General features: G+C 45.6%; 1 protein-coding gene across 5 annotated transcripts; it reads right to left on the bottom strand.

Moving 5' to 3' along the window:
• Window positions 1-332: 332 nt before the first annotated feature.
• PRPSAP1 (phosphoribosyl pyrophosphate synthetase associated protein 1) lies at window positions 333-46,209 on the bottom strand. 5 transcript variants are annotated; one of them, XM_030533927.1, is made up of 11 exons: window positions 46,112-46,209; window positions 44,823-44,934; window positions 30,810-30,862; window positions 28,421-28,487; window positions 19,732-19,904; window positions 19,149-19,264; window positions 17,904-17,959; window positions 16,925-17,070; window positions 6,216-6,286; window positions 5,257-5,403; window positions 333-4,063 (listed from the first exon to the last, which is right to left on the bottom strand). In XM_030533927.1, exons 2-11 carry the CDS (start codon window positions 44,903-44,905, stop codon window positions 3,905-3,907), a joined length of 1,071 nt encoding a protein of 356 aa, XP_030389787.1. In that variant the 5' UTR covers window positions 44,906-44,934; window positions 46,112-46,209; the 3' UTR covers window positions 333-3,904. The 5 variants fall into 5 exon arrangements, with proteins under 5 accessions (XP_030389787.1, XP_030389786.1, XP_030389788.1 ...); XM_030533926.1 differs by lacking the exon at window positions 46,112-46,209 and adding an exon at window positions 45,994-46,105; XM_030533928.1 differs by lacking the exon at window positions 46,112-46,209 and adding an exon at window positions 46,020-46,093.
• Between the last annotated feature and the right edge of the window lie 11,399 nt (window positions 46,210-57,608).

Here is a 57,608-nt window from a genome sequence, read left to right as displayed (position 1 = left end):
AGAGGATTAGACAGCTGTGACCATGAAATTTAGTAAAGGATATATATATGCTATGGTCTTACTGAATTTGATCTGTTACTGAATGTTTTGCTTTGTAAGAATTTGTCCCCTATTGCTCTGCACTATGATGTGCCTTAGCTCAAAGGAGCTCTAATGGCATTATAATATCATAGGCATCAAATCCATGTGGTGATCATACGCTTCATGTGTCACAGAGCTAAAGGACAAAGAAAGGTGCAATGGAACCAATGCAAATAGTGATACTATGCATACTCAGCAGGCTTGTATCTGGGCCATTGGAGTGCTTTTTGCAATAAATTTCAGAGAAACGCTCAGTTGAAAATGAGAGTTTATTAGCATCCACTCTGGGAATTTCTCTACGGCTTTCTAACAGACACAGGAATGAGTGCTCATGTCACTTTTTCCAAAGAAATTAGCTAACAGCGTAATCTAGATCAAGCAGATTTAACCAACTCTATACACATATGCCAACCACACAGCTGTTTTCACTCTGCCCCGGACAGGAAAAATGCATGAACATAAATAAATCTGCAAGAAAGAGGTGCCCCAGGGCTTTTATTACCTTCTCCAGTGTCTTTTACTCACTTCAATGCAGACTGCAAAGACATAAGTATAGTTCTAAAGCAGTATGCACATTGAGAGATTCAATTTGGAAAGGTTTTTCTTCGTTAGAGATTATCAAACTACAACCCTAACGGAGATTTAAGCCATGTGCAGAAAGGAGACATTTATAAGCCACCAAGACCATTTTGAAAGTTTGAATTTGGGAGATAACGGAAGCTCAGTTTAAATTGCTTCCTCTCCACTACTGTGCAATTTAAACTGAGCATCTCTCCGGTTTTTGAGATATCAAACAAGAACATGAAGGATCTTCATTCTTCCTATAGCCTCAGTTGAGGATGGTTTCAGAAAGTGGATGCTAAACTCATTACTAAATGGACTTCTAGGAATTCCATGACATCCTGAAGTAAAAAGCCATGTCAACGTGGTAAAATGTAGAAGGGGAACATAAATGCTTATATTTTATACATGCTGCTAAATAATTCTTTAAAGTAAAATACTCCAAGAATCTTGGGAAGACTGTTTAGAACCTGAGTGATCTATCAGCAAACACACAAACGAGAACTCCCCATCCCCCTGCCCCACCACCACCTCCTTCACCTTAAAATCAACTCTCAAAGTAATGCCATCATGTAGCATTAACCCCTCTCCCCAGTCAGGCACTCTCAGCCAAGATAATTTCTGCGAAAGGTGGCAGATGGTGGGTTGAGAAAAGAATACGCCACATTTGTTTTACAAGAAAAGAAAATATAAATTTTCAGAAGTTTAAAACCAAAACAGGAAATCTAAATTTATTGCTTTTTCATAATCAGGATTGAGTTAGAGGGAGAACACAGGATATGGGAGATGGGATGGGAATAAAGATGACATGGTCAGATAGACCAAGACTTTCTGAATGGCACCACTGCTATAAGAAACTAAATCCTACAAGGCCCCCTAAACCCCTACTCTGATAACTGGCAATGACATAATGATAATCAAGTCTTTCATAAGGCAGAGGAAACTGGGTGGGAGAGGCCTTTATCTAAAAAAAACCTGACAGCACATCCTGTAATGATGGCAGCCACCAGGGCTGGATTCCATGAAATTAAGAAAAAAAAACACAAAACAAAAAAAACGACTCAGTTAAGTTCAATGCCAAGCCAGCTATAGTTCAGGCAGATGCACTGCAAGCTTCCACACAGCTCTTCTGATGCATTTTCACCCTCATTTGCAATCTCTCATATTGCAATTCTGGGCCTTGTGAGCACAGGCTGCCAATTGGGCCAAACTGGTTGGGATTTTATGATGTGACTGATTTATGACTATGGCCCAACCAAATTCATTCTAGAGATAAAACTGAGGCAAGAGGGCAGCCGGCTAATGAACTGGGCCACTTCACCCAGGGTAGGGTCTACCTTAAACTAATTAAAAGGGGATATGAGGAGAGGATGTTTTCATGTTCGTAAAACTGGCTATCATGAGGAACAGTTGTAGCCTAGCACTAATTAAGAACAAGACATGAGTATTTATGATTTCTTCACATACATGCTTGTCAGTCAGTCCCTTCAGTAATACTTAAAGTATGGTACTCTGTTAAAATATAACTATTAGCAGCCCTGAGGAGCCACATACATAAAGTCATGGTAATGGAGTATAGCTGTGACTTTTTCTAATACTTAGTGAACAGAGTCACTAAATTAAGAACAGTCCCGTATATTGCTTACAAGAAGATCCAGTTTGTAGGTACAGATCAGCAGCTGGATTCCAGAGAAGGCAAGGTGCTCCTGAACCCATATTCCATACACGCTCAGTGGCTATGAGATAGGAAGCCAGTTCTATAACATGCATTTCACTCTACTGAGAACCTTTTGTTTGCTGAACATTCAAGGTTCTTCCTGGACTCCCAGCACAAACACATGCTCTGACACTTCTAGGATTTGTTGTACATTGAAGTGGGACTGAAATATGTAGGTAGAAGTTGAAGGGCAAGTAATACTATAAACAAACCCCTGCTGGACAAAGCAATCAATCTGCATTGTCCTCTCCCAAGCAATAGCCTCAAATTACTGATCACTGAGCCAAATTGAAAATATTCTAAGTTTTGGTGGATGTTTTGGAATATGCCCTTGGATCTTATTACAGCCCAGCAAAACTCCTCACAATTCACCAGCCATATACTCCTTGCCAAGAGCCAAGGTTGTGTGTCACTTGGAAAAGGAGCAAGCAACAATGCCTCACTGTTGAGAGGCAGGAATTCAATGGGTGTTTCAGAAAACAGGTTTAAAGCATCTACATTTTCTTTTACTTTACAGGGCTGCCTCGTCAATGTATTTAACCTGTTTACAACAACAGACCAAAATGGCAGCTGTCCACAGGGAAAAGGTCCAAAAGAAACATCCTATGCTTTTTAGCTGCTTGAACATTAGAGTTTCAGAAAGTATAGCCATCTCTGAGGCAGACATGCAAAGTTTCCTCCATATAATTTTGCCAGGATATATCAAACCCAGGCAACTTCTGAGCCAACAGCCAAAAATCACAAATTGTGCTTAATTTAGACAATGTAGACAAGTGTTCCAACAGGGATCAAACTCACATTACTTGCCACAGAGTTGTGACAAGAATCCAAGGCTCGAGAGATAAAGTTGACATATTCTACTACTATGTTCCCACTCCTGCTGAGATAAATATATTTAAGTTGTTATAAACACCGACAAATCTAAGGATTTAACTGCCACTGGGTCATTCCAGGCTGCCATTGTTGAATATACTTACAGCCAATAATTTTATAAAAATAAACCTATGCTGAATAAATGAAATTAGAAAAGGCTACAAAAGTTGGCATGGGGGTTTTCTGCACATCCCCACTACAGGCAGCACCCTACCTGCCCAGACAGCTTAAATGAAGCGTCCCCTTCTGTATTCTATAGTCAATCCATAGACTAGAAACAGCATCACCATCTTTACTTCATCAGTCCATGTGCAGCAACACGACTTCCAGATTCCCCCTCTCATGAGACTACAGCTGTGTTTTAAATGGGGAGAGGCAGACACTAAATAGTTTTCAGACAACTTTTACTTGCAATTCAAAGCCTCTCTATTTCCTGATCAGAACTAAAATGTAATCCTCCCTGCAAGGTGAGCAGAAGAGGCTGCAGGTATCAGGGCTGTTCAATTTTACTTTTGCTATTCAATCTCATGGCTTCAGTCCTTAAACATCCTACACCCTCCCTCTAGCAGAAGAAACAGTTGTGTTGTGTCTATAATTTATGGCATTGCATTTTCAGGCACATTTCCTTCTCCCTTGTCTTCAGGAAAGCCAGGACAAGGGCAACATTGCAATCTAGTCATCCACGGTGATGTTGCGGAAGAGATAAGCCATGGACTCCCCATTGTGGATTCTTCGGATGGCTTCAGAGAGGATCAAACTGATATCCACAGTCTTTATCTTGGGGCACTGCAGCTTCTGAACTTCATGAGGAACTGTGTTGGTCACCACCACCTGCAGAGAGATAGAGAGTGCCACCCACACATCAATTCACATTTAACGGCTACCTAAGAATAAAACTCTGAAAATCAGTTGTATCTGACGTTTCTCTGGGTAGTTAGAGGATTTGGGGTAGGTGTAAATATCACTAATATTATATGATTGAAATGACAGATTTTCCAAGGCTGATCATTTGAAGAAAGGGTCAACATCAGTGATGCTCTGCATGAAGTTCCTCCACGTGGACTAGCAAGTCTGAGTACATCATAGGCTCTTGACCACTCAGGATGGAATATTTGATGGCTTGATCCAATAATACCCCACAAAGTCCATGAGCAGACAGGAGAGGCAGAGAAAAGTAAAATAAATATCACAGGAAAGCAAACACATGCACATGGGATGTGATGGAGAAGCATCCATGTGAATAGTCTTGCCAGAGGATAGCAAAGGATGCAGACTCACTGTACCAATAAAATAGGTGAAGTCTGCCCTTTGGAGAAGTGTGGCTATTAAAACAAATATCATAAAATTCAGAAGGGGACTGTCCCCTAAACAGAGTTTCTGGTCCCAAAGGCTCCTTATTAAGGCAACTCAGCATAATTTCCAATGGTGGCTGTGCTTTAGACCCTCCATCCAGATAGGTATTAATAAATTTATATGTAGATGGGAAATCTGCATAGAGGACAGACTCTTGAGAGGCCATATGCCTTTGAGCTAAATGAGATTTTTCCATTCTCTTCTTCTAAAAAATGGATAACAACCCATTTCTGATAACTATATTAGAAGCCTCATTTAATGTCCCCATTACTCTCACTCCTGGATCTCTCTTGTCATCTGGCAAAGACCAGCTTTAGTTTTCTCTCAAATATATGTAAATTTGATTAATTGCGTCACTCATGAAAAAATGAACATTAGTCTCAGGTAAAAGCTATTCAGTGCAAGCAGAGGCTAAACTTACCCCAAATGAAGCTTTGAAAAATCATCCCAAACCCACTCTCAGTCAGAATAGGTAATGTTAGTTGCATGCTGAACTGTATGGTTGGTTGGTTTTGTGATACAATTTTTACTAGGTAACAGTTTGTGATGAAAGTCATTTTACAACTGTGATCTGGAACCTTGCTGTCTAGAGGCAAAAAGCTAGTGCGTGAACCCATGTGGCCACCATCCAACCTTTTCCCATCTCCACAAGACAAGCAGCAGTGACATACCTCATCGACTGCGGATTCCTCAATTAGACGGGGAGCATCTGCAGATAAGAGTCCATGAGTGGCCATCACAAAAATCTTGTAAGCACCACGCTCTTTCAGGATTTCTGCAGCTGCTACAAAGCTTTCCACATCATCAATAATATCATCCTAAGAGAAACACAAACCAACCCCACAATCAGAACCAGGAAGTTACCACCTGAAAGAAAACAGACTTTGATCTCTTCACAGCTATACCAGCAGAGTCTATATATATTTGAGGAAGTTAGTGTCTACCTTGACTACTGATGAAGATCCTTTATACACCAGCTCTGATAATTAATGTAATTTTATTTATTTGCAAATATTTTTATAGTTCTCCCCACTGTAGTATCCGAGTGCCTCTCACACAATGACTTAAATCTCAGCTCCAATGTGAGGGATAGAAGGAGTCCCATTTTAATGAAAGGGAAATGTGAGGCACTGAGATTTTGACTTACTCAAGGTCACACAGGACTTCTGTGGCAGAACTGGGACTAGAACCCAGAAGGGTCTTGCACTTTCAGTCTTGTATCTAAAGGAGAAGACTATATCCATCCTCCCAATGATACCAAAACCCCATGCCACCCATCTCAACAGTTCAGCAGGGTAAATGGAGACCAGTAGCAAGTGAATTCCATTTGGAGGTATTCATCTTTGGGTTATGGCGTAACTAGGCAGGAAAATTTGAGGGTCCACAGCCCCACATTTTGGACACAGGGCTGAACACTGGATATTAACAGGGTTTGTCTGTCTTTCCTATTTAGATACACAGGAAAGCTGGAGAGAGTTGAGGAGAGGATGGAATGTGAATATAATGTTAGAACTTGAATGATGTTGTGTCATTTCTACTACAGAACAGAAATCCCAGCTACATGGAGGTATACATATTAGAGATGGGATGGAGAAAAAGATCCCACCCCACTGCTCTTTCAGTCTCGTACCACAATGATGGCGATTCTTCCCCCAACATCTCCGACTACAGTTATTGGTGGCTTCTCTTTGGCCATCATCACTAAAAACAAAGCAAAGCCTAGTTAGATTCCATACACGGCAGTTCTGCTGCATGCATATATCCATTTACTGCACTGTAGGTAGGACAGGCTCCCACTTTTTTCAATTAAACTTGGTGCATCACTTCTTGCAATTTATATGTATATACCCCATAAGACCCACAGAACTTCAATTTTTATAAATCACTTTAAAAAGAGAGAAGTAGAGGAGCTTAATAAGAAATTAAGAGTCTGATTTCCAGAGGCATCAAGCACCTACGTCTCACATTCACTTCAACTGAGCCAGCTGGTGATTAGCATTTTTTCCCTTTAAATGTCTTAAAATTCCTTATGTCAAAGCAGCTATGATGCAGCTGTTGGCCCAAATGCAGCTCAAGCAGTGGTGCTGCTCTCATCTAAAAGTGCACTTCTGCTCCAAAAAGTGACTAAAAATGGTGTTGTGGGCTTCCACAAAGGATGTTATCAAACGTCCCTGGTTTGCAAGAGATAGTTTTCTGATAGCTAGCCATGCAAACTGATCTGGGGATCTGAGACTCAAGCTGGATTCTCTCCTTCTCCTCTATCCCCAATAAAGTGTGCTGCAGACCAGAAAAGACCCTTTATGACACCTGCATATGTTCAGGGCCATCCTTAGGCATATGCACCCAAAAATTTGGGGCACCTCTGGGTCTTAATGTCCATCTTTCCGCCTCTTCCTATCCCTGTTCTACCACTCCTGCAGGCTCCCATGACAGCTGGCTGCTGCAGTACTTAAAAGTGAAAAAGGCTTCCAGCCTGCCAGACCTATTAGCACAACATTAAAACTGTTAAAGAGCCATTCAAGTGGTAATGAAGCCATTTAACAGGCATTTGCCAACTCCCAGGTATATACTGTAAGGGTATGTCTACATCTACAATTTTGTAGCGCTGGTTGTTACAGCTGTATTAGTACAGCTGTATAGGGCCAGCACTGCAGAGTGGCCACACTTACAGCAACCAGCGCTGCAAGTGGTGTTAGATGTGGCCACACTGCAGCGCTGTTGGGCGGCTTCAAGGGGGGTTCGGGGAACGCGAGAGCAAACCGCGGGAAAGCAGGTCTCCTTCCCCGCGGTTTGCTCTCGTGTTCCCCGAACCCCCGAGCAAGCAGGTCTCCTTCCCCGCGGTTTGCTCTCGCGTTCCCCGAACCCCCGTGCAAGCAGGGCTCTTTCCCAGCGGTTTGCTCTCGCGTTCCCCGAACCCCCGAGCAAGCAGATCTCCTTCCCCGCGGTTTGCTCTCGCGTTCCCCGAACCCCCCTGCTTGCTCGGGGGTGCGGGGAAGGAGACCTACTTGCACGGGGGTTCGGGGAACGCGAGAGCAAACCGGGGAAGGAGACCTGCTTCCCCGCGGTTTGCTCTCGCGTTCCCCGAACCCCCGAGCAAGCAGATCTCCTTCCCCGCGGTTTGCTCTCGCGTTCCCCGAACCCCCGAGCAAGCAGATCTCCTTCCCCGCGGTTTGCTCTCGCGTTCCCCGAACCCCCCTGCAAACCGCTGGGAAGGAGACCCGCTTGGAGGGGGATTCGGAGAACACCGGAGCAAACCGCGGGGAAGGATACCTGCTTGATTACCAGAGAGGCTTCCTCAGGTATGCTGGGATACCTGCTTATTCCACGGAGGTCAAGAAAAGCGCTGGTAAGTGTCTACACTTGATTACCAGCGCTGGATCACCAGCGCTGGATCCTCTACACCCGAGACAAAACGGGAGTACGGCCAGCGCTGCAAACAGGGAGTTGCAGCGCTGGTGATGCCCTGCAGATGTGTACACCTCCTAAGTTGCAGCGCTGTAACCCCCTCACCAGCGCTGCAACTTTGTGATGTAGACAAGCTGTCAGTTTCTGAATTTACTGACAAAAAACAGTTGTGCATCACTGTAATATTTACTCAGAACATGTTAAAATTTGCTTTAAAAATATGTCATTAGTGTGTTGCTGAAGATTATAAAATCACATCGCTAAAAAATCCTTGCATAGATTTTTAGATGCACAATCTTGAGTATTCATCTTTAGCCTTAAATGCTTGGATATTCAGACAGTTTTTTAAATAAATCCTTCAGAAGACCAGGCTTATACACATGTGAGCCTGGGCTGCCGTCAGGCATAGGGGCATCAGTTTAATAATACTGCATAGGGCCCCATAAATCCTAAAGACAGCCCTGCATACGTTCATTGCTTTCAGTAGTATAGGAGACTGGAATTTTGTAATTAGTGTTCAGAAGAAGGACAAATAGAATCCAGCTCAATCTTAGCACTATAAACCCAACACAGGAGTAAAAAGCAGTAAATACACTTATTACTAAATTTTGTAGATGACATATAAAAGGATCAGATCTGTTGAGTAAGAAGGTGCCAATCCCTCTCTGCCTTCCCCCTCACCCCACACTTCAAAGAGCTGTACTTTTATATGGATCTGTGGCATGCAGAAACTACATGTACCAACAGGAAACGCTCCACCTTCAGGCAAGCAGTGTCAATATCAAGGTGGAGCATCATATGCTGATATGTACTGTCTACTTTGCACTTCTACTTTGGATTTAAAGACAAGTCAGACAGCCATCTGCTCCACAAACTGGATGCGGCCCTCAGACTGCTGGCAAGTTGTTAATAAATCCCTCACCTGGGCAAGGATTGGCCACCCTTGAGCCAAGTACATTTAAGAAGTCCCTTCCCTGACAATGAACATTTTGATTTATAACACAAAAATCTCGGGGCATGTGTATGACATAAAGAGGATATCTAAGGGTATGAAATGTACATTGCATGAATCTGGTGAAAGCATGTAATGGCATGAATCGTTGCTCAAATGCAGTAGTAAGGAAGTGATATTTATCAGCCCACGCCAGCCCATCATGAAAACATTCATATTACCCCATTTAAAATTCTACGTATGCGACACCTTTTACATAACCCCTGTAGAAATGATTGAGAGGATTAGAGTATTTTAAAATAAAATGTCACTGATACTTTTTCATAGCCTCCCACTGTAAAGACAGATGCTTCAATTACTATGATTCAACTATACAGGCTTCAGAGGAGTTAAGAACTTTCAGATACAAAAAATAATTTTTTTGAATATATTGTTACAAAATGTATGCACTCGTCTAATACCTAGCATTCTACCAGGGCAGAAAGAAAAGCCTTATCCTATTACCAAAAAAAGGGATTTTAAGCTAATAGTAAGGAAATCACTTTTAATCATACTGGATCAGGATATCTCACCTCAAACTGACTGAAAATACCCCTCTTGCACAGACTAATAGAATACTCTTAAAATGATGTGTAAGATACTCTGTAGTTTGGAATGTTAGTAGCTTTGGCAGAGGTGGATATGTGGCAGAGTATAGGTGAAGCAGATTTAGGTGTAAGATAAATGTGATTTATGGGGACCACAGTTTCAAATGTATATGGCTACTACATGAAGCATATAAAACAGCGCAATGTAATGAATCATATGTAAAGGGCTCATTTTCCTTTAAACCTTAGTCAAATTTTAAAAAGCCAAAGAATTACATTTTGAACAGAATAAGTTGGTCAGTGCTGAATTTTAGTTTAACATCTCAGTTAGGCAGCTAGTTTGAGTCCTAACTGAAGTGTTCCTTGAAGCAGAGATTCCTCAGTCGCTCTACAACTGTTTTCTACAGCTTGCTTGCCAATACATAGAGACATGAGTGTAAAGGGAAAAAAAACAGTTCTCATGTAAAGGGGAGGGCAGGAGGAAGGGTACTTTTAATAAACCAGGATTAAACGTCACAAGAAATAAGCAGGCTAAAATATTTCAGCTGCAGGCCCTACCTACCAGTTTTGATTAATTATTAATCTAGTTTAGATAATAAAACTCTTGGTAGGAAGGACTGAGCTATCAAATGCCCGAAGGATTACATCTGACTCCTGTCCCAACCTTAACATACATTCCACAGATGAACAGGGTTCTGCTTACAGGAGACAGACCAGGAAGAATTCCATTCAGAAGGATGGTGAATGGATCTTAGAGTTGAAATTCAGCACTATTTTACCGGCAAACATGTAACTCTTCATCTGGAGTTTGCACCTTTGCACTGCATAACAAATGAAGTATTCCTTACCAGTAATTTAATCTCCACACTATGGTCAGAGTTTTGACAGTCAGCTACCAATATTAGCAGTAATTAGTGTCCTTCCTTTTTTCTCTATATTTAAATGCTATATTTAAGCCTTTTTTTTTTGCTTTGTAAAGTAGGGTAGGCAGCATGCAGACCAGGGGTCAGCAACCTTTCAGAAGTGGTGTGCCGAGTCTTCATTTATTCACTCTAATTTAAGGTTTCACGTGCCAGTAATACATTTTAACATTTTTAGAAGGTCTCTTTCTAGAAGTCTATAATATATAACTATTGTACATAAAGTAAATAAGGTTTTAAAAATGTTTAAGAAACTTCATTTAAAAATTAAATTAAAATGCAGAGCCCCTGGGCAGGACCAGGGCCTGGACCCGAGCAGTGTGAGTGCCACTGAAAATCAGCTCGTGTGCCGCCTTCGGCACGCCTGCCATAGGTTGCCTACCCCTGATGTAGACCTACCCGATTCCTAAAGAGCTGTTCTCCCTTTTTCTTGATCAATTATCTCTGTAAAGAAAAGAAAAAAAATTGCAAGCCAATATCCACCCATAACCACGTCAAATCTCAAAAGAACTTCGATTGCTCCAATGTGAGGTAAAACACACGCCGAAGTCATTGTGGTCAGTTTCTCCCTCTCCAAAAACCTCAGCCCTAGTCACACTTACAAGTCAGAACTGCTGGGAGATAGTGGCTTGAAAAATTGCTCTAAATAGTAAGTCATCATTTTCCTCCCAGGTATAAAACCTTTGTTTCCATGTAGTTGAAAGAGGCAAACAAAGTTAAAAGAAGTAGGTCAGACTTGGATATCAGTTACTCTGGTATAAGCCCAAAGTCACTCTAACTCATTATATTTACAGGGATGTAACCAAGATCAAAGTCTGGTCCAAGGACTGCAAGTGCTTCTAAAGAGTCAGGAAGCTGATTTTAGTGTTTCTAGCAAATATTTTTTTAAAAGGGTCAGACACCAAATGAAGATGAGTCATTTTTATAAATAGGAACATGAAAAATGTTTCAGAGAATATGTGGAAAAACCCAACTGCTCAGCAAAAAGCCCTAATCTTTGTAAAGGCTTATTCCTCTGATTTAAGTGCTGGATACAATTATCACCCTTCATTAAGAGTTAAAAAAATCATTTCATCTGGCATAAGGAAATGGCATTAACCTGTGCTCAAACTTGCTGCTCTCATTTAGTGGCCAATACTTTTTAAGGAATATTGTGGTGGCTTCAGTTCAGAGGCAACATAAAGTGTTTGTGTGTTAAACTTACATTCACCAAGTAAAATAATGCTGTATTTACAACAGGATGACAGAAGAACCAGCAACAAATAGTTATGCAATGTGATGCACCTAGATAGGTACAGATTTTTTTTTTATGCCCCCATTCTAAATACAGAAGAGGAAAACGCCCCACGAGTTCACTCAGTTTTTTTTATCCTAGTGCCTTTGCTTATGAAAACCTGTTTGGTTTTTGGTTTGAGTGGCACATTGCTTACATACATTGGATAGCAAGCCAAAAGGCTACATGAACAATTTAACATGTTACACACATTTTCAGAAGGGAGAGTCGGCAAGCACAAACTTATGTGCATTTGTTAAAGCACAACATAATCAGCTGCAGGCTTGAACACAAAGGCTCTATAAAGAACTACAAATACAAAACAACAGCCTTATAGGGATGTCCTGTATTAAGGCTCAAAGATTTCTGGTTTTCTGAATTTTTAGCACAGCAGTTTAAGAAGTGCAGCCAAAAGTGTCCAACTATGGCACTTTAATACAATATAACTCTCCCATGTGTCGCTGAGTCAAACAGACAGTGGATCCTACGATGCTCTCTCGCAGGAGGGTAAAACATGAACAAGGAGCACAGCCCAGGAATTAAAGGCAAATAATCCCATAGGAGCTGGTGTTTGGGCCAAGAGTAGAATGTGGCTACGGCCAGCTGACCCACTATGCCCACCCACAACTGCATGGACCATAGTTATCTTTGCAGAAGGCCTCCAAGTAGGTCTGATTCCTGCTCCCACTTAGGTCACATCTACACTGCAGCTGAGAGGCGTAATTCCCAGCTTGGGCAGACATTCACACGCTAGCTCTGTTCAAGCTCACGCACTAAAAACGGCAGCATGACTGGGAAGGCAAAGGCAGCAGCTTGGGCTAGCCGCAACTACATATCAAGTATCTCAGACAGGGTTGTACTTGCATGGCTAGTCTGAGCTGCGGTGACCACACTGCTATTTTTTAGAGCACTAGCTTTATCACACTAGTTCGTGTATGTCTACCAGAGCTGGGCACTGCACTTTCCAGCTGCAGTGTAGATATATAGCCTTGGACACAGACACCTTTCTGTCTGTTCAACCACCACTCTAGCTCACAAAACTGGAGGTTCTGCACCGATTTCTGGTGGGAAATCCACGCTCTACAGAAAGGAGCGTATGTCCAGGTGGGCGGCTCCTTCCCAGGAATACCCCAACTTTCTAGTGCCTACCTTATATCCAGAGGGGCTTCTGCAGAATCAAGGGTGTAATTCTGGAGACTTTGCTCCCTCCTTTGGCAACTAAGGATATTTTCTGACCCTTCTGATTCAAGGGAACCCAAGTTCTATGTTAGTAGTGTATGCTACGTTTTAGAACGATGTAGGAGAACTACTTAGAGTCTATTCTGCTTCACCATCAAAACTAGCAGGAAACTTCCACATCCGGTTATTTTTGTTACTGGTGCAAGAGGAAGAAACAAAAAATCCAGCCTTACTCAGACCTTAAGGGTTTTGCTGAAGTGGCATTTTGGAAAAACCTCTTGACCTGTAAACAGAACTAATTGGATCAGGAAGAGTCAGAGGATCGATACAGACCCCACAATGCCACTTCTCCTAACCCCCACTGCACTTTAATTTTAGCACAGTGAAGAGCAAATACATGGTATTCGCTACAAATTACAGACTTCATGGATTTTTCTTGTAACAGATACTTTTGTTGTTTTGTAGCCTAGGTAACAGAGCCCAGCACTTGCTCAAAACCAAGTAGCAAGTAAGACTCAAAGGCTGCAGAGAATCAACAAAATAATTTACATAGAAGCACTACTGGCAAGGAGCAAGACTCGCCTCAGAAATTTACCCTGTTTTTCCCCTTTTTAGTTAACTTCAAGTAGCATAATTTGATTGTTTTACATTTGTGTTTCAGACACTGAAGAATGCAAGGTAATTAGTCAGGCATCACATTTCTAGGATGGATAAATAAGGAGGAAGGTGAGAGACACCAGCTGAGCTCATGTCTCGAAAACAGTGGACTGAAAGCATTTCTTCCCTGAAACCACAACGACATTGGATTGGACAAACCTATGTGCCGGCTACCACTAAGGAGCACTCAGTTTAAGCCTCAAATCTGATCTACCTTAAATCTGTTATGGAATCATAAATGTAGGCCTGAAAGGGACCTGGGGAGGTCATCAAGTCCAGTCCCCTGCGCTGAGACAAGATCAAGTAAACCTAGACCAACCCTGACAGGTGTTTGTCCAACCTGATCCTAAAAACCTCCAATGAGGGGGTTCCACAACCTTCCCTGGTAACCTATTCCAGAGCTTAACTACCCTTATAGTTAGAAATTTTTTCTGAATATGTAACCTAAATGTCCCTTGCTGCCGATTACACCCGTTACTTCCTGTCCTACCTTCAGTGAACATGGTGAACAACTGACCACAGTCCTGTTTACAACAGGCCATAATGTAGTTGAGGACTTATCATCTGATAAAGAATCTCTTCTAGATTTTCAAGTACTTTAAAATCTTCAATCACCATCAACGTAAGCCTTGACGCAAGATCTACATGCTCTACCCCGGGGCGATTCTGCGAGACTGTGCACCCGCAGAACACCTCCCTGCCACTCCCAACCCAGATTTCCTATGTTTCCCTGCAGAAAATGGTAGGGAAGCAAAAGAAAGCCACATGGGGGTTGGTGGGGACCATGAGCGCAATTTTTTAGGGGGCACACAGGGTTACATGCCCCTCCCCCTCTCATTCTGGAAGCGGAGAGCTGCCCAGTTGACAGAGGTGGTCTGTGTCCCTGCACAACTGACACTGCAGCTGAACGCTGCCTCTTGGGTCCTTCGCCAGTCGTACTTCCCTTCTGTGTGCTGGGAGCCTTCCCGTTTTCTATTCGAGGGGAAGGGGATGGAGAAGAAAAGGGGATAGGGGCACCACAGGCAGAAGCGGGAGCCCAGCGTGTGCATCTCCTCAGCAGTAGCTGGGTCTCCCCCGTTAAGCAGCCCCATTGAGCTCTCACCCTGACAAGCACTACACCTGGACCCCTCCATCAAGCCACCCACACCCAGACCACCACCCCACTGATCCCCAACCAGCTGCACCTGGACCCCAACCCCATCAAGCCTCACCCCCTTCAGCACCAGGACCCCCCCTTAGACCCCCCACACCCAGAACCCCCTGCTGAGTCCCATCTCCACATACCCAGCCCTCCCTCACCCCTGCCCTTGAGCCCCAACTACCTTCACCTGGATCCCCTGCAGTGTCCCAATGCCGCTGCGCCCGGAACCCCACAACGAGCTTCAGTGCATCCAGATCTTCCACTGAAGCGCCTGCACCCAGATTGCCCCACGCAGAAACCTCTCACCCCACACCTGGATCTCCCCACACTAAACCCCTCCACACTTGGATCCTGCTGGGATGAGCCTGCCCACCCATAACTAGTGCAGAGGGTCAGGGTCCCAGGGTGTTTCTGGGGCAGACCCAGCCCTTGCATTGTGTCAGGGTCATGTGCAGACTCACTGCCGAGTCCCTGTACCAAGGGAGGTGGGGGTTTCAGGGTGATCTCCCACCTCAATGCAGCCAGTGGCCTGTGCTCCCCATTGCCATGCTGAAGCCACATTTATTCATTGACAAATAAAATTTGCAGAATTTTAAAATATTGTGCGCACAATTTTTAGGCACAGAATTCCCTCAGGAGTAATACTCTAGTTATACTAAAGAGCAAAATACCTCGGAATCAAGGAAACAGACCAAAGCAGCTATGTTAAATTTCAGTTCCCATTAGAAACAGGAGGGAAAAATGCTTGCAGGAGGACAAAAATCATAGACTAACATTTGCTGTCAGAAGCCAAGAAGAGACTCCTGCTAGCTTCAATACATCCTTTAAGTGTGCACGTGTTGTACTAACACTTGTGACGATGACAATTTCCTTTGTACCCACTTTGTCTCAGCATCGTAACTAGCTAATGCATGAAGGATGTTGATCTCTAAACATCACATCAAGGACAAGAGAGGAACACCTACTCTTGGTTATGTGTTCATTATCATTCTGCAAGCATTGGACCATCTATGCTACTGGTAACTTCTGCAGAGACAGATATCACTGAGCTAATCTGCTTGATGGATAGGTACCTCAGCTGCAAAAAGCAACATTCCATGTCTCCTCCCCGCACCCTTCCCTCCCCACCCGCCACCTTGCTCTAGTCTCACATACATACACAATGCATCCATGATCTAAACCCTAACCTTAGGGCCCCAAAACATGTACCTGGACAGCTAAGAGGGAAGGGAAACAGTTGGATTTTTTTCCTTATCAGTACTGCTACCGCTGTTTGAATCCTGATGTTGCTAGCATGATAGCAGCATAGTTCCTTAGAACAGTTTTTTAGGATTTTGGACATAAAAAACATTATAAAACTGTGCTGCCAGCTAATACAAGGGTGAGGATAGAGAGAGCATACAAGGTAGCAATCTGAGTTCCAAAAGTTCTTAGAAAGACCCTTATTCATACCAACCAAACAAGTCACATTAGAATGCTCCCAGAAACAATATCTAAATGAGACTAACTAGCACCATTTTGTTCCCAGTACGGACAAGGACTATTGTTAAGGCTGCTGTAGCTCTAGGGAATAGCCTCCACATTCAGAGGACAGCAGCCAAAAGAAAAAAAAAGCCTGCACCCAAAAGCAGAAAAGGCCTACTCACCCAACAATCTCTCAGCTCAGTGGCTATTCCCTTGCAAATTTCCCTTTGGTATTTCAATAAGATGGTTAGAAGTCAAGTTTATTTCATTAACAGGAATAATTTTGCCACTCCCTGATGAATAAATGCGGTCTCCACATTGATGTTTATCAAATTCTCCCGGCACTAACGCCAGCTGAAGCTGCACTGAGGCTAGTGGGAGATTTGACAAAGACCTCAGCGTAGACAAGGTCTTCAGATCTAACTTCAACCTTGTCTACATGAGATTTGCACTGGTATAGTTTATATTAGTGGTTCTCAAGCTTTTGTACTGGGTGACCCCTTTCATCATAGCAAGTGCGACCTCCCTTATAAATTAAAAACACTTTTTTATAATTTTAACACCATTATAAATGCTGGAGGTAAAGCAGGGTTTGGGGTGGAGGCTGACAGCTCGCGACCCCCCCATGTAATAACCTCGCAACCCACTGAGGAGTCCTGACCCCAAGTTTATATCAGTAAAATGAAGCAGACAGCGAGCTCCCATCACCATGCCTTCCCCCATTGATCGAAAGTTAAATGGAGATAGAGTGCTAATCTTACAGGGTAGCTCTAGGCCAGAGTGCACCGTGGCATTTTTGACAGTTGGGGGAGAGTGGCGGCCGTCATCCATGTCCTGCTCCGTACACTGAGCCTCTCCATGGATCACTGCCAGTCCCAGACGCAGTCTCTCGGCATAAGACTGAGCCCTGCATGAAAACCAGAACAGGTTAGGGGGATACATGAGAACACCTCGGGAAAGGCCCTCTGGCTTGGTATGCTTTTTAATCACACGTTTAATCCTTGCCTACAATCAGCAGGGGAATTTAGGACTCTACCACTGTGTCACTCAACTTCCAGAAAAGCTCCTTCCACTTCCTATCAAAATGTGTAGGATTGGTGCTAGGAAAGAACTGCCTTTTCAAACCCATCCTCTTTAAATACCCCAACGCCCAGTACCTCCCCTCTTCTCTAGCCCTCCATTCCATCACCAGGAGTTTCTTGGTGTTCCTCCGCATCCTCTCTCTATGACAAGCTGACTGTCACTGCCTTCTCAGGTCTGCTGATTCAAACATAGACCCTTACTGCAACCACCACTGTACAATGGTGTGGGCCATGGGCTAGATGCCACTTCCTCCTAATGGCAATCTCCACATTAGCATTAGATAAAGGCAACAGGTGTGACTGTGTATTCTGACTGTGCCCAGTACTGCCTTCAGGACTCCTTAAATGTGTGGGAAGCTCAGACATTCTCTAATACCCAAGTAAATAGCAACTGCTCAATACACCAGCTGTTGGGAGCTCTAAATCTGGGCATTTCCCCGCCAAGTGCAAGGGTCAGTTGTGTGGACAATCCAGACGCTTGCACCTCAAAGGTTGGCAGCATTAAGTCTGAATTCAGCATTTTACTGCAAAACAGTTTGACAGACAAGTTTATTGTTTCAGTTTAGGGGACTCTGCATTTCAACATGCACTCCATACTACCAGATCACAGCAGGGTTTATCAAATATACACCCAGAGAGCCAGGAAGAGTCTATTTACCTTTTCGCTGCATCAGGGGATTTGGCCACAATAACTGCATTTCTGTAATCTGGAATCTGGATTAAAAAGAAAGGTTACTAACATGTAAGTAGTGAGTCTAGTACTAGGTATAGTACTTGTTCCTAACTCATTACAATTTGGGTGAACAAAAATTGTCTACACATCTTTACAATCAAGTGCAACAGTTGGGTAACCTCATGCTATCGTACTAATAAAAGGAGATAATTCCATGCTAACACCAGTGATATAAAGAAGGGCAGTAGGCATTTGTATATAACCTGCCCCAGAATAGAACACAGTACTCAAATTAAACTTTAATACTCAGAATTCTTCATGCAATACAATTAGGTCAATTAGGCAAGCCTGTCCCAGCGCAAGCAGATGCATTAGAAGTAGAAGTGCACTAGCCTGATCTGAGCAAGCATGAGTGTATCTACCAGAGACAGAAGTTACACTTCCAGCTCCAGTGTAGACATACCCTGAAATGGAGGGCAGAAGCCAAGTGGTTCACAGCATATACTGCATGAGAACTGGGGGGAAGAGATGGGAAAAGATTTTTTTTTTGTCCAAGGAAAACTGGGATTAACTCTACATTTTTAAGGAAAGGGCCAGACATGGAAGATGCACTGTACTCTATTGAATCTGAATGAAGGGATGAGTTGATTCTTCCAGCATTTAAATGTGCTGTTTCAGAGATCCTGGGCACTCTACTAAAATGCATCACTCTTGCAGTCTGCATGATTTTGCTAGTATCCAAATCATACTTTCTGAATATCTAAATAAAACAAATTGCCTCCACACCTTTGCATAGCACTGCTGGAAACAGTATCGCATAAAGTCCAGCTATAATTCAGATCACCAAAACATCCACTTCACAGTGAGAGAAACAGCTTAATAGGATTTAAAAATGATTAAAAGGCATGAGTAAGAATAGTATCTCAAATGACACTAAGAAAACAATTGTATAGAACAATGAAATTCATACTTCAGAGCATGGCCTTATCTTCAGTTTTGATCAGGAAATAGTTTCCAACCTGCTACAGTATTGCACAATTTGGTCTATTTCACATTTTCCTGGAAAGCATTTGGTATTGTTCTCAGTCAGAGACAGACTACAGAAACAGACTGACCATCAATCTAGCCCAACAAAACAATTCTTGTGTAAGCAACAGAATGAACAATGCTATATCATGTCAAGTACAGGTTAAATGCAAACAAGTATAGATAAAACTAGAGTAGCCTTACTTCTTCCTGTATATACTGAAGCAAGAAAGGGGATGCCCTTAAGTTGTCTACTGGAAAGCTGAAGAAGCCTTGGATTTCCTTTTGATGAAGATCCATAGTGATAATGTGTGTTAAACCTAAAAATGTGAAAAAAAGAGTGAATCACCAAATAGCCTCTCCTATTCTCTGATACAATTTCTGGAATATACAATCTGTGTGTCCGAATTTCATGGTCTCTAAATTATCCTATGTCAATATATTGTATGCCACATTTTAACAGATATATAAGCTGGTAGAAGAAAAAGCTTTGAAGCAGGTACTGACAACCAGCCACACTATTATAAAAAAACAGCACCAGAAAGAGCATAGCATAGGCAGATCAATACAGCATTCCTAATCAGATATTTGTGGATCATCCCCAGATACAACTGTAAAAGACAGCTGAACAAATGTTAGTTTCCTCAGTGTAGGCCAAGGACTTGGGGACAAGTCCCCAAGTGTGTTGGGGGAGGTAGGGAAGGGCAGTTGATTCCCAGGGGTGCATGGTAGTTGAACAAGTTATAGAGGCTAAAATTCCTGCTGCCTCCTTGCACGACACACTCACCTGCTTTGGCCAGCATAGAAGCTAGCAGTTTGCAGACTATGGAGCCCCTCTTCCTCATTTTGCTTTGTTTGCTATAGGGGAAGTAAGGGATGACCCCAATAATATTCCTGGCGCAGGAAGTCTTCAGTGCATAAGCCATTATCAACAATTCCATTACAGCAGTGTTCACATCTCTAAGAGAGGTTTGAAAACCATTCCAAATATTAGTGTAGAAGAGTTCTGATAACAATTCCCTCCCACAGCTTCTTTGCTTAGTATTCAAAAAGTAATTTTCTCTGAGCCTTTTTTGGATAAACCCTCAATTTTTGTTGCTGTGAAAGTCACATGTGATTTGATAAAGCTAAACAGACTTGCTTGTAGCTCAGTAGCCCCCTGAGCTACCAAAGGCGAATTGAGAGCTACCACTTCCCACACTTAACTCTTATCCCCCTTCCTTTTTCTTGTTTACAGCCTTCCACACCTTTTACTGCTCAGGTTGTCAGCTATAGAGAAAATGAGGTTCTGCTCGCAGCATTTGTTGAGTTACATATACTAAAACCATAGATCTTCTATCAACTTTAACAACAGATCAAGCTCTCTTAGGCAGAAGTTCATTGTTGTTATACCACTAAGTTCCATAGCATAAATAGTAACTCAATGCTTGTCAAGGTGCCTAAAAAGAGGGAATTTGTTCTACATGTGGCAGTTGGTTTTACACAGAAACAAATTATCTGAGATCCACACACCCTGCTGTAACTTTGTGTGGAAGAAAAAGTTTCTTCCAGAAAGTATCAAAGTGATATCTTTCTCTAATACTTCATTGGCCTCTATGTTAGTATTTTCTTTTTGCTCAATGTTAGAGGTGAAAATGTAAACGAGCTTTTTACTGTGAGAAACAGGAAGCTCTGAAGGCTCAAACTGCATTACAGAAGACCATGATAAGGAAGTTGGATCTTCTGGCCACAGCCATGTGTATAGATCCCATGAACCAGTGCTTCTTGAGATGCTCTCAAAGAAGAGAGATCTGGTCTTAGGCCACAAGTTCTGACAGCATATATTTAACAAACTCCCTCCAACACGATTTTTTAAAATATATATGCTCTATTTCAAACAGATATCATTTCGGGGAAGTTCTATGGTCTACGTCAGGGGTCGGCAGCCTTTCAGAAGTAAAGTGAATAAGTGAAGACTCGGCACACCAAGTTAAGGTTTCGTACGCCAGTAATACATTTTAATGTTTTTATAAGTCTATAATATATAACTAAACTATTGTTGTATGTAAAGTAAATAAGATTTTTAAAACGTTTAAGAAGCGTCATTTAAAATTAAATTAAAATGCAGAGCCCCCGGACCTGTGGCCAGGACCCAGACAGCGTGAGTGCCACTGAAAATCAGCTTGCATGCCACCTTCGGCACCTGTGCCATAGGTTGCCTACCCCTGGTCTACGTTATACAGGAGGTCAGACTAGATGATGAAGGTGGTCTCATCTAGCCTGGTATCTATAATATCCATCTTTCCACCAAAGAGAGCGAATGTGCCAGCAGAATACACAGTAAGAACAGGATCATAATTACAAGCTACTTCCTAAGAACTAAAGGAGATAGATAGAGCCCTGCGTAGATATAAAAATGTGGATCTGCATCCGCCAGGATCAACCATGATCCGATATCTGACTTTTACCTGTATCCACATCCGCACCCTCAGAAGCAAGCTGTCTCACACCTTACAAGGGCTAGCTGGGGGTGTATCTTGCAGGGAAGAGGCAGCGCAAGGGCAGGGACTGGGGGTAAGGAGCAGCGCAGGGGCAGGGTCTTGAGGAGAAGGGGCGGGTGAGGGCTGGGGCATCACATCATGTTCTGCTCCCTTGGGCTCACAAGCAACAGCACAAGGCAGCAGCAGTGCGTGTTGCACCACAGTGGAGAGGAGGGGTGGGGCACCGGGCCAGGCAGGTGTGGGCTCTGCTGCCCAGGAGCCAGTGGGATGGGCCTGGAAATGCAGCCAGCGCTGCCTGAGGGGTCTGAGCTGCCGGACAGGAAGCAGCATGGCAAGTGGGTGCTGGACAGCCCCGACCCTGACCTGCTGAGCCTCCCAGGCTCCCCAAGCCAGACACCACCAGTGAGTAGAGACCTGCATGGTTGTATCTGCATCCGATCCACAAAAATGGTTGAAGATATTAAGCAGATATGCACGCATTTTCAGGGCTCTATGCACAGGAACTAACATGCATGCAAGGAACAAGACCTTGAATCTTAAGTTCTGCAGATCAGATTTTCTATCTCTAGTCTAATACCCCTGTTGTAATATATCCTTTTGGGGATTTTTCTCTTGCTCCCATCACTGCCCAGGAACAAGATGCATTCTATTACTGTTGCAACAATTAACATTTCCCACTGAACATTTTGGAGGGCAATGACTTTTTAACTAATATGTCATCCTTTGCAGCCTGTATAGTTAAGTTAGGATCTGAATCATGGAACATTTTACATTTACATTGAACATTCTAAGGAAACAAGTGACTTCCCCTCCATTGCCCAGCTCCAAGCCGTGCAGACGTGACATTTTGCTTGGAGGCCAGCATCGCTGTGCTACTCATGTTTTCAGGAAATGAGAGGCAGGCTGCATCAAATCACCCTATCAGTTCTAAACCCCCCAAGCAACAGCTTCTATTGAGTAGACCCATGGAAAAAGTGGTGTACAGTATGTGAAACATTCACAGATGACACAGGTCTGTGAGAAGACTCATCTTGCCTAACTTTTGCCATGTTGACTGGACAGCTATGCTTTAACTACACAAATCTTTCCTTGAGCCCAGTTTGGATGAGGAGACACTCTAGCACCGGGTTGCTTTCAACTGAACACGGTGAACTTGTTCACCAAACATTCCATCCTATCCTGCCAATAAGCTTTGACTCAGCTACTCAGGACTGAAAGACAGTTTAGAACCTTGTGGAAAACATATGCACCACAGGGTGGAAAATCCAGTAATATCCTCAGAACAAAGACAACCTTACCCATCCTATTATACCAGTTATCATGGGCAAATTCTCAAGTTATAAATCAGTCCTGCAATAGGTCATCAATCTTCACCCCATATATGCCTGCTTTTGTGGGGTACAGAACAGTTGTGTAGTCATTTGGTGTGAGCCTTAACAAGTAAAGCTAAGTGAGCCAACTGTCATTAGGGTCAGAAGGGACCATCATGATCATCTAGTCTGACCTCCTGCATACTGCAGCTATGCTGGGCAAGAGGAATGTCATGGTAAAACCTCAACTCTGAGACTCCCATGAATAGAGCCCTGCAAATCCACAGATATCTACATCATATCCATGGACCACATTTGCAGATAGTGGATAGGATGCAGATACCACTGAGCAGGGCTCTACTTACCAGTAGTGTCTGGGCTGCAGAATCCGGATCAGGCAGCCCGGGGGGGTGCAGGTGCTTGGGGTTGGGGTTGGGCGGCAGGTCAGAGTTGGGGATATACAGCACCCGCTCACCGCACTGCTTCCTGTTCTGCAGCTCAGGATCCACAGGCAGCACGAGTGTCCCCCTCATGGCCCATCCTGGCAGCACTGGCCATGCTCCCAGTCCCAGGCCAATCCTGCCAGCTCCGGCCATGCTCCCAATCCCAGGCCCATCCTGCCAGCTCTGACTGTGATGCAACACACACTGCTGCTGCCATGTGCTGTCGCTTGTGAGTATGCAATGCCCCTTTCCCCCAGCCCCTCCTCCCCATGCCGCCCCTTCTCCTTGAGACCTCACTCCTGTGCTGCCCCTTTCCCCCGGTCCCCAACCTCAAGCTGTCTCTTCCCTGCAAGTCCCACTCCCCACTTGCTCCCTCCTCTCCCCCTTCACTAGCCCATCTGAGACAGCTTGCTACTGTGGATACAGGTAAAAGACGGTTAGAGGATTGTGGTTTGATCCTGGAGGATGCGGATGCACATTTTGGTATCTGCGCAGGTCTCTACTCATGAAGTTTTGTCTTCCACAAGTCTATTGCAGCTCCACAGAAGCCCACTGCAGGCATCTCAGGCTTCTGATTACTGCCCTTCATCCAGTCACAGCATTCTGCCCACACTGAGTTCCACTTTCCCCCTGAACACCAGGGTACCATCCCTGAGAGTACTGAGACCAAGAGTTGTCAAAGTGACATTCCATTCAACTTCTGATTTGTTTCTTGCTTGTCAAGTGTTACACAACTAACTAGACCCATTTCTTTATCTTCATTATTTCCCCCATCCTCTGGAAATGAACCCCCATTTGTGTTTCTTCGTGAACATTCTGAGCGTTTGTTAGCCTGCTGGCTCCATCAGCCTGCATATACAATGGTACTTAGACACAAGAAAGCTTTGTTTGCTATGAAACACCCAGCCAAGAATTATATAATTCACAATATAAAACACCCTGCCTCTCAGAACGGCAAACTAACAAAGAACCATTTATTTCCTTCAGTGGCATAGTCATGTCAGTGGGGCTGGGAGGTGAGAAAAAGATGCTATCAGTGTTACATTTCTGGCTTTTTTTTTTTTTTAAAACCTGTTTACAGGTCCCTTTGGAATTTCTGTTTTATATCACCTTCTCTTGAATTATACTTTTACATCACAGGAAAAAAAACAACCACACAGATGAGGGTTGAGTACCACTGATTTTGAAGGCTTCCATGACAGTAGCTAGGTTCTCCTTTTCAGGAACTCCCCCCATATACGATAAACATAACAGAACTGAGGAAGGAGAAGAGAAACTACTGTGGTGAGTACATCATTTAGTAGATTGCACGAAAGCAATAAACTTAACGTGGCTTGTCACCTTTGCCTCCTTATGTCTATGCCATCCCTCCTTTCTGGAGGAAGTGCTGCACTACTACTTATTCCCTAAAGGCCTGCACCAAAGTTGTTCAACAAACTGTATTGCCCCTAGATTTTTTGATTATTACCCTGAATCATATTTATGCACTCAGCTCTTACACCTTAGCCTACACACCTTCTCCTGAATGGCCTCTCTGCAGCTAAACAGTTTCCCTGATTACAGTCTATTTTATCTTTCACCATTATTCCTGCAGTCTGGAGCCTTTGTGATTTTCCAACCTTTCTTTGCGAAATTCACAGAGAGTTATTTATTCTAGTGGTCTGTGATGGGGTGTGCATCCCACACAAGGCCTGATGGGGTTAAGGTGGGACCACTAACTGCATAGGCTGCACCTGGAGGAGGAGCCAGGGCACGATAAAGAGGATGTTCAGCTGCACAGGAACAAGAGGGCCTGTATAAAGCCCAATAGCTGAGAGAAAAAGGGGGCTGCAGAGAGAGAGGGTGCAGTCACTAGGGTGAAAGGCGGCAAAGTAGGAAGCAGCCCAGGGATATAGCAGCAAGGCTTAAGATTACAACAAGCAGTCAAGGTCTGTGCAGAGTCCCTAGGCTGGAATGCAGTGTAAACGGCGGGCCTGGCTTCCCCTGCCAGACACTGGAGAAGGGGCACCATTAAGGGGCAGTGAAAGGGAAGACTGTCTGGGACAATGGATCTCAAGAGACTTTGAGAACGCAGCCTGCCCTGGAAAGGAAAATTATAGGGACCTGACTAGCGAGCAGCGCCACAAAGCAGGACAAGTTGCATCCCAAAAGCACAAAACACAGAGTGACAGAGTACAACTGCAGAAAGGGGTGTCAGCCTGGCACAGCTAATCCCCAGATGCAGCCAGAAGGAGGCGCTCCAGGGGTGGGCAGAGCACCCAGTGACATGGCTAAACAACTGGCTCAACAGAAGAGAGATTCTACTATGCAACACTCCTGGAGCCTGGCAGCTCATTCCATTCACACTCCACTACCTTCACCTTAGCTTCTGGTATCTCAATTTATTATCAACTCTTCCATCTTTACTACTTACAGGATGATCCCATAGTATTTGAACAATATTTTAATATCAAGTTCTGTGCTGCTGAGGAGTCTGTCAAGATGGGAAGCTGCTAAACAATAATCCATTTGCTTCCTCTCCTCACACTCCTGCTTGGCCGACCTAAAATCCACTGCAGAATGGAGACAACGTTCAGCTTGTCCTCTCTAAGCAACGCAGCGAAGCACACATGAAGCTGAATAAAGAACCCTGTCTGCATCACAGTGGCTGCTCATTTGGAGGACAAGCCCTTTCAACACTCATTCAAAGATAAAAGAGCAGAGATTTACACAGGAATGATCAAGTCCAGTCTAAGCCCACGTCCAGACTAACCCGCCGTATCGGCGGGTTAAAATCGATTGCTCGGGGATCGATATATCGCGTCTAGTCTAGACGCGATATATCAATCCCCGAGCGCGCTTACATCGATTCCGGAACTCCATCAACCCGAACGGAGTTCCGGAATCGACACGGAGAGCCGCGGACATCGATCCCGAGCTGTCTGGACGGGTGAGTAATTCGATCTTAGATATTCGACTTCAGCTACGTTATTCACGTAGCTGAAGTTGCGTATCTAAGATCGATTTTCCTCCCCTAGTCTGGACGAGGCCTTAGGAAGGACAAAATTCTTGACAAGTTGACAACAATTAGTAAAACGTTTGTGTTTTCTCCTAAGTTACTGCCTGCTCAAATTTTGAGTTGTCATTTCCCTGACTAAAATCCCTCATCTGGCTCAGATTTACATCATCAGCAGTGTTTGCCCAAACACCCCCATCCTACTAGCAGGTTTTGATCCTGCTGGGGAAAAATAGTGGGTCTGGTTAATCAACCGGGGAGGAGACTCATTTCCTCACCGGTATGTAAGTGATGTGAGAATGGCTTTTCTGGGAATAGACTATCTAAGGTATAGGCTGAATAGTTTTGAGAAAGGAACCCTCAAAGCAGCCAGCCCTGGGAAAAAGATTCAAGCTGATCTTCTGTTGTCATTGATATTTTTTATTAATGAAGCCACGCCTTAGGAAGGGGAGGAGTTTGGACTTGTTTAGTACATGGACTGTGTTTGCAAAGCAGACTGGAAAAGGCTTCTGCTCATAAGATGTTCCACCATCAATTTGTTCTTGAGCGCTGGTGAGCAATGCAACAACAGAATGTGCAACTTGGGGAAAAGCCCTGAAAGCACGAGTTTTTTCACTTTGCTAGGCAATAACAATGCAATATTCACCTCTGGTAATTGTGCATCTTTAAGAATAATATGAGACCTAGCTGCACCTACTGTTTTTAATACTCCAGCACTGATTTTCACTGACTGCACTAACCACTTGGCAAGAAACCAGCAATGAGTGCACACCTTCAAACGCAGCTCTTTGAGACACTTCACTATCCACCTATTCTACCGGAATCAAGCAAGATTCTCAGGGTAGTGGATGGTTTTCTAAGCCCACCATGACTTTCAGTATTTCTTTGCCCTCCTAACCCAAAGCCAGTATAGTCCAACCTAGAGAACAAGTAGACCCACCTGAGGAGGAATGCCCAAAGCACAGGTGGGCAAACTCTTGGGTACGAGGGTCACATCTGGATATGGAAATTGTATGGCAGGCCATAAATGCTCACAAAATTGGGGGTTGGGGTGTGGGAGTGGTTGAGGGCACCGGCTGGGGGTGCAGGCTCGGGGGAGAGGGGGTCAGAAACAAGTTCAGTGTGCGGGAGGGAGCTCTGGGCTGGGGCAGAGGGTTGGGGTTGGGGTGGGGGGGGAATAAAGGCTCCAGCTGGCAGTGTGGGCTCTTGGGTGCAGGAGGGTGAGACCAAGGGGGTCTGGGGACAGGAGGGGGATCAGGGCTGGGCAGGGGGTTGCGGCGCTGGAGAGGGTAAGGTGCACAGGCTCCAGGCAGTGCTTACCTCAAGCAGCTCCAGGAAGCAGCGGCATGCCCCCCCACCAGTTCCTATGGAGCGGAGGTGTGGCCAGGTAGCTCTGTGCACGGCCCTGTCCGCAGGCACCACCCTTGCAGCTCCCATCGGCTGCCAATGGGAGCTCCAGGGCGGCACTTGGGGTGGGGGCAGTATGCAGAGCCCCCGGGCTGCCCCTATGCGTAGGAACCAGAGGGGGGGGGGCATGCTGCTGCTTCTGGGAGCTGCACAGAGTAGGGGCAAGCCCTGAACCCCACAACCCGGCAGCAGCTCGAGGGCTGGATTAAAACATCTAAAGGGCCAGATGCAGCCCCCGGGCCGTAGTTTGCCTACCCCTCCTCTAAGGCCTACCTAAGAGCCAGAATGGAATGGTACAGTAGTGTGGAAGTACAGGAAGCAGTCAGAGCTTCAACATTAATTCAGCTTCACATCATTACAATCAAAAGGAAAGGAAATAGAAACTCAACCTGTAATGAAAGCAACAGCCCCTATTGTTGCTAGCTCTGCTGCTTGGTAATTGGAAGGCAGAGGAAATTATATATCCTGAAATGGAAGTGCCAATCAAAGTCACTGAGCAAGAGAGTCTGCAAGGACAACATAGCACAGAACAGACAAGTTTTCATTCACAGCCATCAGTTTTATTTGCTGTTGCTCGAAGTGGCACACTTAGCCTATCCGATGAAAAGCTTCTCAGCTGATTGTGGTACAATCAACTGATCCACTGGGAATTTTGACAGCAAAACACCACCCTCCCAACAGAAATGGACATCAAGGCAGCAGCACTGGTAAAAACACACTATTATTGTAGCAAGTAGATACGAAACCTCAGAACAAATCTACTGAGCTGGAAATTCAAAGCACACTCCAGTGGATAGGATCCTCATGATCGCATATTTAAATTAAGCCAGAAAGCACCTACCTGGGTATTGTCTGTATAATGAAGATATCTTGGCCCCGGACAGATTCTTTTATTTCAACTCTTGTTTCTGAAGATGACAGAAAATAGTCAGCCCTAAGCTATTGCTTGGGAATGAAGCAGATAACACAGCATATTAATAGCAACTTTTTCCAGCAGGTCAGGAATAAGGGTCAGATAAAGCAATGGAGTTTTAAAACCCACCCTATCCAGACAGAGAAAATTTACATATCAGATCATAAACAAGTGAGCCGGCTGGATTTTCCAGAAGGCTCCACTCAGGAACCAAGGAGTTTGCATAATGTAGCATTGAGATATTAATTACATCCCATTGTAACTACAAACAGAGGGAGAATTGGGCTGAACTGCAATAACTTTACACGGGGGGTGGGGGGAAGGCAGAGAATTACTCAACTCTACAAGTTGTTTCACCTCCAAAGAAGCATAAAGCTGTCCGGGGATTTTCTATTTCCTTTCTCTTGCTGATGATAGCTGTCAACACCACATTCAGTGAACAAACAAATATCAAACATGTAACAGCCCATAGCATTTTATGAACAGAGGAATAAGCCCTTCTATATCTTAGGGTGAGGTCAGCGCTGTACTTACAGGCTAGTACACAATAATATACTTTGAATTCTGCACTGCATCTTTTGTTTGGCTTTTGAAGCAAGCAGACACTCTCCCTCAATTGGAGAGAGAGAGTTTCAGGTCAGAAATCAAAGTCTCCATTTAAGCCATCTCTCCCTTGCCTCTCAAATTTCAAATTACAATACGCCAACTAGTGAACCAGCTCTGCAAGGCAGAACAATACTACTAGGGTATGAAGACTTTTCAAGCACTCTTTTTCCATATATTCATGATAAGAGGCTTAAGTTGGTGGGAAGGGGAGAGAAAGATGGGGCCAGTTTAGCCCATTGCAAAATTTAAAGTCCAATAATTTGGGCAATTGTGCCAACTTAAAGGGATTTAGCTCAAAAAGATTAATGATTTGCAGTGCAGTGATGAAGGATGAATCTGTACCCTGAAGCAAATGTCCCAATTTAAAGGTTGTATCACAGTAAACTCAAAAGACAGCGAGCATAAGCCAAGACTCATGCAGAAAGAGCCAGTCACCATAAGTTACAATGGCAGCCTGCACAGATAGAAGAGCAAAACCTGAACGCACAAGGAGTTATGGATGATGCTCTATAACTGTATACAGGCAGCAACTAAAATCCCAATAGCTTAAAATATCCATATTTTGACTGCTCAGGACTGAATGAGCACCCAGTGACGATAACATCCTCTTGGGGCAGTTCAGTGCAAAACTGGCTGAACGTTCCTCACTGTTGTGGCAAAATAAGGAAGCCAACAGACACGCTGCAAGGTCTTATTGCTGACATATAAAACATTTATTGTCCTAGGACTGGAGGTACTTATAACAGTGTACATCATTCTATGTACCACAAGGCAACTAAGATCAACTGGATGGTCCGTGCTCTATTTCAACCTGGTTTGGACCAGCCTCCCTAACAGGTAAGGAATTCTTCAGATGGGATCCTTTCTGTAACTGTCAGAGTCCCTTGCAAGTTTTGAAACTCATTGTACAGACTTCCACTTCAATCATTCCTCCTGTTTCTACTTACTCCTCTGTGCAAATGGCAGTGGAGAATTGAAATGCTAAACTGCAACTAGGCCACTGAGCTCTTTTTTTGGCTAATAAAACACATTTGTTTCAACAAATCACTCAGATAGCTGAAGACAGGTGCTCAAGTACATTTAAATAAGAGATAAAGTTGAACAGGGTTCAAAAAAAAAACTAGATAAGTTCATGGAGGATAGGCCCATCAATGGCTATTAGCCAGGATGGGCACAGATACAAAACCATGCTCTAAAGCGTTCCTAGTGCCTAGACTCTATTTGCCAGAAGCTGGGAATGGGCAAAAGGGGATGGATCACTTGATCATTACCTGTTCTGTTCATTCCCTCTGGGGCACCTGGCATTGGCCACTGTGGGAAGACAAGATCCTGGGCTAAACGGACCACTGGTCTCAACCAGTATAGCCATTCATATGTAACTTCTAGGGCCTTCTTTGAGTAACTCTTTGAATTTGCATTCTCTCTAGACTGGGATGACAGCCCTGGTCGAGAGATCACCCAGTCTTTTATAGATGGGGAAACTGAGGCATGGACCAATTTATTGGACTTGCCTAAGATCAGACAGGAAGTTTAGCAGAGGCAGGAACAGGAATGATCTCCTGACTTAAAAACACAAGATCGTCCTTTTCCCTATAATGTTTCTCTGTTACCCTGGTCTCTTATTACACAAGTTTTGTTAGCAGATTTACCACTAGTTAATTTCTAAATGTTGTAGTGAGACAGGCTTGCAAGCACAGTAACACTGACTCACCTCCATTGGTTTCCTGGTACACCGCAGATTTTCCCAACTCAACACCAAGACGCCTGATAAAAAGTGGGGAGGAGAAGGTTAAAAATAGATGAAATTGGTTTGTTTTCTAAAGCATTGGTGTTCTGAGGTATTCAATGGCTCACCATATGAAGTTTAGCCTTATACAACACAGTATCAAATAAAAATTACAGCATGTGTAAATCATTTATCCAATCATCAAATGGAGAATTTAGTACAAAAATGCAAGCTGCAATGTTCAGTCTAAGACTTATTCATTTTAAATGCCATGTGTATTAAATGTGACTTTCAAAGCTCTTTACTTGTGAAGGTATTAAAAAAAGGTCATACAAATTATCTAGTCTCTTCATGAATGCTACCATCACTCACCTGTCAAGTAACTTGTTTAATGTTATATATAGTATGGTAGGAGGCAGAAGCAGTGCTGGAGCAGACTAATGATATAGCAAGAACAGTCAGTCTTTTCAGATTCATCAGATGCTATATCGCCAATGGTACAGAATGAAGTGTACTCTCAGTCAGAAAACACACATTTTAAAATGAAATGGGATAGAACCCAAATGACTGCATACATTCCTTATTACTGTCCTAGTATACTTGCCCCAACAGCACATAAGATTAATACCCACACTGGAGTCTATGAAAAAACCCAGAGCTAGGAGATTTCAATCTCAGAGTAGAATTGTACATTGAGTTTATGTGCTTCTTCACAATACATTAACACACTTAAAAACTCACCCCACAGACCCATCTTCCCTTGCCATACTTTCAGGGTCCCACTCATCTGTTTGGATTGGTTTCATTTTCAAATCAAGTTTTCTGATTTTTCAGATTACTTTTTACATTTTTCTATGTCAAATACGTAAAACTAAAACCATCCATTAGCAAGAAGTCAATTAATGGCATCTACTTTTTATGTACAGATACACAGAATACTAAACATCACTGTTAAAATTCTACTTACTGTTATATACTTAAGATCCTTTCAAAAAGCCTCTTAGGGGTATGTTGACACTGCAGTAAAAGACCTGTGGCTGGCCTGGGCCAGCTAGCTCAGGCTGTGGAGCTATAAAACTGGAGTGTAGATGTTCGGGCTTGGGCTGGAGCCCAGGCCCTGGCACCTTCCCCGTGTCTTAGAGCCTGGGCTCCAGCCCAAACTCATATGTCTACACTGCAATTTTACAGCCTCACAGCTAGGGTGACCAGATGTCCCAATTTTATAGGGACAGTCCCAATTTTGAGGTCTTTTTCTTATATAGGCTCCTATTACCCCCCACCCCCATCCTGATTTTTCACATTTGCTGTCTGGTCACCCTATTCACAGCCCGAGACAGCTAACCCAAACCAGCAGCTGCTGTGTGGCAGGTTTTTATTGCAGTGCAGACATACCCTTAAAAGACCATTGTTTTATGAAGTAGGTTTCATTACACTGTGTGTGTATTTAACATATTTCCAAATTAATTTGCTGTATTTAAAATGTAACTATACTAGAAGATAATTTGTTTAAAAGGTATCTGATTACAGGTGTAATTCATCCAGAATGCTCAGCTAAGATATCTCAATGACACATAGATGCTCTGTTCTGCACAAGTGTGTGTTTCAGCTCAGCTGAGTCACAGGGTAGTTAGATTGAGCCCCAAATATTCATGGCCTTTTCAGGCTTTTCAGTGAAAAGGACTATTCCTTTTACAACACCAGTTGTAGTTTGTGTCTAATAAATACATTCTTTTAACACAAGTTTTCCTGTTAGTTTCATGGATTTTTACATAAATACAAAATATGTAGGCACATACATAAATACTGCAGTTAGGAAAGAAACCTCAAAATAAAGCTTATTTTTGAGAACACAGCTATTTTCATGCCTGTGTCACAAGCCTGTTCTAGCCACAATTTTTTATTGCCAATGGCCTATAGCCAAAAAAAAAGATACCATAATTAGCTGTGTAGGATGAGGTGGTGGTGGTGAAGCGCAGTGATGGTCAGGGCCAGCTCCAGCTTTTTTGCTACCCCAAGCAGCGGGAAAAAAAAGAAACCTGATTGAGCTGCTGCCGAAGTGCACTCAAAAGGAAGACAGGGAGTGAAGGACCCGCCACCAAATTGCCGAAGACTGAAGGAGGACCAGTTGAGCTGCCTCTGAAGTGCCGCTGCTGCCCCGACCCGGACATGCTGCCCCAAACAACGGACGAATTGCCGCCCCTTTCTATTGGCAGCCCCAGGCACCTGCTTTCTTCGCTGGTGCCTGGGGCCGGTCCTGGTGATGGTGCAGACATTCATTTACAAGGTGCTCAAGTGTCTAAAAATGGCTTACTCTTCAAAGGGTCACATAACTAGATATGTACTGAAAAGGAGCTGGTGACTAGGATACTGTGGTTTTTGCCTATTCTGTGAGTATTATTTGGATTTTAAACTGATGCCTGCATTGGGCAAAATGGAGTTCTGTTTACTGTCTCATTTGAAAGACAACACTAGGTGGTACTATTGGTCTATGGTATTATGGAAGGGTAGAAAAGGAAGGTGAACGTCTCCAGTTTTTATTACTCCCCGGGGTCCACACGTATTGTTATTATATTGCTTTTCAACCACACATATTGAAGTACTTTACAAAGGAAGATATCCCTTATCCCTATTTTACAGATTGGGAAACTGAGGCAGGGAGTTTACGTAATTTTCCATTGCACTCTTAGTACTTGTCAGCAGCAGAACCAGGAACAGAATCCAGAGATGAATCCCAGTTTTGTGTCCTATCCAGTAGGGCATGCTAACTGCTTAAGAGTGCAGGCAGACAAGACATAGGCCCCAACTCCTAGCGGAAGGAACACAGCAGCCTGCAGTGACCTAGCAAAGTTTGTCAACCAATAAAAAGGTAGCTCCCTTCTAAGTATCACTGCTTCAACCCAAAGCTGGCAGATTGCTATGCACAACCAAGCTCTGATAAACCTGAATGGAGAGCTGTCAGGCTATTTCAGCAAATGCAAGTCCTTCAATTGAATGGCCTGTAGAGCATTTGCTTCCATTTTGTAGCCTGATGGGATTCTGCAGCCCTCCTGACGACAAAACCAGATACATAAAACCATGGAAGCTTGGCCTGCTACTGAGAGATTCAACTCAAAATCTAGAGAACAAAAAAACAAAAAACCCCAAAGCATTGGAAAAAAGATGCCTAAAAATGTGAGCTCTTTCTTCCATGAGTGCACAGAAATTCACACAACCAGTTTTTGGAGATGCATGAATTCCGACTTCACAAACAGGCAATTTATTCTGCTTTCTCCATTTGGAAAAGGTGTTCTGCTAAAGAGACTGTCACCCAGACACCTGTAGCCAACCACTGATCTAAGGATAGTAAGCAATCTAAGCATACGGAAAGCCTTTAAAATACTTTAGCTCGAAAGATCTTAGCAAAATGCCATTTGGAAGGTGGCAGATTCAACACTGCATAGTGTAAGATAAATAAAGAGAAGGTTTGCAATGCTTTGAGAGGTTGCACTGGCCAGAGCCCAGTTACGCAGAGCAGGACACAAGAGCCTGATGCTTCAGAATTAATAGAGCAGACGATGAAAGCTAGGTTCTGTGCTACCGAAATAAGAGGCTAAAAGGCAGCAAGTTAGCTCCCTGAACAAGTGAAGGCCAGAGAGTCACATTTCAGTGTAACTGAACTGGTGCAGCTCAGGTTTAGCTAACAGGACAAGAGAAAGTAAAAGTATTGAGAACATATTTGTGGATACTGTCATCAGCCCACAAACCTCAAAGCACTGACTGCTCAGAAATGCTGAAGGCAAGAGTTGCATTTCAAGTTACCTTTTTTTAATACATGGAATATTATTTGTACAGCGTTTTCTCAGCAGACAGACACCTGATCTGCAGTGAGGGTGTACAGAACCCATCAACCAATGGTTTCATAAAATCCAGGCAGTTCAGGCAGATTGAGGCCTTGATATCAACTCAGTTTAAGTAATAAGGTACTCTATGTTAGTTTAAGTGTTTTTACAAAATCAATATAACTCCTTTGTGCAGAATCAGTTTCTGCACACTTGTGTAGCTAGTCTTCAACTCTGTCCTAAAAGGATGCTGATAACAGCCTTGACTAGATCAGAGTTCTATAGTTGCTTGTTTATCGCTTAAAGGCAGTGGGGCAAGGGTGATGTCAGACTCCCTCTGGAGAGGACTGAATTCCACAGAATTACTTATTATCATTTATGTCAACAGGAGGTTTGCACAAAGGTCCAGGGTAGAATATGGCCTTACGGAATAAAAACTTATACAACTCTAACCCGATATAACACGACCCGATATAACATGAATTCAGATATAATGCAATAAAGCAGCACTCCGGTGGCGGGGGGCCCACTCCGGCGGATCAAAGCAAGTTCGATATAATGCAGTTTCATCTATAATGCAGTAAGATTTTTTGGCTCCTGAGGACAGCGTTATATCAGGGTACAGGTGTAGTTAGAGAGACAAGATGGGAGAAGCAATATCTTTTATTGGACCAACTTGTGTTACTGAGATAGACAAGTTTCTGAGTTTATACAGAGCTCTTCTTCAGGCCTGGGAAACATGCTCAGTGTCACAGCTAAATACAAAGAACATAAGAATGGCCCTACTGGGTCAGACCAATAGTCCATCTAGCCCAGTATCCTGTATACCGACAGTGGCCAATGCCAGGTACCCCAGAGGGAGTGAACCTAACAGGCAATGATCAAATGATCTCTCTCCTGCCATCCATCCCCACCCTCTGACAAACAGAGGCTAAGGACACCCTTCCTTACCCATCCTGGCTAATAGCCATGAATACACTTAACCTCCATGAATTTATCTGGTTCTCTTTTAAACGCTGTTATAGTCCTAGCCTTCACAACCTCCTCAGGCAAGGAGTTCCACAAGTTGACTATGTGCTGTGTGAAGAAGAACTTCCTTTTATTTGTTTCAAACTTGCTGCCCATTCATTTCATTTGGTGGCCCCTAGTTCTTGTATTATGAGAATAAGTAAATAACTTTTCCTTATCTACTTTCTCCACATCATTCATGATTTTATACACCTCTATTATATCCCCCCCTTAGTCTCCTATTTTCCAAGCTGAAAAGTCCTAGCCTCTTTAATCTCTCCTCACATGGGACCCGTTCCAAACCCCTAATCATTTTAGTTGCCCTTCTCTGCACCTTTTCTAGTGCCAGCATAACCAACTGTTTAGCATAAGTAGATAATATATTTTAAGGGACCATTCAAGGTGAAGTAGCCCATTAACACCCCTCCAGTCATAAGGGGGAAAGGCACTTGGAGGTGCAGCATTGTTGAGGTCCCAGAAACGCAAGAATGAGCCTGAACATCTACACCACAATTTTACAGTCCCCATAGCCCAAGCCCAAGCCAGCTGACACAAGACAGACATGGTGTTTAATTGCAGTGTAAATGCTACAGTAAGGTCCTGTTAACTCCATGACAAGATGGTACCAAATCCCCCCCATCTACAATTTTGTGACTGCAACCCCTACTTTTGGTGGGAATGTGAATTTATTCCAATACTCTGGATTACCCTCCATTCTCATCTCATCCTCGACAGCTCAGAATTGAAAATATTCATTGACGTTAAGTTGTTATTTTCAAGAATGGGCTTCTTCGCTATGCTGTGCAGGTGGCCTGGCTCCATTTCCAAGGCATCAGCTCTCCCAGTGTTATCCAGGTTACCTGTCTCACAGCTTCCCTCCCCAGATGTGTCAGGGAAGCAAGAATCTTGTAGCCAGCATCAGCAGCTCACCTCTCTGGGTCCCTGCCTTGGTTGCTGAACTGTTCTCTAAGCAATTCAACTCATCAGCCTACAATTCTAGCTCCCAAATTCTTGGCTACAAGGTGAACCTCTGCTGCCTGGCTCCATGGAACAGTACAGGGAGCATGCACTAATCCAGTTAACTCCACCTTGTGCTGGAAGATGGAGAACAGCTCCCAGAAAGGCGGACACACAAAACAAGATGTTAGATGCCTGAGTACAGCAAAATGGCAAATTCTACAACAAAGATACTGATCTTTGTGGCACCGTAGGAAAATGTTGAATTCCACAGCCAAAGTATCATGGAGTTCATGGAGCACAGACAGAATGTGGCAGTTCACACCTCTCAGCTGTTTCAGGCCTTTTCCAAACTCAGGCAGATGCCACCTTATTGGTTTATGCTAGGTTTACATTTGAGGTTTTTGTTTTGTTTTTAAAGTGAGAGCTGAGATTCTGGAGTACAACTCTGCAGCATGAGGTGAATTCTGCAGCACTGTAGAATACACCTTTCTCTTTCTTTCTAGATTACACTGAAGATATTTTAAACTAACAGCATTGTGGGCTCCTGTCCACACATTTCCTACAATCTGTCATTTTTAATCTGTCGAGTCCTACTTACAATTCAGATTTTAAACTCTTTCAGGCAGGGGTTGTATCTGTCTCCTGTGAAGCACCTCGCACAATTCTGTGCCCTAAGAAACAGTAACGACTGAGAGAAGACAATACAGCCTCTGCTTGATGTTACTTCATCTATATGACAGGCAAAACAATACAGAGTCTTACCACCAGCAACAGGTTAAAGTCTGAGAGTTTTCTTCATTTTTTATAATTAGGTGTACAAAGACTCTTCATAGATGAGTTAGCATGGGGAGGATTATACCTTCAGCATAGAGGCCATGGCTACACTGGAGAGTTGCAGCACTGGTGGTGGATTTACAGCGCTGCAACTTAGTAACTGTCCACACCTGCAAGGCACATCCAGTGCTGCAACTAACTGGCTGCAGTGCTGGCTGTACACCTGGTCTGCTTGGGGTATAATGATTGCAGCGCTGCTTCGCAGGTGTGGCCACCAAAAGCGCTGTAATTGCCTCCAGGGTATTAGGAGGTATCCCAGAATGCCTGTTCACAACAAACCGGAAGACCGGGCTCCGGAGCTGCTTATCTAAAAACCAAACACAGCTCCTGTTTTCTCGAGAAGAGGCAGGGGAATTGCTTGGGAATGTTCACAGCTGTTTGCTTGAGTAGAGAAGCCACAGGGCAGAGGGGGAGAGGGGAGTCCGTGTGCATAATTTGCATTTAGTGAATAAGAGAGGGGTGGGGGGAAAGGGCTCAAAACTTTTAAAATGATTGCAGGTTGGTGATGTGTATGTTCCAGTCCTTAGAACTTGCAAGACAGGGAGCTGACACAGTGTCACCTCCAAAAATCCACACTCTCTCTCTCTCTCCCCCCCCCACGCTCCCTCTCACCCCCCTCTTTTGAAAAGCACGTTGCAGCCACTTGAACGCTGGGATAGCTGCCCACAGTGCACCACTCCCAACAGCACTGCAAATGCTGCCAGTGTGGCCACACTGCAGCACTGGTAGCTGTCAGTGTGGCCACACTGCAGCGCTTTCCCTACACAGCTGTACGAAGACAGCTGTAACTCCCAGCGCTGCACATCTGCAAGTGTAGCCATACCCTTACTTCCTCCACTCTATGACAGACACCAAATGCACATGCAAAATTATCTCCACATAATTTACATTCAAGCCTCAATGTAAATCAGGATTTAACATTGAAATTAAAGAGAAAATGCTGTTTATATTTGCAGCTGAAACCTCCCAACCAGAATATAATTTCATCCTCGCATTGACCTCCTGGTTACAATACCTTTTCATTAGCCTCAACTCAATGACACCAAAAAAAGGCCACAGTTTGTTCAAAATTGCCTGGAGTGTACAGATTGTAGACTATGCTTGGGCTGACTAAATAGGAGTGACTGTGCCCTATGATCCGGATGGCAGAGGGCAAAGAAATCCATAGCCGGGGCATGAGCTGCCTGCTGTAAAACTTCTAAATACAGTCTACAGTCAGCCATTCTTTCTAGTGCAACAGCAACCCTGCAACAAGTAGCCTGATTTCTCTTGATTTTGAATGGGTGAAAGGGAAAGACAAACAGTAGATACTTTTCCTACTATACACACAGAGATTAGGTTTCATGTGATCTGTTCACATATCTGAGTAAGTCCTATTATCTCAAGGATACAAACTTGGCTTTTCCCCCCTCACATAACTAGAGCCCTGCAAATTCACAGATATCTTCTTTATACCTGCAGATGCAGCTGTATTGTTTACCATCTTTGCAGATTGAATCCAATTTTTTTTAATCCATGTAGGGCTCTAGCACAGCAGTTCTTAATGGGGGGTTGTTTCAGGGAGTCCTCCTGCAGTGCTCCAGCCCCACCCCTGCGCCAGGGCTCCAGGCTTCTGCCTCACGGGGCCCATGGACCCCCTGAAACCACTGATGCCCGGTCGAGAGCACCAGTTCTCAAACTTCATTGCACCGCAACCCTCTTCTGACAAAAAAAATTACTGCATGACCCCAGGAGAGAGGGGACTGAAGCCTGAGCCCACCCACGCCCTGCCACCCCGGGCTACGGGGCCAAAGCCCAAAGGTTTCAGCCCCTGGTGGAGGGCCTATAAACGCCCCGCCGCCCTAGGCAGTGGGGCTTGGGCTTTGGTCCCATGCCTCAGGCTTCAGCCCTGGCACCCAGCAAGACTAATGTCAGCCCTGGTGACCCCATTAAAACAGGTTTGTGACCCACTTTGGGGTCCCAACCCACAATTTGAGAACCGCTGCTCTAGAGGGTGCTGGTGCGGATCCAAGTTTTTGTATCCCCACAGGGCTCTACACAACTGCAAACTTGAAAGAAGCTAAGCACCTGCAACTTCCACTCCAATCATCCGAAGCTGCAGGTGCTCAGCACCTCTCAGGATGAAGCCTCATGGGCATCATTTGTCCTAGTCAGGATGATAATCAAACAGTTGAACTATTAGCATATGTTATGCAGATTCTCCCTTGCCCTTTCCAGTCTATTACTCATGAGTGCAGTTCCCCTAATGTGAGAGAGAAAGCAAGCAAAGAAGCATTATGCAAAATAAATTCTTGTTTGGTAAGGCTACTAACTCCATCCAAATCAGCCAGAAACTCCCTCTCAAGGTGCCTCAAAACCCTATACTCCAGGCTGTGCAGTGACATTCCAGCAAAGAACAATGCTGCATTCATTTTACGTTCTTTCCTGAAACTGTCTGCCATCCTTCAGTTAGCAGTTTACCTCCTTTTGTCCTAGGTCGCCAATGCAGTTTTATTCTCCAAGATTTGGTACCGTCCTGCAGTGAGTCTTCATGTTCTAGCCTGAAGGAGACTGGGTGCTGTTCCCCACTCCTTCTACTCTGGGACAAATAAAGACAGATGGTACACAGAGGCCAGGGAACATGAAACTAGCAGCCGTGTGGGTCTGTAGTCTGATTCCTCCACATCATGCACTCTTCTGCTTTAGTCTTCTCCAAGAGACCCCTATAAGGAGGGCTGGACACAGCTTTTTTCTGGAACCCAATAGTACTGCCTTCTTCTTCAGCCGAAGAGAGTTGCTCACTAGCTAGGAGCACTTCTCTGGTTTAAAGGGGCTGCATACAGAGATCACTATGATCACACAAAGATCAGAACTCCCATTTTTAATCCTATCCTTATTAGTCCATTCTGTTTATGCTCACAATTGTCTTTCTGTCTTTAGATCCCCATCATTTTCCATACTTAGAGCCAAATGAATGCTTATCTATACACACACATGCCTGCAGCATGCACAGGGTTAATGGTAGTCCTCATTCCAGAACACACTGGCATTCTCATGCATTTCGTAGGCATTAGCAGACTTCAACTCCTCCTCTCAGCTAAAAGAGTGATGAGTGGTACATAGCATTTGTATCCTCTGCATGAAATACATTCTGCAACCAGAGAACAAGATCCAAGTGCATCTGTGGTGCTCCTATATTTAAATTGTTTTGTTGGTACACCAGATGTTACTACCTCTGAATGCAGTGCCCACTAGAACTGCAATAGTCAAGGAACCATCTGTCTCTTAGAAACATTGGTATTTTCCAAAGGAGGCTTATAATCAGGCTACACAGGTCCTCCTAGCTACAATGTGACACACAAGCCATCAGCCCAGGAAAAGGATTTACAAAAAAATAAACCTAACAGTAAAAAAAATACAAGTTTATCTGAGATGCAAGCAAGTGTATACGGTAGCTTGGGTGGAGGAGGGGGAAGGGGCAGAATTGTACTGCTGTAACTGAAGTGTCTTTGTTGTTTAAAAAGGAAGTTTTGCAATATATTAAGTCACTCATGATATAGCATATGCTTATCTCCAGCACTGTCAAACGTAAGCCAATCAAAAGGTATGGAAATTCAAAGTTAAAACTAAATCTGTCTACTCACTCCTCATACATTAGCAATGTAGGTGTCAGTAGCAGAAGATCTTAAAACTTTAAACTTGCTAGGAGTGCATAAAGTGGGTATTTGAATCTTGAGAGTTTCATTCTTGGGAGAATACAAAAGCCAGATGCTTAACATTTAATCTTTTGAAATATTACACACATTCTCTAAACTGCAAGAGAGTAGGAGTGGAAGAGTTAAAACAGAGACCCTAAGGTTAATATTTGCAGGTTAAATACAGCTTAATTTGTAGTTTAGGTACTGAAATCCCCTAACAGATTTCAAGGCATATTTCACCACATTTCCAAAGTTCACTTACCTCCTGCCTTCAACAGCTGCAATGTGCAGACTTCACACTCTTCCCAGCCCATCTATCCACCCTCCCATCCAAGTCCAACTTTAATTGCTGGCTCTCATTTAGTGTGATAATCCAGCATGATAATCAATTCTGCTGGGCTCATTCTCTGCACAAATGAAGAGTGACAGAGCTTGCATATGGGGAGTACATTTAAGTCATTTTTTCTTAATATTGCGTGTTGTTTTAAAGTTCTTTTAAATCTTATTCTAAAGGGTCACCAAAAAAAACTTTAAAGAAAACACACAATATTAGATGACAAACTCACCCTTATAAGCCTGCTCCAACCCTATTCAAAGGTGCAACTGACATCCCCAGTAGACTGCCTGCTGGGATATCATACTGAGTGGGAAGCCATCTTTTGCAACCTGAAAAAACAAGGTAAATGTTATAAGTACACTGAAGTGGTCCCACAACCCCCTGGGGGAAGTCAGTACACAATACTTGCAAATTGCCTTTGAAAATTATTACTTAACTCCAACAGGCCTTTGCCATTTCTAACTAGTCTGAGCCTATTTCCTCCCAGGGTTACCTATATGTTTTGGGATTGTCACTTTAAACAACAAATGCATGTAAGAATATTGACTTAATACCATCAATAGCTCAACCTTTGTAATTTAATACAGTTAGGCTGAGGCACAAAAGGAGGGGGCTTTTTTTCCCAAAATGTCACTGGAAGCCATCCAATGGATTATGGTTACATATTCTCTGGGGGGCAGCTATGTTCCTATATGCAAGGATGAAGTTCCAGACATCTTTAAATCTTCACATCCATATCTGCCTGATCATTTAAGATAGGAAAGCCGATGAAAGTGAACTTGGTAAGTGTGTGCTACACACACAGTTATGCTTCCTGACCTCTGGAAGCCATAATCCTGCAAAGGTGAATGGTCCTATATTATCCCCAGCTACATCTTTCAGCGGAAGCTGAGTCATAAAAAAAGCCCAAAGAACTGGTGAACCAAGGTCAGCGTTTACTATCTAAATACTGAAGACTTTGGAAGCTGCTTCCCCACCTTAGAGGAGCTGTTTGCAGAATACCATGTTGAAAAGAGAGAGATTTTTAAGATAACAGAATAGGCAAAGGTAAAAGCACGATACATTTGTTGCAGTAAAATAAAGTTTGTAAGGATAAAAAATATTCAAAACCTTTATACTCAGAATTGTATAGCTATGTGCTTGAGAATATTAGAAACAGTTTTGTGGAACAAAAATTAAGCATTTCACCTTTTTCTTTTAAAAAAGATACACTCCACCTACAAATACACAAGCCAACATCTCCACCCTCCTCTGGAACACCCAAGATCACTGACCCCAAACACACCACACATTCAGTTTAAAGGAGATTATCTGTGTTAAGTACAGGACAAGGTTTACTTAACAAGCTAGACAAGCCATTCAACTAGCCAAGCTGTCTCTGTCAGTACTTCAAGTTCATAGCACACCTGCATTTGCCAATATCTCTGTGTTATATATCCCATAGAGATAAGCTGCCTCTGTGCATTAGTGAAGACACTATTACTGAAAAACAAGCACTGGGTCCCACCACCCAATTCTTGAGTTTGTTAAAAATTGTGGAATGGAACCTAAGGGTATGTCTACATCTACAATTTTGCAGCGCTGGTTGTTACAGCTGTATTAGTACAGCTGTATAGGGCCAGCGCTGCAGAGTGGCCACACTTACAGCAACCAGCGCTGCAAGTGGTGCTAGATGTGGCCACACTGCAGCGCTGTTGGGCGGCTTCAAGGGGGGTTCGGGGAACGCGAGAGCAAACCGGGGAAGGAGACCAGCTTCCCCGCGGTTTGCTCTCGCGTTCCCCGAACCCCCCTGCAAACCGCAGGGAAGGAGACCTGCTTGCTCGGGGGTTCGGGGAACGCGAGAGCAAACCGGGGAAGGAGACCAGCTTTCCCGCGGTTTGCTCTCGCGTTCCCCGAACCCCCCTGCAAACCGCAGGGAAGGAGACCTGCTTGCTCGGGGGTTCGGGGAACGCGAGAGCAAACAGCAGGGAAGGAGACCTGCTTGCACTGGGGTTCGGGGAACGCGAGAGCAAACCGGGGAAGGAGACCAGCTTCCCCGCGGTTTGCTCTCGCGTTCCCCGAACCCCCCTGCAAACCGCAGGGAAGGAGACCTGCTTGCTCGGGGGTTCGGGGAACGCGAGAGCAAACCAGGGAAGGAGACCTGCTTGATTACCAGAGAGGCTTCCTCAGGTATGCTGGGATCCCTGCTTATTCCACGGAGGTCAAGAAAAGCGCTGGTAAGTGTCTACACTTGATTACCAGCGCTGGATCACCAGCGCTGGATCCTCTACACCCGAGACAAAACGGGAGTACGGCCAGCGCTGCAAACAGGGAGTTGCAGTGCTGGTGATGCCCTGCAGATGTGTACACCTCCTAAGTTGCAGCGCTGTAACCCCCTCACCAGCGCTGCAACTTTGTGATGTAGACAAGCCCTAAGAGTAAGTGGAGAAGAGACCAAAACTAGTTTGATGATGACAGCTGCACCCTGCTCAACTTTAAACAAATACCCACTCCTTAGGAAAGCCACTTTGATATCAGAAAGCACTCATGCGCTGTGCCCTATTTCAAACCAACTTAACAAAAAGTGAATGACAGAAGAAGAGTACAAATGTGTGTTACATTTTATAAACGAGTCGTATTCAAGAGCACATTTTGTAACTAGGTTTTGATAAGCTTCTAAATATCCCAGCAAACAGGACTTAAAAATATATCTCCACTAAATCAAGACCAAACTCCATCTAGAAAGTGGGCTTAAGGAATAAGCACACACCTGTCCTTAAACTGGCAGGGTTTTTTTGGTAGCCTGTTCTACTTCTACTAAAAATTGGGTGTAGCTGACTTTTTATTAGCATACACTCCAGTGTCCTACTGGGTTTAATAAAGAAATAGGAATGAGCTCAGAGCACACTGCTCATTCTAGTAAATGCGGAAGCTTTCAAATAGCAAAATCGTAATTATGCATCTAAAAAAAGAATTCACTAGATTTTTTTTAAAAGCATCCCCCAAACCAGTTACATACATCACTAATTTCAAGTAAGTCTACACAAGAGTCTCAGTATTTCTCTGCTACAGTCCAACCTTTTTGCAGCAGGGTGATAGGAACCTGAAAGTGAAATTAACTACAATGAGTTAAACCAACTGGTCTACTTTCCTTATTTAAACTTAGTTGCCAACAGTCAGCATCAACAAGGAAAACTAAAATTCGATTTTTTAAATGAACGCAGTTTTAATCATGGAAGGAGGAGTTAGTAACATAGTTAAGGAAGGGATTTTTTGTAATATGATTTTTAATAGGATGTCCTCTTGAACTAATTTGAAGCAAGCCTCTCCCAACTAATGGCGAGCACTTGGGGGAAAAGAAACAAAGTTGAAATAGGAGACTTACTCTGTGATCGTCTTTGCCAGCTCGGTGCAGGCTGCTGTGGAATTCGCCGAGAAGACCCGGTAGCCACTTTTGGCTGCATTCATTGCCAAGGAATCATGCAAACCCCTTGGAGCTCGAAAGTGAGAAAAAACAGATTTGTAAGGCAACAACAGCTTTCTTGGCATCCTTTCCCACCTCTCAACTGCTATCACCGCCCCTTAGGCGGTGGGAGGGGAGATGGGTAAGTCCTCAGCAAGCGAGGATCTCCATAGCCCACTGCTACTGACGTATAAAAGAAAAGAACAAAACAAAATCAAAAAAAGCAGCAGTTGCAGCAGGCTCGGATGGCCACCTGGCAGGCTCCAAAGGGAGTTCAAAGAGGGACCAGTCAGCCCAGGATTAACTCTTTGTCCACTGCCCCTAAAACCCGCCACCTGTGGGAGAAGGAGGAATTTCTGCCCGAGCATATAGGGGCCAAACAACACGCCGGGAGCAGCCGAAAGCGCGGCCTTTTGCTTCTAGTCTGGGTGTGTGGGTGGGCTGGAGCTGGGAACCTAGGGATCAAACAGGGCACGGGAGGGGGGAGAGGAGAAAACAGCCACCCGAGGGGCAGGCTGCAGGGTGAGGGGTTCGCAGCTCCCGGGGGTTTAAATCCAAGTTACAGGGCAAGAGCGGGAGACGCTGCGTCCCCTGGGGCGAGCTCGGAGAAGCCGATGCAAGGGAGCAAGTTTAAACACGGGGGGGGGGGAAATCTCAGGCGAGACAGCTGAGGAGCCCCGGACAATAGAGGCCGAGGGACCGGGGGGGAGAGGATACGGCCCTAGGGAGCAGGGGACCACAAACAGCCGCCAAAGCGTGGGCAGGAGAGAAGACCCCCCCCGATAAGAAAGGGGCAGGGAGTGGGGCTAAGAGGCGCCACGAGATGAGGCGCCGCTTGGGCCGCTGGGGGAGGGGGGCAATAGGGCGGCGGCCCCTAGGCCGGGGGCAGTAAGGGGGGGTCCTAGGAAGACCTGGGGGCCGTAAGGGGGGGCCCTTGGCTCAGGGGGGCTGCCGAGGGGCAGTCAGGCGAGTGAGTCCCTTTAAGATCAGACTGGGACGGTCCCCTCAGGCAGATCCGGCGCTGCTGCTGCTGCCGCCCCGCGAGCCCGTCCCGCCGCCGCCGCCTGGAGAATCGCGTCCGACCCCGACTCACTGCGCGCGCCCGCCCGCTGCGCCAACTTGCTGGCACGATCACTGAGCTGCCAGGCTAGAGCGCCACCCCACTCCGGCGGCTATTTTCTAATTAGACCTCCAGCCCTTCCTCTTCCTACCCCCTTCCGCGCAGCCATCTTGAGTGAGGGCATTAAACTAGTCTAGATAGCGATGGAGGTGGACCCCGGTTATCCGTCACTTGACCGCTCCCTCAGGAGGGGATAAGATAGGAAGAAGCCTAGGCTGAGTTCCACCTCCGGGCGGCGCAGTTGGGGCCGTTTATTTGCCCGCCCTGTGGTTATGGCTTCGCTTCCCGGAACCAAGATGGCCGCCGGGCTGGAGGCTCAATGGAAAGGAGAGAGCAGGCGCTCTGTAACCACGCTCACCGTAGCCTCTATGGTAGAGGGAGCGGGCTGTGGGAGAGGGGGCGGGGCCGGGCCCGGGGCCGGGTGTCCCAGGAGGGGCGGGACCGTCTGCGGACTGTGCAGAGGCGCTTGTGAGGGGTTAGGGTAACAGGGGAGGGGGACCTTGCTGGGGTCCCTGGTCTCAGTGCCCTGCTGCCCTGGCTGGGGGTCCCTGGTCTCAGTGCCCTGCTGTCCTGGCTGGGGGCTTCCCTTTCCACTAACACTGCCCGTCAGTGGGACTGGCCTGAGACCCACCAAACTCATCGCCCCCCCACCAAAGAGCCGCCCGGCAGAGATGTATGTGCCCTGGTCCTGCATTGGACTGGAACCAGCAACACTGAAGGAAGAGGACAGGCTCCTCATCCCACCCTCCATCCTCTTGGGAAACATACCAGCCCAGATCCCCTCTAGAAAACTTACTCCCAACTCGGCGATCGCCGTAAAGATCCACTCCCGCACCCTGGCGTGAGACTGAGTGACATAAAATCTCCCTGGGCGCCTGTAGCAGAAGGAAGAATGGCAGGAAATAAAGCCCTGTACAAAGAGAATATTCAGCCTTTCACGAAAAGTATTGTGCAAGGCTTCCCTGACTTATCTAGTCCCATCCCCTGTTTTAAAAATTGTGTTTGTACTAACTGCTCCCGGTTATGAACTGTCCCAAAGTTTCATTAACCCAGAATCAAAGTTGCCAGGTGGTATCTCATGCCCTTCCAGAACATCACATTTAGCTACACTCAAACCTCTGAAAACCAGGATATGCAAAGTTAAAATACACATCACTTCCACAATACAAACTGAACTCCCTGGAGCTAGCAGGGCCACTGAGAGATTCTATCCATCAAGGTGCCCCCTCTGGGTATGTGAGCACCTCACAATCTTTAATCCAGTTGGGCTCACGTTGCCCCATGAAATAGGACATCGCTACTACCCCCCTTTTACAGATGGGGAATTGAGGTACAAAGAGACTCAGGTACACTGCAATGAAAACTTGTGATGGGCTCATGCCAGCTGACTTGGGTTCCCAGGCAGGGCCAGCTTTAGGGCGATTTAGGGCGATTCTGGGGCAGTTAATTTCCTTGGGGTTGTTTGTTTGTTTTAAATAATTTCTCATCACGTTCATTTACTACAGCCCAGGTGTCCCAATTCCCAGGAATAGGGTCCCACAGAGTCTGGAAGAGGGGCCCCGCACCCTTCGCTGAAGTGCCACCAGAAACAGTGGCAACCGTTTGAGCTGCCGCCGAATTTCCGCTGCTATTTTCAGTGGCAGCTCAATCGCTGGCCCTGTCTTTGGTGACATTTCAGTAGCAGCTCTTTCAAATTGGGCCCCGCACGTCCTAAAGCCAGCCCTGTTTCCAGGCTCTCTTGCTGCTCTTGTGCTCCGGCTGGAGCGCTGTGTCGGGGCCACACTATGCGGCTTCCATAAGTTGTGGCTTGTCCCCACTCCGGCTCCTACCTACTCCAATGGCCCCCTCCGGCACTCCAATGGGAGCTACAGGGGTGGTGCCTGCAGACGGGGCAGTGTGCAGAGCCACCTGGCTGCGCCTCTGTGTAGGAACCGGAGCTAGGACATGCCACTGCTTCTGGGAGCCGCTTGAAGTAAGCGCTGCTTGGAGCCTGCACCCCCTGAGCTTCTCCCAATGCCCCAACCCCCCTCCTGCTCTCCAAACCCCTGGATACCAGCCTGGAGCACCCTCCTACATCCCAAATTCCTCATCCCCAGCCTCACCCCACAGCCTGCACCCCAACCCCAATTTTGTGAGCATTCGTGGTCTGCCATACTATTTCTGTTCCCTGATGTGGTCCTCAGGCCAAAATGTTTGCCCACCCCCGCTTTAGCCCAAGCTGCAATCAAGAAGCCCTTTAACCTGAGCTGCCGTGCTCCAGTACTTGAACTGGGTTTCCCAATTCCTATGCAAGGCCCCTAACCACTGGCCCATCCTTCCTCCATAGGCTCAGTAAGGGGCTTGCCATAATAAGTAGACGCAAGGAATGGCTAAGAGAATGTTCCATTGTTTATCCAGTGTTCTACAGCTCTGAATTCTAGCACTTACCTGCATGTGTGCTCCGACTGCCATTAAGTGGAGGGAGTAATTGGAGCAGATTGGCAGAGTTGTTACTGTGAAAGATGAGAGCTGAGTTTGCCTCAGGGATTGCGTTCAGTCTGGTGGCATAAATGTCAGTGGTCTCCAGGGATCGATGAGAGGGTAAGTGAAAGGAATGTCTGTCTCAGAAGAAATCCTCAGGGCGAGGTGAAGGAGGTTGCCCTAGTGGAGCAGTTGTGGGGAGAAATTGTTGAGAGATGGGGACATTTGTGGAGGGTGGGAATGACACAGATGGCTTCACTTCCCTTCAGCCTCCCACTCTGCAAATCTGGGGTGGTTTGTGTGGAGTAGGTTTGTGTGTTGAGTGTTTGAATGAAGCAAGTTTTGCTTCAGTAAAGAGAAGGATTTTGTCCTACAGTGCTCGAGTGCTTTGTTCCCGGAATGGGCTGTACTGTCTGTAAGGGCAGAGTGATAATATGGGTGTTACTGGCATATTGGGGCATGGTTCGGGGAGGGTAGATTTAAGGTTGCATTGCAGGACTCATATGTGCCTTGTCTCTGTATTTCCTGGTTTTCAGGGGTTTACATTTCTGTTACCTTAACCCTTGACTTTCTGGTTTCAGAGGTTTGAGCTCTAACTCGGCATTCACAAAGTTCTGGGGCAGTTAATTTCCTTGGGGTTGTTTGTTTGTTTTAAATAATTTCTCATCACGTTCATTTACCACAGCCCAGGTGTCCCCCTCCACTGCCTCTGGCTCCTTGGCCATGACTGGACCAGCCACAGAAGACACTGGATGCAATTAGTCCTTTCACTGCTTCTGCATTGCCCCTTTGCCTCCCAGCCGTTGGTCTGGCCCACACAGATCCTTCCTGCCCATCCTTCTCCTCCATCCCATGGGCAGAGCTGGTTTTGGTGTAGCCCCACAGATTGAGGAGCTGGACAGCAAAAGCAGGCACTAACATGAAGTCAGTTGAGGCGTATTTTGAAGAGGGAACAAACATTGCAGGACATAGATATGGGGAGAGGCTTGGTGGGCTAGAGCTGAATCCCCCTTTACCTCCCACACCATGCAGCTTTAGGATTGCCAACCCTCCTGGTTTGGCCAGGAATCTCCCAATATCGGGCTTGATCTCTGGGAGGCTACTGAAGACAATCCGGGAGATTTTAGTCTGCTAAAAGTCTGGCGGCACAATGAGGCTAAGGTAGGCTCCCTGCTTGCCCTGGCTCCATGCCGCTCCTGGGAGCAGCGACATGCCCAGCAAAGGCTCATAGGTGGAGGCACAGTCAGGGCATCTCAGCGTGCTGCCCCCGCCCCAAGCACTGACTCCACAACTCCCATTGGCCGCGAATGAGGAACCGCTGCCAATGGGAGTTGTGGGGGCAGTGCTTGCAGGTAGAACAGCGCGCACAGCTGCCTTGCCACCCGTGAGCCTAGGAGCCACTGCTGGACATGCTGCCGCTGCCAGGAGCCACCTAAGATAAGCACCACCCAGCCAGAGTCTGCATCCTGAATCCCCTCCTGCACCAGAATCCCCTGCTCCAGCCCTGAGCCTCCTCCCGTACTCAAATTCTCACCCAGAGCCCAAACCCACTCTGCACCATCCTGAGCCCCCTCCCGCACCCAAACTCCCTCCCAGAGCCCTCACCCTGAACCACCTGCCCCAGGTTGGAACCCCCTTCTGCACCCAAACTCCCTCCTGCACCCCAACCCCCTGCCTCAGCCCCCTCCTATACCCAAACTCCATTTTAGAGCCTGCACCCCGACCACCCTCCCGCACCCCACAACCTCCTGCCCCAGACTGGTGAAAGTGAGGGAGGGAGAGCGAGCAATGGAAGGAAGGGGGCTGGAGTGGGGGCAGGGTCTCGGAGAAGGGGCAGGGCAAGGTGTTTGGGTTTGTGAAATTAGACAATTGCAACCCTATGCAGCTTTGACCCTCTTTTCCTCTCTACACTCTCCTGCACTGCTCTGCCCTCCCTTCTTTAGAAGCAGTAGCCTGGTTGGGGCAGGACAGAGACCTGGTGTTCCTTCCACTGATCAGGAAGGAACTGTTGAGGGCTGGAAGGCAGGAATGAGGGCGGCTGTTAGGTAACTCCACACTGCTCTTCCCCTCCAAATGGGTTACTACAGGAGAGCATGCCCAATTTTGTCCCATTGTGGCTTCTGCTCTGTCAGCACTACTAGGTTCCCGTAGAGCAAACACCCCTTTGAGGAGGGATCACAACTGCCAAAAAACCCAGCAAACTCAGGGCAGCAAGTGTCAAAGTCCAGGTCAACTGCTCGGGCTCACCCTCTGAGGCTGAAAATACCAGGAAGACATTCCTACTTGGGCTGGAGCCCGGGCTGTGAAACCCAGCGACGGGAGGAGGGTCTTGGAGCTCAGGTTCCAGCCCCAGTGGGAACATCTACACTACTTTTTTTAGCCCTGTAAGTGCAAGCTCTATGAGCCTAAGTCACCTGACCCAGGATCTGAGATTCGCTGCCACGGGGTGTTTATTGTAGTACAGACGTACCCATAGAAAAGCTACATTTTTGGAAATGCAATTCTAGTGAAAGCTCAAGTCATCACACTGGGTTTTCAAAAACCTTTTATTTGGAAGATCTCCTACGCTAGGAAGGGTCATTGTCTCTGGGTGGTCTAGCCCCTCATTAGCTGGGCCTGAGCTAGGCCTAAGGGCAAAGGTTAGCAAAGGGACGGCGCCCACAGCCTTCATCTTAAAGAAGTAGCAAAGGGCGCTGACCTTATTTCTTTAAATCCTTAATTGCATGTAATTTTAATGATGGGTCTCTTAAGACTGTGGTCGCAAAAGCCTCTAGTAACTGCTCTTTCAAATGTCTCTCCAATGCTGGCTTGGCTCAACTTTCTCTGAATTTTCCAGCCACCATTGCTTTCTGTGCATGAGAGATTTAAGAACTCTTCATCCATTCAGGGTTCGGAATTGCCCACTCTTGACTCCTTCAGTTCCACCCCTTTCTCCAAAACCTGGGAGCATAGCTAGGGTGGGCAGTGTGCCTTGAAGGTCAACAGATCCAGGCTCTGTCAGACCACAAGTGGGGAGGTGAGTTCCAGAGTTGAAGGCCAACCCCCGCCAGACAATGCCCTTCCATTCAAAGCAAGGGTCTGCCAACTTGAGTGCTTCCGCTGCTCAAGTGTCACCCGGGGAGGCGAAGAGACCTTCTAAACAGAACACGGGGCTGGGACTCTGGAGAACTATTTGCAGCTCTGCCCAAGTTCACTCAGCAGGTCAGTGGCAGCAAGTCACTTCCCCTCTCGGCTTCCTTTAAAGCACTTTGAGATCTACTGCTGAATAACACTCTCCGAAAGTGAGGTATTGTTATTGATAATGTAGATGTATAGAAATCATGCACATCTATCGCTGAAAAGCACACGGTCAGAGCTAGTTATTACTAGTCACATCAGGAGAAAGGTGCTCCCAAAGGAAGCCAGGTCCCACACACGTTCAAAATTCCCTTCTATGTCTGTAGTGCTCTTTATTTGCATGCAGGATGTTGATCAGCAGCAAATCTGTACTGATACATTTGCACATGTTCCCGGAGGCAGCTGCTTCAGTTTGCAAGCCCAAAATACAGGGTTCTGTTGCTCATTCTGCACTTAGGGGTTTGTTTGTTGTGCAACTATACCAGGCCTTGTTTCACTCAGACTGTAGACACAGGGAGTGAGTGCAGACTCCCTGTTAAATATTGCTATGCTAGTGTGAATGAGAGGAAGATGAGAGCAGGGGGACCCGTGGGGAAGGTGATGTCTGAAACTGATTACTGGCAGCCTGGCATGCAGAAGCTGAGGTGACTTTGGAAGGCTGGAAATAGTGATAATTTGTCCTGACAAACAAAGTTGATCTGATTGAGCCTGTCTGGATGGTGAAGTCCTGCCACAAAGTGGCAGACTGGACTCTGAGCAAAGATTTCCCTATTGTTGATGGCTGTTTAGTGTCCACAGTGTGCTTGGTGCTGTACAAGACACAAAGACCAACCCTTCTTCGAAGAGCTCAGCAACCCTGAGGGTGGTATATACCGGGGAATTTAGAAGAGGGAATTCAGAGCCCTAGTAGGGCTTTTGGGTTCTTCCTTGTACAGCATTGAACTGGTTTTTTAGGCTTTGGAGAAGAAGTGGGTTTTGAAGAAGAAATGAGTGAAGAGTGGGGTTAGCAGTCTTGAACAGGGATTGGTATGGCACACCTAATGTACAGCATGGTAAAATGTAGGGAGATAGGAATGAGACAGGGAAAGAGCAGGCCAAGACTGGTCAGCCCTTGAAACCATATTAGGGGTTGAGTTGAAACTACATTCAAACTGATGTGTGTATACGAGACCTTCATTTAAGATGAATATCCGGGAGGCCACACTTAAAACAAAGTCTAACAGAGTCTGCTTAGAAACTAGCACCATGTGGGCGGGGCTTCCATGGGGTATTGTGACCAGGTGCAGTGACTGTGCGTGAGAGAGGGATGACACAAACTGAGAACAGACAAGACCAGAGAGAGAGGCTGAGGCAGAAAGCAAGGAGGGCCTCGAACTCTGGAATCACCTCCCCACTCTTGGTCTGATAGAGCCCCCCTCTGTTGACCTCGAGCTCTGGAATCACCTCCCCACTCTTGGTCTGATAGAGCCCACCTCTGTTGACCTCCAAGGCAGACTGCGAAGTTGACCTATTCTCCCAGGCTTTGGAGAAACGGGGGGATTTAGTCTGGGAGCGCAAGGCAGTAAAATCTCATTACACGAACAAGTAACAAGTAAGGGGGGTGTCATTCAATTAATAAAAATCTACAGAATCATAATTGCAATGGCATCACCCTCTGTCATATGGGGGGGACTTGCTGTCCCCCAACTTCCAGCTCCAGGTCCTATGGTTGGTGGAAGTTTTGATAGTACAGTGTTATTAGAAATGGGTCAAGTTGGGTATCATCTGAAAGCCCTTTCTCCCACAAACACAATAGTACCAAACATGACAAACCTAGAACAATTATGTAGATATATATTCCAGAAAATGTTTACAAAAATCAACATTTTAAATTATACTTTAGCCCAGGGTTGCATTGCTTACTTTAAAAAAAAAAAAAGACACTGACATTGGCTAATCCTACGGAAATTAGCCTTGACACATAGGACTGAAAACCTTTCTCCATCAAAGCCATCATCAGTGTCATCTCTGGCTAAGACACCACTGCTGGACATGTTTGTCAGAGTTCAGGGCAACTGCACCTGTGGTCCTCCTCAGTGGTCCAGCCAGAGCACCTGCTCTTGGCTTTTCAGCTCTCCAGCTGTTGCCTCTTTTGGGTAGAAACACACATCTCGCCCTTCTGCCTGGGGTATTCCCAGGCTGGACAGTTCCCTGCCTTCACGGTGTCATTCCCAGCACAGACAGATTGCCCTAGGATGGGGGTGGGCAAACTTTTTGTCCCAAGGGCCACATCTGGGAATAGAAATTGTATGGGGGGCCATGAATGCTCACAACATTGGGGTTAGGGTGCAGGAGGGGGTGAGGGCTCTGGTTGGGGGTGTGGGCTCTGGGGTGGTGCCAGAAATGAGGAGTTCAGGGTACAGGAGGGGGCTCTGGGCTGAGTCAGGGGAGTAGGGTGCAGGGGTGGAGGTGAGGGCTCCAGCTGGGGTGCAGGCTCTGGGTGGGGCTGGGGATGAGGAGTTTGGGGTGTAGGAGGGTGGTGCTCCAAGTGGTTCTTACCTCAAGTGGCTCCCAGAAGCAGCAGCATGTCCCCACTCTGGCTCCTATGCGGAGGCGTGGCCAGGTGGCTCTGCACGCTGCCTTTTCCACAGGCACTGCCCCTGCAGCTCCCATTGGCTGTGGTTCCTAGCCAATGGGAGCTGCGGGGGTGGCACTTGGGGCAGGGGCAACATGCAGAGCTGAGCCCCCTGGCTGCCTCTATGCGTAGGAGCTGGAGAGGAGCCATACTGCTGCTTCTGGGAGCCATGTGGAGAGGCCCCCAACCCTGCTCCCCAGCTGCAGTGCCGGAGCGGGGCCATGCTGCTGCTTTCAGGAGCCACATGGAGTGGCCCCTGACTCTTCCGGAGCTTGAGGGACATATTAAAACGCCTGGCTGGCCGGATCTAGCCTGGGGGCCATAGTTTGCCGACCCCTGGCCTGGCAGCTCGGGTTAAAATACTGGCAGGAGCAGAGGGGTCAAGGGATGGATGGAATAGGAGACAGTATCCAAGATATGGCCACACAGAATTTGTGGGCTTTGAGGAATTTAAATGTGATGGGCAGCCAATAAAGGAATTTAGAGGTGGGTGCAGATTGGCCTGTCCTGCTGGGATGATTCGTTTGTTCCTCTAGAGTCTAAATCACTTTCCCATAGGAGATTAGTGCTGTGAGAGGCATTAAAGGACAGTCCTGAAGGTTGCCAGTCCCATGGGTCCTATAGAAAAACCTCTCTCTATCCTTGACTTTTGCCTCAGTCCTGACCTGCAGGCTACAAAACCTTGAAGCATTACAATTGGTCTCCGTACCAGTCTCCATGTCTCTTTCAATTCTTGGCCTCTGTGCTGAGGCTGCCAACAACATAAACTGCCAGTTGGGGCATTGATTTCTTTGCCGGGTATGTTTCTGTCTCGGGAACTGGCCTGAGAAACATCAGATACTGCAAAGTACCAGGCACCCTCAGCTCCCCTGGGGATAGATCAAGGGTGTCTGCCTGTCACAGGATTGGGCCCTGAAGGATTTATTTGATAAACATGTATGCAGAGTAAATATTCTATTGCAATAGAACCTCGCAAAATTCTACCCCCCACTTCTTGGTTTTCAGTTGATGGGCAAGTAAATTGGTTTTCAGCTGATGGGCAAGTAAAAGAGCATTAATTTTATTATAGTCATTGGAGGGGTAGCACCAAATGTCTTTTGTCCTGGGCAGTAGGTTTTCCTGACAGTTTTCCAACACAGCCATTAGGTAAGTTCATTATTATACAACTGGGCCTATTAGCTACTGGCCTATTTTCCTGGACAACATGCAGAGAGTTACAGCATGGTTTTGCAGCTACACAAGAATTGAGAAGAGGGGACTCATTCAGGGCCTGCTAACTTTGCCAGTATTCTTTTAAGACTCTTTGGAGAACACAGATCCCTATAATTCTTCACCATCCTCCTAAGTATTTGTGCAGTGGGCAGTGTGGAAAAGGTTGGCATGCTAAGGGTTAAGATGCAGAAAAGCCCCATTACAGGCCATTGTCTCTCTGCTTTCCACAGCATTGTCTCTTTTCAGGAACACTATATTTAGCCAGTAACTGCAACGTTTCTTCCAGTCTCAGGCTCCCTGGAGCGGACATGCATTACTTTTGGTTAGTTAAATGCTGTTTCTCTCCAAACACTGCTAGCAAGCTCCATCTCTAATGTCAATGACAAGGAGAGCGGTTTGATACACTGCCACTTCATCTGTTCTCACAGACAATGGCTTAAAACAGAACCTTGGGCTAAGTTCACTGCAGTGCAGGTGTGACATCAGTTTGGTTCCTCATCTGCAAATGTGACCACTCCTGCCACTAACAGCCCACCTTTGGTTGAGGAGGAGGTATTGTGTAGTCACCACACTAAATGAGCTTGGAAAAGATTAGATCAGGGGTAGCCAATTATTTTTTGTCAAGGTTCAAATGTCTTGATCAAGGTATAGTCAAGGTCAAGACTCCAGATAAAATAATAATAAAAACGATAACAACAACAACAATAATAATTAATAATAAGTAAATAACAAGATTCTGGGGTCCATTCAAATGTGTCTGGTGGTCCATATTTGGCCCGTAGTCAGCCTATTGACTATTGCCTGGATTAGATTTTAAGTATCAGTAATAGTCAATTTCTCCCTCCACCTAAAAACCTATTAGGGGGGAGGGGTACCAATGGTTAAATCAATTATTACAGAGAGTGGGGAAGCTGGGGGATTTTTTACGCTACTTGTGGGCTAATAGAGGATGACTCTAACCCTCAGCCGAAAAGCAACCCAAGGCCCAGTGCCAAGTCAGGTCTGTTTTGAGAATTTGGATGCATGCAGTGAATCTCCCACAGAGAGCCAGTCTCTGGAGTTTGTTCGAAGCTGTAATGAGTGGAAAACTCAGAAATAGATTTTCACAGTGCATGCTGTGTTGTAGCTGGGCTGATCCCAGGATATTAGGTGATATTTTTTATTGGACCAACTTCTGTTGGTGAGAGAGACAAGCTTTGGAGCTTACACAGAGCTTCACCTTGAATGGTCCTGTGAAATACGTGCTAACTACTTATGCTAAATAATCTGTTCCACCCTCTATGTAGCTGTGACACTCTGAGGCCTTGGCTACACTGGCGCTTTACAGCGCTGCAACTTTCTCGCTCAGGGATGTGAAAAAACCACCCTCCTGAGCGCTGCAAGATACAGCACTGTAAAGTGCCAGTGTAAACAGTGCCACAGCGCTGGAAGCGCGGCTCCCAGCGCTGCAAGCTAATCCCAACGAGGAGGTGGAGTACGTGCAGCGCTGGGAGAGCTCTGGAGTACGTGCTGGCGCTGCGACCACACTCACACTTCAAAGCGCTGCCACGGCAGCACTTTGAAGTTTTGAGTGTAGCTGAGCCCTCAGTATGTTTCCCAGACCTGAAGAAGAACTCTGTGTAGCTCAAAAGCTTGTCTCTCTCACCAGGTCCAGTCAAAGGTATTACCTAACCTCACCCACCTCGTCTCTCTAGATTTTACACTAGTCATTGTCAGACCTGGACAAATGATTTTCTAGCCAGGAGCTTTAAAATACTTACTAGCTTAAATGGTTTTAATTTTCCGGTCATTCAAGGGTGTCAGATGATGGAAATCAAAGGAAATGTTGGGAACAAATGTCAACAGTGTCCTTTGAAATTCATCTTTTAAATGTATCCTTGCAAGCCAAGCCATGGTCCAGGTCCTGGTCTGGCATGGTGCTGAGAGCCCTCCAGCCTGCTAAGTCTATGGGGGTTGAGGGTACTCAGACATATATAGGCCTGTGGCCTGCCAGGTCCTCAGTTATCTGATGTACCATCAATCCTGAGATTTGAACCTGAGAGAGTGATAGATCAGCCAATCAAGGCCTCATGTTTCAGGGAGACCAACTCATTTCTTGGCTCAAATCTCCTGCTGATACCAGTCACCTGCAATCCTCTGTAGTGTTTGTGGAGCTTCCCCTTCTCAGCTCAAGAGCACATGAGGG

Source organism: Gopherus evgoodei, chromosome 15 (genome assembly GCF_007399415.2).
Source record: "Gopherus evgoodei ecotype Sinaloan lineage chromosome 15, rGopEvg1_v1.p, whole genome shotgun sequence".
In the NCBI taxonomy this organism is placed as follows: Eukaryota; Metazoa; Chordata; order Testudines; family Testudinidae; genus Gopherus; species Gopherus evgoodei.
The sequence above is the reverse complement of the archived record's forward strand: the minus strand, read 5'-3'. Positions and strand labels throughout refer to the sequence as shown.

What these genes read in the sequence shown, in the direction of transcription:
- PRPSAP1 (XM_030533925.1), bottom strand. Translation starts at nt 44,986, where the DNA reads ATGCCAAGAAAGCTGTTGTTGCCTTACAAATCTGTTTTTTCTCACTTT. An exon ending in TTCTATGCTGGCCAAAGCAG is followed by an intron (nt 19,265 to 19,731) that starts GTGAGTGTGTCG and finishes TCACATTTTTAG; the next exon opens with GTTTAACACACATTATCACT. An exon ending in GAAGAATCGCCATCATTGTG is followed by an intron (nt 5,404 to 6,215) that starts GTACGAGACTGA and finishes TGTTTCTCTTAG; the next exon opens with GATGATATTATTGATGATGT.